This window comes from Microplitis mediator, chromosome 3 (assembly GCF_029852145.1).
Source record: "Microplitis mediator isolate UGA2020A chromosome 3, iyMicMedi2.1, whole genome shotgun sequence".
NCBI lineage: Eukaryota > Metazoa > Arthropoda > Insecta > Hymenoptera > Braconidae > Microplitis > Microplitis mediator.
In genome coordinates, this window is record NC_079971.1 from 10,489,436 (window position 1) to 10,557,576 (window position 68,141).

The window sequence follows — 68,141 nt, forward strand, 5'->3', positions numbered from 1 at the left end:
GTTATTGAACAGATAAAATTTTTCTGTAATCTTGAAAATCAGGTGAATATAACTCATAGAATGCCTATCCGTGAAAGTGGAAAACTATTATTTCTAATAGTAAATCAAATTAAAACAATGCACCATCTATTGCGTGTAGGAAATTATATATGCAATAGTTTTAAATTATTAAAAAATAAATTTTAAGCAACAAAATTAGTTTAATTATAGTAATCATCATACATTCCGAAGTATACATTCTCATCCATGATCATACATGATTGCCCTGTTGAAAACATTCAATATAGCCAAACACGTTCCTATAGAAATTGTATTGATTTCTATGTGGTCTATTTGGAAAGAAAAAATTCCAAATACAGAGGATTTTAAGATTAATGGGAATCTATGGGCAAGTACAGTCATACCGATAATTTTAATCGCAATCAATGATGTTTTGATGTTTTTGGTATAATCATGAATTCAATGTGGATTCAACTTGTAACATTGTATTGGTTTCTATTGTGAGTTTGGCAATATTCGTGTCAGCGATGCATGATTCTTGTGAAAATAGGAAGCATGGTTTTTATTGTTGTTGCCATAAGGAGTTATTCTATAGTATTTTATTTGTAATAACCTCGAAAAAAGTTTAGTAACTATAAAGAGATTCCACTCAGACTAGTGAATAATAAGCTATACGTGAATCCCAATAAGATCAAATGTTATTTATTGGACTTTATGGGAAACGTCAATTATCGTGATATAAGGGTTCTGAGGAAATATTGTTGGATTTGCAGCGACAAAAACACAATACAGTATTTTAGAAACCAATTCGATTGTTTTAATGAGTGAGAATCAATTGGTTAAACCACATAGAAAATATTTATCATTTTTATATAAATACTATGAATTCTACTTGGAATCAACAAGATTGTTTTTTATTGGAATTCATTGTGTGATTCTCATAAAATAAATCATTTATTTTATATGGACTAAATATACTATTAATATGATTTACATAAATTTGTAGATATTTTTCAATTAATATGTTTATTTTTTTTTTCAATAAGATAATCCTTTACCTGAATATTAATTTGATTGATTGGCAAATAAATTATGTTTTATATTTTAGATATTTTATTTATTTATTTTTTTTTTTTAACAGAGAAGTAGTTTTCGGCTCGTGGGATTCTATTTGGATTCTACCTGCGCTCAGTAAAATCCCACACAATCAAATAAATTCACATAACAGTTGTTCAATTTGCACAGATTTTATAATTGTTTTAGTAATGTTCAATTTTCTATTTCATTAATTACAATTTTACTTGATTTATAAAAACAAAATTCATGTTTATTATGGGCGAATTATTTTTTTTTAAAACCATTTAAAGTATTTATAGTAGTCCTTCGGCTGAAGAGAAGAGCCCGTATCCATTTTGATGGCACTGGCTGGTCTCAACGGTTTCTTACATATTTAGGGCTGAGAATCACGAAAATCTAGTCATTTTTGGTCAAAAATGGTGCAAACGATTGTTAACAATTTAATTGTTTAAATCGAAATAACTCTTAAACCGCTGGTTTGATGGGGAAGTTCATTTGAAAAAAAATTGTTCAGTATGAAAAAATACCCAAAAAAAGATGTTATAGTGTTTTCTGTTTCTTAAATATTTCGCGAAATATAACGCAAAAACGAGCCAGGAGCTTGGACCTTTCCCTCTCGCATGAGCAGCTGCCTATCGCGCGCGCTCTCTTTCTCCACCAAGTCTTATCCAACGCTCGATAGGCCGGAATTTTCCCGTTAAACATGAACGAAAAAAAAAAAAAAATCGAGAAAATTTCGATACCACCAATCGACAGCATTTTTTCTGAAACGAATTTCTGTCGTATCGTCAAAAGACCTTTTTTTTTGTTAACTAATGTTATAAACAAATGAATGTTTTCCGGATTGGATCGAAAAAATCGACAAAATGGCGATACCACCAATCGACAGCACTTTTTTCGATCCAATCCGGACTTCGAAAAAATGAATTTGTTTATAACATTAGTTACCAAAAAAAAAAAACGTCTTTTGACGATACGACAGAAGTTCGTTTCAGAAAAAAATGCTTTTTATTCAAATAAACTTCCCCATCAAACCAGCGGTTCGGGAATTATTTCGATTTTAATAATTAAATTGTTATTACAAATTCTTCTATCAGGGTGTTTTGTAATAAATTTTTTACTTCCCGGGATAAAATTTTTTCATTAAATTTTATAAAATTTCATACAAATAACTCTTTCAGATCTTGATAATAATTTCATAAAATTATATTAAATTTTATGACAATTTCTCAGAGGTTTTAATAAAATAAAAAATTTTTTTTTTAATTTTATAGATTATTTTAAAATTTTATAAAACTTTATAAAATTTCTATGATTTATTATTTGAAACGCTAAATTATCAATTTTTTTTTTTTTTTTTTTTCACAAAAATCGTAATTCATTGGAGAATACGTACTCGTTCTGAATTCTTTATATATGAATATCTTTAATGCCAAAGTAATTTTTAATTATTTCAACGTTTATTTTATACTTTTTCTCTCTCTTTTTTTCTTCATTGTCTAGCCCCATAAAAAAAATTATAAACAAAATATGTGTTAAAATATAAAAAATATTTATTTGTAGTATGTAAAAAATATATAAAATTGAAAAAAAAAAATTATTGGTATGATAAAAAAAATATAAAATACAATAAAAATATATATTGTTAGTATATTTCTTGTATATCAACATACCAACATTTTTTTTCTACATTCTAAGATACATTTTTAATATATTTAAATTACATTTAAAATAAATAAAGTATATACGAAAATCGGCAAACAAACAGCTATTAAAAATATATTTTCTAAACATATTTTATATACATTCATATTTTTTGTATGATTTTTTTTATACTAAAAACATATATTTTCATATACATTATTTTTACCCATGGGGGTAACTCATGCTACTACAGTTCCGTGAAGAGAGTTGACCAGTACAATGTAATATATATGTATATATGTAACATGAGATCTCGAAGGTTTAGTGTCGCTCGGATGTAGAGAACAAACGAAGATGCAATTGACTTACTTGCCAACACGTGAGTGCCGGCGCGTGTATAAGCGCCGTGTCTAACAAAGGGTTCATCGATCGCCAGTAAATCAGTCGTTCCGGAAATTTGTTCATGTGAGGTTCTAGTGCAGCGTGTGTTACTGATTTCGCTGACGAAAACTTATTTCTCAATTGAAATAATATCCGTAAGTACAAGATTTATTGTTCTACATTCTCTGTTTTTAATAACCTTATTAAATTTTCGATTAGTTTCGAAAATTTTAAAATATATATATTTAATTTGAAATATTTTTCAATAAAATTTTTCACTTATTTGTTATTCTGTTTTGTGTCTTCTGTATATAAGCTGTGGTAATAACTTTTTGGAATTCATTTATGACATTTTTATTTAATTAGTGAAAAAAAAAAATTATATTAATTTTTGGTATATTTCATAATTTGAAAACAAAAGAAATATTTCCAACGTATGGGATAGTATTTGGATATTCTATGCGTTAATGGGATTTCGCTCGATCTAATAAATACATATATGTATTTTCAAAGTATTTATCAGTTTCTAAAAATTATTAACCAATATTTTTGGAAATTTCTAATTTCTTATGTATCGAATCAACAATCTTTCGATTCAATCCCGCACCACCCAAAATGCGCTTTTGAGGATTATTAAATTTCTAAAAATTTCACATAAAAAAATTGAATTTACTTAAAAATTTTTAATTAGTAATCTAAAGTTTCATTTAAATATACCGGGAAAAAAATTTGTTTATTGTTTACATATTTTTTTATGACCAAGACTTATTTTGATTCCATATTATGTAAAAATTTTAGTGTATAAAATTCTACTTGGACTTACCACGCTTTTAGAGACATCCAACACGATCCAATATACGTGTACAACAATTTTTTAAATTGTGTAAAAATCTAATTTTTAGAAATATTCCGATTAAATTTTTTCCGATATTTTTTACTTTAAGAACAACAAAAAAGTTTGGGCGTATAGGATCCTATTAGCACATGCTTTCATTAAGTTTCCTTCGGTTTAATAAATACGTAGATGCATTTTACAAATTCTCATAAATTGTTTAAAACTTTGCAATCCATTTTTTCCCTTCTAGTCTAATCTTTTAATGCGTTCCAAGTTTTTATACTAATTAATATAAAGGATATTACGTTTATATTTTATAAATCACTGAATGTACGTGTATAGTACCCTATCCAAAAGTTCCCATAGAATCCGCTCAAATGGGTCAAAAACCGGGTAGAATCCAATAGACTTGAGTTGGTTTCTATGCGGTTTTTGACTCATTTGAAAAGATTCTATAAAGACTTGTGGATAGAAACGCGTTGTCAAAGCATTTTTCATCTTTTGCAAATTCGATAATTTAATTTTAAACTTATTTCCAATTATTAATTCAGTTTCTTAAATTTTCGCTTGATTCCCAGTGAACACATGACCTTATTTTGACGTCATACGTAGGTCATAGAAATGTCACGGCATCTGATGTAAATTTGATGTCAATCTGACGTTCTGCATGACTTTAATATGATGTAAAGCTTGTGACATCATATTGATGTACACATGACTCTTGTATGACGTCAGAGTTATGACTTATGTATTACGTACGTTTGACATAAAATCTACATCACATTATTACGTAGTAATAAAGTCATTATCGTATATCATAATGATGTAATTTTAAAATCATACATTTATGTCAGTAGCAAAGTCACGGTTATACCTAATATGGATGTCACTCTTAAATCATATCTTTACATCAGTGACAAGTCATTATTTTACGCAATGCTGATGTAATTTCCGAGTCTTAGTTTTTGTCATCTATTTATTAAAATAAAACAATCATAGAATAAATTTTCAAAAATTTGTAAATGTGTAAAAATAACAACTAAACGTCGTAGATTTTTGGGTCCAAAGTAATCGATAAACTCGATAATAGATTATTCAGACGTTTTAGATTGAAACATTAGCATCATAAAAAAATTAATTTTATTTTTTTAAATGATATATCGAAATCATCATTTAGGATGACAAAGAAAATGTAACGACAGTTTAAACTCTTTTGATATTAAGATTATAAAGTTTAGTATCGCAATTTTTCAATCGATTAAATTTCATTCAATTTTGTGCAATTGTTTAATATTTCGCAAAATTTTATATAAGATTTTTCAAATTTCACATCACAACAAAAAATTAAAAAATTGGATGAAACTTAATGAAATTTTAAACAATTATCATCGAGGCCGAAAAATATTGTTTCTATAAATATTCATATAAGTTCATAAAGTTTTTTTAAATTTTGTAAAAATCTTTCACGAAAACTTATGAACATTGTCTTTTCCGGCATTTCACTCTAAATACATCAATTAAGCACAAGCTTTGAACTCTCGTGATGTGGACCAGTGAGCAACGTTCAAGACTACCAGCCAAGAGGAACCGTGTTCGAACCCAGCAGACGCCCAGGATTTTTATATTATTTAACGTTATCTAATCTTGTTTCTGAATTCACAATACATTAGGGCGGTAATAATCAGATCAAAATTTCGGTATTTCATTTTTTTTTTTTTTTTTTTCAAAAATATTTTTTCTGAATTGATAATTTTGACATCACCCATATGTCATATTGACGTCATAGAATGTCACACAGACATCACATTGACGTCATGTATACGTCATTAGTTTAACATCATAATCTTACGTAAAAAAGTGGGAAATAATGAGTCACACCTGACTCATCCGTGACTTATATCTTACGTAAATGATGACTTAGCGTAAAGTCACACTGACGTCAAATTTACGTAAATGTGTTTACTGGGTTTGTGCATGGAATAAATTGGTATTTACTTTATATTCGAAAAACAATGCGAATAATTTAAGCGTATGAGATGATATTTGGACTTCTCATGATTCTGATAAAATTCTCCATGATTTAGTAAGGTAAAATACCTAACACCTGATCATATTTATAAATATAGATCTATAAATACATGGAGTGATCGGGTACTAGTCCCTTATCGAATCTTTTACCTTATGTATGTATAGAAATTTTTAGATGAATTTTTAGTTTACATTAAAATTTTTTATTTTTCCATATTTACCTGCGATTTATAGTAGAAAAATATTCTTCGACGCTAAAAATTTTCAAATTTATATTTCGGAATGAGACTTCAAATTTACTTCAAAGTTTGTGTTACTTCATTATTATTACGTTTATTCAATACTAAACCCGGAAATATTTTTGTTACTGATTGAGTAGTTAATTAAAATATATTTCAGATAATAACCCACCCGGGTCAAAAAAATAACTTGCTTTTGACTAAGTTGTCTTACTTAGTACCCATTTTCGCCAACCAAGTCGAATTAAAGTCACGTTATTTTGAATTTGACTTCGTTGACTTAAATTTATAAGTTAAAAAAGTCATATTCAAGTCAAATGAATTATAGCAGGCAAAATCAAGTTAATTAAGTCACAAGCAAGTCAAATGAGTCAGAAAAGTCACAATCAATTTTTTTTTACCTCGAGTAAATTTAAACTTTTCGAATTAATCGTAAATTTTAGAATCATCCGTTTTTGAACTATTTGTAATTTTTGAAATTACTCGATTCAAATTGAGAAAATTCTGATCAGCTTTCAAATATTAAATTTTAATTCAATAGAGAGCTTAGTTTTTAAAGTTATTCGAAATAATTATTTCGTAGATTCATCCCGGGTTAAAAAAATAATTTGATTTTGACTTTTCTGACTTATTTGACTTAATTAACTTGATTTTGACTGCTATAATTCTTCTGACTTTTTTAACTTAAAAATTTAAGTCAACTAAGTCAAATTCAAGATAACGTGACTTTAATTTGACTTGGTTGGCGTAAATGGGTACTAAGTAAGATAACTTAGTCAAAAGCAAGTTATTTTTTTGACCCGGGTAGTTTAAGTAACCAGTTAAGGAATATATGTTTTGAATTTTCAAAATTTTTTTTCTTTCTTTTTTATGATAACAGTGTATTTACGTTTTGTACCTTTTTCAGTTATAGATAAACTTCAGATTACATATGTTTGCGTACATTAAACTTCTCCCACCCGACAATAATTTTGATATTGTTGCGACTTCGCAGATTCAGAAATTTCGATTACCAATAAATACGAAGAAACATTACAAGGTGGCTTACGAGCATAACTTTAAGAAAGCTCTTATTATATTTGTTGAAGGTAAGCTATGTTTTACTATTCATATTGTTGCTAAGCACAGAAAGTTTAATTTATTTGTTTAAAAATAACTTTTTTTACTATTGATTTACCATTAATTAAATTAATAACAGTCCTGGTTAAAAAGTTTAATTAAATCCAATTGGAAACAATGAGTTTTCGATAGATTCCGATTGAACTTTGAAGAATATTGTTTTTTTTTGCTTTTGTTATAATTTTATATCGTACACTACAAAATAAATTTTACACATCCTATTAATAACGACGATTTTTTTAGAATTGTTATTTTTATTATCACTGATTAAATTCTTTACGTTATCTTTAGAAAAGAGAGGAATATATAATAATAATTAATTCCTGTCAATTATTGATTTTTTCACGTAAGTGCATTATCTTTTTCTAAAATAATTTGGGATAATTCTGTTAATTTTTTCAATGTAGAAAATATAAAAATTAGTTGACAAGATTGATATCAATTTTTCAGAAATTAAACGAAATTTTAGTTTATCGATAATCATCAATATATAGCTTCTTACTGAAATAACTATTTTTCTTCACTTGCTTAATTTTTTTTTTGTATATTCGATTTTTTTTTAATACGCGAAAATTAAGAATAACTAAATTACTCATTTTTTCATTAAATTTTAGTAATTAATTAACACACGTTAAACATATATTTAATCAATTTTTACATTAATTTATTTTTTTTAACTTCCCGCTAAGAAAATCGACGATTTTCGAAAAATTGGGAAGTTATTGTTTTCACCACGATTTGCGAAAATCGAAATTTCATCAGATGTCGACGTTTTGAGGTCCTAGGAAGCTATTCTGACTATTCTCAGAATGATGTCCGAGTGTATGTATGTATGTGTGTGTGTGTGTGTGTGTGTGTGTGTGTGTGTGTGTGTGTGTATGTGTGTGTGTGTGTGTGTGTGTGTGTGTGTGTGTGTGTGTGTGTGTGTGTGTGTCTGTGTGTGTGTGTGTGTGTGTGTGTGAGTAAACTCTTTGTAACTTTGTAACTAATAAACCCCAACTTTCCTGAAAATTTCAGATCATTTGATCGAGCAAACTCGGAAATATTGGCGAATTACGAAAAAAAAAAATTTTTTTTTTTAGTTTTTTAGTGATTTCTCAGAAACGACTTGAACGATTGACTTCAAAATCGAATCAGATCTAGAACTTTATAAGCCGCGTCGAATGCCACCCCAACAATCTCAATCGGTTAATTAGTTCGAGAGATATCGTTGGCGAAAGGAATGATAGAAAAGGTTTTTTTCGATTATCTTTGAAGTGACTCATCCGATCAATTTCAAAATTTAATCAGCTCTAGAATTCAAGAAAACGCGCTGATTGCCACCTCAAACGTTAAAATCGGTTGATTATTTCAAAAGATATCGGCGCTGAAAAGTTAAAAAAATAACATTATATGTTATTTTTTTCAGATAAATCAAAATATAATGTGCTAAAATGTGTCTGATATCATACCAACTTTTTCTCTTTATAGTCTCTTCCGATCATCAGATAATGTCATATAATTTGTTCCTTAGTTTTAAACATATTGTCAGCAACAAATTGAAAAACCCAGTCTTTAATGTTTTTCTCGGATATTCCATATATTATCGCTCTGACCTAAGTCAAAACTCATTCAAATCTTGATTTTGATCACTGACATCGATTTCTGCCTCAACACATATACTTTAGAGAACATAGTCGATAATAAAAATTTAAAAGCTGATTCTTCATTAATGATTTTCGATTCTTAACTTTTCAAACTCTAGCATAAAACGTAACTTGTTAGAGCTTGAAAAGTTCATAAAAAAATGATTCTATGTAATAGCATTTTCGAGCTCGAAGAGCTCGAAAATATATTCACAATGATGTTTTCAAGCTCCTTGAGCTCGAAAACAGCGGGAAGTTTTGGGGCTGGCCCGCAGGGTCAACCGACGCCCAGATTTTTTTTTTTTTTCGTAATACAATTCAGCTTTCAGTTAATGTTCATGGTTAAATTTATTTATAGAAACTGAAGCAGCTCTTCACGAAAAAATAAATACAGAAAGAACAAAAGTCCCTCCTGCATATCTACAGATATCGTGTACAGAAGAAAGTGACTTTAAAACTGTTATACCAAAAGAAAAAAATAATCAAAAAACTATTGAGCTAACATCTATCCTGAATAAAAAACTCGCTTTGAAAAAACAAGAACTATTGGTGAGTCATATTTTAATTAATTTTTTTTCCGATCGCAAATATTTTATTTTTTAAATTCATGTTAGTTATATATCGTTAAATCTGAAATATTTGCTCTGAAATATTCTATTTGAAATATTATATCTGAAATATTTGTGGCAGATACCTCGAATTGCTCGAACAAAAATGGAAAAAGTGCTCGTTTCTTAATAAATGTCGTTTTTTTTTCTTGAATATTTTAAAACATAAAAAATTACTTTATCAATTAAATCCTAAATTTAATGAACCCCAGTACTTAAAGCTTTTGATTGACGTAGCAATAAACTAAATTTGATCATTGATTCAAAACATATCCGGCCCTAACGGACCCAAATTACGGTAAATTACGGTAAACCCACCGTAAATTACGGTAATCTACCGTAAAATGCCGATTTACCGTAAATTACGGTGGATTTACCGTGAATTACGGTGAATTTACCGTAATTTACGGTGGTTTTACCGTAATTTACGGTGGTTTTACCGTAATTTACGGTGGTTTTATCGTAATTTACGGTGGATTTACCGTAAAATACGGAAATACGGTAATCCACAGTAAATTACGGTAATTCGGTAATCCACCTGAATTTTTTACTGTAGATTTATCGTATTCGACGGTAAATTTACGGTATACCCGCCGGAATTTACGATAATTCACCGTAAATTACCGATTTACCGTAAATTACAGTGGATTTACCGTAATTTACGGTGGGTTTACCGTAATTTACGGTGGTTTTATCGTAATTTACGGTGGTTTTACCGTAATGTACGGTGGGTTTACCGTAGTTTACGGTAAATCTACTCGAATTTTACGGTATTCTACGGTAGATTTACGGTAAAATTACCGTCAATTTACGGTAAATCAGGTCTGCTAGGGGGAATAAGACACTTGGAGAAATATATTTTTTCAAATTTGTTCATTAGATAAGCCGTAGATTACTATCAAAATATCTCAAAACTTGTTATTTGTGATTTCGATCAAATGAAGAATATTAAATGATTCAAAAAACGCCATTCGCAATTACTTAATTTATACCGGTCCAATATTATCTATATCTCAATCATGACGATTTAACGCTTTTTAATTTTGAAAACATTCCGATTATTGGGTTTGGCTCACTGGGTTTTCTAATTTTCGAATTCATATTAGCAAAAAAATACAATCTAAAGTAAAAGAGAGTATATTAACAAGTGTGCACTGCTTTAGCTTTGATTTCAAAGTTTTATTGTAATCAACGACGAATAGGTCAACATTTTTTTTACTTTATCTAAATTTTGACTCTTACATATACAATAATAAAAAATTTATATTTAAAAGAAATTAGTAGAGAGACAAAGCGGGTTCTGTTACAACGGGGGCAAGATGGGCATGATCTGTTGTACCGGCGGATGGTAAGTTATCGATTTATGATAATGTATCGGTTGTTGGTGTACTTATCTAGAGCCCTTTTGACGCTAATTGACATCATTTGGATGATAATTGGAAGTCTCTTTTACCGATCGAGCTTATCTAGGGCCCGTTTGATGCTAAATGTCAGCCATTTTGAGCTCTTATCCGCCATTTTGAGGACCCTTTTGACGTTATTGTGAACTAATTGACGCAAATTAACATCCATTTGAGCTAATTGACATCATTTTGACGCTAATTGACATTATTTTGAGCTTATCTAGGACAGCTTTGATATCATTTGGATGCTAATTGGAAGTCTTTTTTACCAACCGAGCTCGGCTTATCTAGACTTTTGATGCTAATTGACATTTATTTTGAGTGCAATGACAGGTGGCGCCTCATGTATCGGCAGTTGTTTTACCGGCCGAGCTTAGCTTATCTAGGACAATATTCTGATCATTTCGCAGCTAATTGACAACATTTTGCGTCAATCAATGTCTATTTTGAGCTCTTATTTGCCATTTTGAGCTTGTATTATGACAGATGGTGCCTCATCTGTATTTTGAGCGGGAATTTTTGAAAAAATCAATACTCGCGTTGGCCTTACAGTTGTTACTTCATGTATACTTTGAGCGGGATTATTTGAAAAGATTAAAACTCGCGTTGACATCATAGTTATCTGTTTTGAGCTCATTTCCGCCATTTTGAATCAAATATTATCTTCATGTCTGCCATTTTGAATTAACTATTGTGTCCATTTCCGCCATTTTAAATTAAATATTATGCCCATTTCCGCCATTTTGAATTAAATATTGTGCCCATTTCCGCCATTTTGAATTAAATATTATCTTCGTGTCTGCCATTTTGAATTAAATATTATGCCCATTTCCACCATTTTGAATAAATTTCGAAACTTTCAAGCTTGCGTTTATCTGGAGATTACTATATGAATAAGTAGTGCATTTTTAAAAAAGTTATCATGCACTAATCAGAAATTGCAAGATTTTTTCAACATCATTTTTTTTTTAGCAACAGCGAATTTTTATTTTTAGATGATGACTCATCCAGTTCCGAGAAAAAAAACTTTCCATTGTCCTATTTTTTAACTGCGTAGTAGCATGTTTATTTTTAGATGATGATGACTCACCCAGTTCCGAGAAATAACTTTCCATTGTTATTTTAACTGCGTAGTAGAATGTTTATTTTTAGATGATGACTCATTCAGTTCCGAGAAAAAAACTTTCTATTTTAACTGCGTAGTAGAATATTTATTTTAAGATGCCCGGGAAAAAATCAGCATGCATGATCATGCCTGAGCAGGCTTAAATCTCATGCATGATCAGGCCTGAATTTTGGCCAGACATGAACAGGCATGATTTTGCCTGAGCAGTCATGATCATGCATGATTCTGCCTGAGAAGTCATGATCGTGCCCTGTCATGCATGATCAGACCTGGATTTTGGCCAGGCATAATCATGCATGACCATACATTATCATGCATGATCATACATTATCATGCATGATCTTCCCTGAGCAGGCATATGATTTTATAATCTGATTCCTCTCGAGCACGTTTGGTCGTATTTAAATATTGGCTGCTTATGAAAAATACGATCAGGCATTCCCATACTGTTTTTAACATATTATTCACTTAATGAATTAAACAATTAATATTTATGAATGCAAATTGTTTTTTTATTTATTTAACTATTAATATACTTTTTTAACATCACTTAAATTTAATATTTAACGCACTTACATATATTATTCATCAATTTTTCTTAACTAATATCAGTGGTCACATATTCTAAATATGTAAGTAAGAATATTCAGTCAAATTACTTTTTTTTACTAGTTAAATAAATTATTTATAGACTCAAATGACTTTGGCTGATGATAATGTTAAATATAAATATATTTGCAATATATTAAAATATTAAATTATATATCATCATATTAAACAAAAAAGTTATTAAATTAAAAAAAAATTATGATAATGTCTTGAGTTTTTAAACTTATTTTTTATCATAATGACTTTAGTCATATATAATATATTCTATAATAAATTATTACATTAACCACATCCGTTATTGCATAAAAAAAAAATTATAATAATTACTTGAGTTATTAACTTAATTTTTTACCATAATGACTTTTTGGTTTTTTGTTTTATTTTCTGTTAATACTATTGAAAGTAAAATAAATCATTGGTGCAAACGTTCTAAGTATACAAAAAACAAACGATAAAATTCTTTTTCTCACCTCCGGGCGGAAAGCGTCAACTTTCGTCCCGCTGTGCAAAACGAAGTTGCCGCTTCCCGCCTCCGTCGAGGAGAAAAATAGTATACACTCCTCGGGAAGTAAATAAGAAAGCCTCAGATCACATGTTTGTTGACCTCGGCTTCGCCTCGGCCAACAATTACATGTGATCTGAGACATTTCTTACTTTACTTCCCTCGGTGTGTAATATACTATTAATTGTGTCTTTAAAGACAAACTATTTCTATTATTAAATGTTTATAACATTGTACATACTTTACTTAGTATACAACTTTATTAATCAGCTATGGCTTACTCAAAAAAATAAAAATTTATGATTGTTATCCAACTTTGAAAATGTCTTTAATCAACATAAATAGCACGTTTTTTGTTTATGCAGTATATAAATAAAAAAAAAAGTACTTTTATAATAAATTTTAAAAAGCTAACTCTTTTCACTTGGTTGTTTTATTTTTGTGAAGTCTTAATTCCGTTAGCTTTTGGCCCATAGCTTTTTCAATTTATCGCTTTTCTTGAACAGGATTCCATTTCATTCCCTTTGCGTAATCCATAGCATACTCTGAAAAAATTAAGGATGTTTAATAAATTGGGCTATACATTTAAATGAAAATCTAATTAACTATATATTTATTTATAAAATTTCTTAGCAAGAATAATTTTAAATATCGTGAACACTTGAATAGAATCTAAAAAATTCAAGTTTTTAAAACATACCAATTATTGCGTTTTTTGCTTTGCCATGTAAAGAAAGCATGGAGTCATCTTTTTTTCCTCTCATTGGTTTTCCAGTTAAAGTGCAACGGAGTAAAATATCATTTTTTATCACTCCTTCGAGTAGCTGTCGCGCAAGGTGCGTTGCTTGAGTTGAAGTACGCAAAGCCGTATCTAAAATTTTTGATTTGACATAAATGCCATTTTTTAAATGCTCCATCTAAACAAAAACAACAAGTTTAAAATTAAAGAAAAAATATCTTTTTTTCTAACACCATCAAACCTACATCTTCAGAGTCGACCCCAAAGAAATGATTATCATCACTCAATGCATAGTTTTCAGTTTTTATGATAGGAGAATTATTTTTATCAGTGTCAGATCCAGTTGCGATGCTCTTATTGTTGTTTACTTTATTATTATGAGTATTATTGCTCATATCTTCAAGAATTTTTTCTGAATTCTTTACTACTTCTTTGTCAGTACCATCTGCTTTGGGAATATTTGATTTGCCATTCGAATCTTTTCTATCATCACTTTTTGTAAGTTCTGATAAAGAAGAATTGGAAGAATTAAGAGATATTGACAATTTTTTGTCATTTCCTGGGATATCATCGACTGATAAATCATCAGAAGATGCCTTAGACGAAGAAGACTCAACAACTACACGTTTTGGATCCATCTGAAATAAAAAAATTGAAAATACAAAATTTTGAAAATGTATGAAAAGTTTCCTAACAATCCCGTGTAAAAAAAATTGTTAAAAAAGTGTTGACTATTCTAAACTTCAAAACGTGACACAACGACGAACTTTTTTGAACGTTTTTTAAACTTTTGAAACTTCAAGAGAAAAATCAATAAATATCCTCATATTATTAAGATATGCTAAAACGAAAAACGTTTAGAAATAGTTCGAAATGAGATTTTTCTGAGCGTATTTCGCTCTGAAAAATGTTGATTTGTAGTATTAAGTCAATCGGTTTTTTTCTGTGTATTTTCAGAAGTTTGAAAATCGTTTGAAAAAAGTTCGTCATTGTGTTACGTTTTGAAGTTTAGAATAGTCAACACTTTTTTAACCTTTTTTCAACAATTTTTTTTACACGGGATTATTACAACTCATACTTTTGGTTTTTTAGTACTCCTCATATTTTTTGGTGTATTAGTTGTTTTTGTTTCATAGTCTGCAGGCGAATAGCTTCGTTTCTTTACTGTCTGGCGTTTTCCTATGACAGAGGGAGACGATTCAGACTTCTCCACAGGTTTTTCTTTCGGCTTTTCGATGGATTTTTTTGTTTCTGAATTTTTCAGAATTTTTTTGGCTGCGTTTTTTAATTTATTTATGTCCTCTAAATGAAAAAAAAAAAAAAAAAATTTCAGTACTATTCATTTTTGAGGTTAATCTAAATTTGATAAATTCACTAAATATTCAAATTGATATTTATAGCTATGATATAAATAATTATTATAAAATACTGAATTAACAAGGAAAATCTTATTTTATTAGTTCTAAAGAGTATTATAATTATATTAATATATATATATTTACCGGAACATTTCAAAACTTCTCCTTTGTACTTTTTCTTTTGATAAGTGAACGACACAATGTCACCAATTTTTACTGTTTTTAAATCGCAAATCATGTCCTCATTTTCGACATATAATAAAGAGTTATCCGCGCTACAACTTATAAGATACATGATTACCTGAGCAGAGCACTAATTATGTTAATTATAAGCGTCTACGACAAAACGTGTAACAAATGACACTGGCAAACTTCCGTGCACACTGAAAACCGACGCCATCCGCCATTGGTCCCGAAAGTTGTGACGCCATTACATAAAGGCGCGGGGGCGCGGAATTATAGGACTGGACTGTCGATCACACGCATACATTCATTTTCATTAGTATATGTCGCTAAATATATTCGATTGTATAAATAAATAAATAAATCTTTGCTTATAACCTCTTTTTTGTAAATCAGTTAATTAATAGATGCTCCAATAATTGTGAATTATCTTTATTAGTAATTTAATAATTTAAACTAAAATATAAATAAATTAAACGAAGATATTATGGCATCAACTGAAAAAGAGCCAAAGAATACAACACCCAAAAGATATAAATTATGGAGATGGGATCGAACAAATAAAGTATGTATATGTAGTTTATTTAATTTTTACTATTAAATATTAAATAGTTATGAGAATCGATTTAATAAAAATTTAAAAAATTATCAACAACATCCATAAAAATGATACTGAAATATGATCCAAAAGTTAGGAGACATTACACAATTTTTGGATTTATTTTTAACAAATAAATACTTACATACCCTGATTAAAAAAATGTATTTGACAGGATTAATAAGGATTAAAATTTTAATACTTTCAAATCCTGCTAAATACTGTAAATCCTTTTTCAAAATTCACGATTAATCATATTAAATACTTTTTAATACTAAAATAATCGAAAGGAGTAGAAGGATTTGAAAGGATTTAACGAGCATTTAAAATTTTTAATGCTATCGAATACTTTTTAATCCTGAAATAATGTTTTTATTTCGTTATCTTTTTAGGATATAAAAGGATTCAACCAGTATTTAAAATTTTCAATGCTATCGAATACTTTTTAATCCTGAAATAAAGTTTTTATTTCAATATCTTTTTAGGATATAAAAGGATTCAACTAGCATTTGAAATTTCTAATGCTACCGAATACTTTTTAATCCCGAAATAATTTTTTATTTCACAACCTTTTTAGGATATAGAAGGATTTCACCAGTATTTAAAATTTCTTATGCTACCGAATACTTTTTAATCCTGAAATAATTTTTATATTTCGTTATCTTTTTAGGATTTAAATGAATTTAACCAGTATTTAAAATTTCTAATGCTATTGAATACTTTTTAATATTGAAATAATGTTTTTATTTCGTTATCTTTTTAGGATATAAAAGGATTGAACCAGTATTTGAAATTTCTAATGCTACCGAATACTTTTTAATCCTGAAATATTTTTTTATTTCCTAACCTTTTGGGGATATAGAAAGATTTCACCAGTATTTAAAATTTCTAATGCTACCGAATACTTTTTAATCCTGAAATATTTTTTTTATTTCATAACCTTTTTAGGATATAAAAGGATTTCACCAGTATTTAAAATTTCTTATGCTACCGAATACTTTTTAATCCTGAAATGATGTTTTTATTTTGTTATCTTTTTAGGATATAAAAGGATTCAACTAGCATTTAAAATTTCTAATGCTACCGAATACTTTTTAATCCTGAAATATTTTTTTTATTTCATAACCTTTTTAGGATATAAACGGATTTAACCAGTATTTGAAATTTTTAATGCTATTGAATACTTTTTAAACCTGAAATAATTTTTTTATTCCATAACCTTTTTAGGATATAGAAGGATTGAACCAGTATTTGAAATTTCTAATGCTACCGAATACTTTTTAATCCTGAAATAATTTTTTTATTTAATTATCTTTTTAGGATATAGAAGGATTTAACCAGTGTTTGAAATTTCTAATGCTACCAAATACTTTTTAATCCTGAAATAATGTTTTTATTTCATAACCATTTTAGGATATAGAAGGATTGAACCAGTATTTAAAATTTCTTATGCTACCGAATACTTTTTAATCCTGAAATCATTTTTATATTTCGTTATCTTTTTAGGATATAGAAGGATTGAACCAGTGTTTGAAATTTCTAATGCTATTGAATACTTTTTTAACCTGAAATAATTTTTTTATTCCATAACCTTTTTAGGATATAGAAGGATTGAACCAGTATTTGAAATTTCTAATGCTACCGAATACTTTTTAATCCTGAAATAATTTTTTTATTTAATTATCTTTTTAGGATATAGAAGGATTTAACCAGTGTTTGAAATTTCTAATGCTACCAAATACTTTTTAATCCTGAAATAATGTTTTTATTTCATAACCATTTTAGGATATAGAAGGATTGAACCAGTATTTAAAATTTCTTATGCTACCGAATACTTTTTAATCCTGAAATCATTTTTATATTTCGTTATCTTTTTAGGATATAGAAGGATTGAACCAGTGTTTGAAATTTCTAATGCTATTGAATACTTTTTTAACCTGAAATAATTTTTTTATTCCATAACCTTTTTAGGATATAGAAGGATTGAACCAGTATTTGAAATTTCTAATGCTACCGAATACTTTTTAATCCTGAAATAATTTTCTTATTTAATTATCTTTTTAGGATATAGAAGGATTTAACCAGTGTTTGAAATTTCTAATGCTACCAAATACTTTTTAATCCTGAAATAATGTTTTTATTTCATAACCATTTTAGGATATAGAAGGATTGAACCAGTATTTAAAATTTCTTATGCTACCGAATACTTTTTAATCCTGAAATCATTTTTTTATTTCGTTATCTTTTTAGGATATAGAAGGATTGAACCAGTGTTTGAAATTTCTAGTGCTACCAAATACTTTTTAATCCTGAAATAATATTTTTATTTCATAACCTTTTTAGGATATAGAAGGATTGAACCAGTATTTAAAATTTCTTATGCTACCGAATACTTTTTAATCCTGAAATCATTTTTTTATTTCGTTATCTTTTTAGGATATAGAAGGAGTGAACCAGTGTTTGAAATTTCTAATGCTACCAAATACTTTTTAATCCTGAAATAATATTTTTATTTCATAACCTTTTTAGGATATAAAAGGATACAACCAGTATTTAAAATTTTTAATGCTACCGAATACTTTTTAATCCTGAAATCATTTTTTTATTTCGTTATCTTTTTAGGATATAGAAGGATTGAACCAGTATTTGAAATTTCTAATGCTACCGAATATTTTTTAATCCTGAAATAATTTTTTTATTTCATAACCTTTTTAGGATATAAACGGATTTAACCAGTATTTGAAATTTTTAATGCTATTAAAACAGCCTCCTGTCTTTCAACGTGTACCGCATAATACGGTAACCAGATCACCGTGCCATATCCCAGTATGGGTCTAACTAACATCATATACAGTTGTCGTAAGGTTTACAACTGCTTGAAATCTTTTCGCAGCCTTATTATACAACCTAATACACTTTTCGCTCTAGTTATCACATTATCCACTTGACTTATAAAGTTTAATTTATTCAACTTCGAATTTAGTTCAAGGAAAATTAGGAAAACGATTGATCCTAAAGTCCACACCTGCAACTTCCCACTAATTTCATACTGAAGCTCTCAAAATTGCAGTTATTACGTTTTTGAACTCTTCGAGCTCGAAGGTCTGATAGAAGTTTAATAAAAGACTATTTTCTGAATATTTAAGCCGCCATAAGTTTTGAAGGAATGAGCTGATTTTCACACGATTGGCGGGATTCGCCGCAGTTTTTTAAGCCGCACAAAGAATTTTCAAGTTTGAATTGATCGAGCTAGGAATTCCGGAGTAATTCCAAAAAAAACTTTTCGGCTTTCTTTCGATAACGATAACTTACAAACAAACACACACACACACACAGACAGACAGACAGACACCATCGTGGGAATAGTCAGGGAAGCTTCCTAGGACCTCAAAACATCGAGATCTGATGAAAACTCTATTTTCCAAAAACGAAATAAAAACAATAACCTCGATTTTTGAAAATTTTTAATTTTCTCAGCGGGAAGTTAAAAAGTTTTTATCTCTAATAAGTATTTTGAATCGTGATTTTATAAAATAAAAAAGTATTTGAGCACAGGAAAAAAAATTCTATGTTATTAGATATAATTATATATAATTATATGAAACTCTATATAATTTTATATAAATTTGTATAATTATATATGATTATATCTAATTTTTTAAAAAATTTTATGTTTAATTGTATATAGAAATTTATAATTATTAGGGTGGTCGTTAAAAATTAAATTTTATTCTCTGGTGCCCTATAAAAAGCTTCTTTCTAGTGAAAAAATACCTGAGAAATTTGGTTTTTTCGTTTTAAGTAAAAATAACACGTGCCTTAGGACGATCAAAGTTCATTTTTTGATACAATCACGGTTTTTTTTTAAATATCTCATGAAATATGCAGATTAGAGGCAAAAATCAGAGTAACAATTTTTTAGGAAATTAAATTTTTGACAAAAAAGGTCATATTTATTTTTTTTATAAAACGTGTATTTATGAAGATATTTAAAAACAACTTTTTTATATCTTATCAATTGGGCATTTTAAGAATAACGAATGATGATAAGAACGTTTTTTCTTAAATATAGACAAGTTCATAAGTCGTAACATATCAATTATTTATGCTTGTTACAGTTTCTATATACTTGGAAAAATGTTATTTTCAAAATTTGTAATCCTTAAAACGCTCAATTCATAAGATCTAAAAAAGTTCTTTAAAAATATCTTCATAAATACACATTTTATTAAAGAAATGAACCCGACCTTTTTTGTCAAGAATTTAATTTCCTACAAAATTGTTTCTGTGGTTTTTCCCCCTGATCTGCATATTTCATGAGATATTTGAAGAAAACCGTGATTGTATCGAAAAATGAACTTTGATCGTCCTTCGGCAGGTGTCCTTTTTATTTAAAACGAAAAAACTAAATTCCTCACGTATTTTTTCACTAAAAAAAAGCTTTCTATGGAGTGCCAGAGAAAATTTAATTTTTAAAGACCACCCTAATAATTATATATAAATATACATATATAATTATATAAATTCATATATAGTCTTAGATAACACTATATATATTTATATAAATCTTTCTAATTTAATAAATATAAAAGTATCTATAATCATATATTTTAATATGTAATTTTATATAAATATATATAATTCTATAATTTTATATATAATAATGCATATTTATACATTCTGTCTAAAATTTTTTATATAATTTTATATAATTATATAAAATTTTATATAATTGAGTTTTAAGAAATTCTATCTAATGGGAATTTCTGAGTGAATAATAAGCTGTGCGGGTGGAATCATAACATTTTTTCAAATAATTTATATATGATCGAATAATGTAAGATATTATTTGGAATAACTGATTTTACAATGATTTATAAAATTTCATAAAGTCTAAAAATTTTTTGGATTTACCGCATTCAAAAATGTTAGAAAGTATACAAACTTTTTTCAAATTTCTTAGAAATACATTAACAAGACCAAAAACAGGATGACAGCAAAAAAATTTTGAAGTTTCAACAAAGAATTAAGTTATAAAAAACTGAGATATAAAAATTAAACAAATTTAAGATAAGTTTAAAAAATTTTAACTTCTGATTTTTTTTAATTTACCAAAAGAAGTCATTATCGCCTTGATATTAGTGGGTATACCGCTAATGGTCTCTTGACTCTATGAACAATAATATAATTTACTACAATGCTAATAACAGAATCAATCATTTATTGATGTCTCTAATTTTCTCAAGTTCATTTGAATTCAAATTAATACAATTAACACCTCTTGTCAAGTGTGTACCCTTGTGGAAATTTTTCTCTGCAGAAAGTGAAAATAATTCTTACAAATTGAAAATAACAGTTTTAAAAATCTTATTTTCTCTTAAAAACTCTGAAAAACTCGTAGAAAGTCAAAAAAAATTATATTAAGTCCTGAAAAGTCCAATATTTAGTCAAATTTGGCAATTCTTCGAGAAGAATTATTAAGACTTTTTAAGACGTAGCAAAAAATTTTCATATGGCAATACAAAATGTTTTTCAGAATAATTCAGAAAAATCTATTGAAATTAAGAATATTATTACAATTATTGGAAAACAAAATTTCTGGAAAAATTCGGAGAAATTTAAAAATTGTAGTTAATTTATTCAAATTTTTTTATATTACAATTAACATTAAATAATTTACTCATTTGAATAAATTAAGAAATTAAAAGGATAGGTAGGATATTAATGAAAAACTGTTTTAATTATCAAAATGATAAATATTTTATTTTGGTGTACTAATGAATAATTCAATAATTTTAATGGTAGAAAAAAATAATAACAATCCGGTAAGTATAATTGATAGTATTATGATTTTTAGTACTATTCTCATCATATTTTAGAAAATCAACTGTGTTTTTATGCATTTCTTATTTGTCTCATTCATTGATATGAATCGAATTTTTCATGAGCAAGAAATAACCAATATAAAATAAGCCATATAACCTTTTATGTTTCATTGATATTCTAAAAATAAGAAAAACGAAACAAATACTCACTGCATTGTACATCCTCTATAAACGTATAAATAAACTTATATTTAAACTTAGATTCATCGTTTATAAAATAATAATACACTAATGCAAACAATTAAAGGAGCAGAAAAATTTTATAAATTTTTTAGTGATTTTTGGAAGGCTGTAACTTGGTGAAAAAAAATCGTATCGAAAATTCAAAAAAAGCATTTTATAGCTTGAAATCTCTAGTTTAAGTGTATTTTTTTCAAAATTTTCTAAAAGCTCCGATTATTGCGCAAACATAAGAAATACCGCGAGCCAAAAAATTTCTAAATTTTTTTTTTTTTCCGAAGAGCCCACGGACCGCGCGAAAATTCTTTTAACTAAACGAATGCATACATCGTTTAGCAAATTTATTTAGCTTGAATTTGGTTTTTTTTTCAACCTCGTAGGACGATTTGTCGCAGAGATATCAGCCTTCAAACAGAAAATGATCCTTTTGGCTTTGATCTTCGATATTTCAGGTACCAATGATCGCACAGAAAGTTGAAGGGCGGCGTTGAAAACTTGAATAAATTCCCTACAAGACCCTGTCATCATTTTTTGAAAAAAAAATTTTTTTTATTTTTAACATCCATTAGAAGAAAGTACAAAAAAATGACTTTTTTTGGTTTTTTAGTAAATCAACCGCTACTCTGCAAATATCGATAAAAAAAACAATGTTGCCAGGGACTTTTTTAGCTTAATGTACCCCCAAGACCCCTGTAAATTTTTAAATTGATCTATAGAACCGTTTTTTGGGAATCATCGATCAAAGTTTAGCTAAACAATTAAAGGAGCAAGTTTTGTTCCTTTAATTGTGTAATCATAATCAAAATGAAAAAATTATTTTTTTTCGACTTTTCTCAAATTTTTGCGTTGGTAACTCAGCAAATGCAAGGAAATGACAAAAAAAATAAAATATTTCAAAAAAATGTCAAAAAAAAAATTTAGAACACAAAAAACAAGTTTCAATTTTTTTTTTCTTCGATTTTTTTTGACATTTTTTGGAAATTTTTTATTTTTTTTGTCATTTCCTTGCATTTGCTGAGTTACCAACGCAAAAATTTGAGAAAAGTCGAAAAAAAATAATTTTTTCATTTTGATTATGATTACACAATTAAAGGAACAAAACTTGCTCCTTTAATTGTTTAGCTAAACTTTGATCGATGATTCCCAAAAAACGGTTCTATAGATCAATTTAAAAATTTACAGGGGTCTTGGGGGTACATTAAGCTAAAAAAGTCCCTGGTAACATTGTTTTTTTTATCGATATTTGCAGAGTAGCGGTTGATTTACTAAAAAACCAAAAAAAGTCATTTTTTTGTACTTTCTTCTAATGGATGTTAAAAATAAAAAAAATTTTTTTTTCAAAAAATGATGACAGGGTCTTGTAGGGAATTTATTCAAGTTTTCAACGCCGCCCTTCAACTTTCTGTGCGATCATTGGTACCTGAAATATCGAAGATCAAAGCCAAAAGGATCATTTTCTGCTTGAAGGCTGATATCTCTGCGACAAATCGTCCTACGAGGTTGAAAAAAAAACCAAATTCAAGCTAAATAAATTTGCTAAACGATGTATGCATTCGTTTAGTTAAAAGAATTTTCGCGCGGTCCGTGGGCTCTTCGGAAAAAAAAAAAAAATTTAGAAATTTTTTGGCTCGCGGTATTTCTCATGTTTGCGCAATAATCGGAGCTTTTAGAAAATTTTGAAAAAAATACACTTAAACTAGAGATTTCAAGCTATAAAATGCTTTTTTTAAATTTTCGATACGATTTTTTTTCACCAAGTTACAGCCTTCCAAAAATCACTAAAAAATTTATAAAATTTTTCTGCTCCTTTAATTTTTTGCATTAGTGTATAATTATAATAAAGAAATTTTTTTTTCTTTCTGTCGGTTCATACATATAACTAAATGATGACACTACGTTGAAATCTACATTTAAGAAAATAATAAGCTTCATACAGAAAAAAAATCAAAATAATACATAAAATATGAAAGCAATAATTTTTAGACATATATTGCGTTATTAGTATAATCAGTGTTTCTATAATAAGTTATGAATAAAATATATCTTTTTTTGTTTATACTAAATTAACTTAGAATATTTCACTTTAATTTAAAAATTTAAGATCTTCATATTCATTTCAAGAAGTATTTTCAATTATTATCTCCTATTCAAGTAACATGAGAATTTTTTTTTTTTTTTTTTTAATTCCATAACTTTATAACTCGTCAGACAATCAGCCGACCGAAAGAACTGGACATATTTTCATTGGAAATTATACGTATTATATATATACATATATATATATATATATATATATGATGTATATGAATTTGAAAGCTTTCCAAATTTTTCTTTAATTTCATAAAAAAAAATGACCCTACCAACAATTATTTTTGCGGCCTAACAATTTTTTTTTTTCTTTATTCTTAGCAGACGTAATGGCTCTTCCCAGATATGTATTTAAATTCTTTCTCTCTGCTCTAATTTTTTCATTACTATAGTTCCTGTTGTTTAAAAATTTTTCAAAATGGTATGATAATAGTTCTTTTTTCCGCGGTGATAAACGCTGTCTGCCACCGGTGTTAGATTGAGTACGAATCACTCGCGTGGATAACGTTCGTTTACCCCATATTGCATGTGCCATGATGGTGATGAATTTTGATGGTGTATCAGCATCATCGGCTTCGCGATGTGCAGCGCTGTCGATAAATAAATTGTCGCCGATGTGAAATTGATCATTTCGGTAAAAGTCTACGTTATTATTAGTATCATGAAAATCATTTTCGTTTTGCAGTTGTTGACCTAACGGTGGTTGTTGAAGCTGATATTGTCGTCGTGGCTGTTGTTTTAGGGGTTGTCGTTGCCGTTGTTGCGGCTGTTGTTGTTGTAAAGGTTGTTGTGAGGGTTGTTTCTGTGTTTGTTGACGCTTCTCAAGAGAGGTTCGGGCCAATAAAGTCTGCTGTTTCCATTTTTTTGTTTCTATCTCCTGCTGCCGACATTTTTCTCTAAGTTCGGATATCAATCGTTCTTCTTGGGTTACATTTAAATCCTGAAAAGAAAAGTCAATTAACAATTTAAGCAATGTGTTATAGTAAGATTAGTATTATAGTAAGTTTTGAATGATAAGAAAACACATATGAAGCTTACCACGTTATTTTGTACTGATGGAGTTTTCTGCCGCATTAAATTTTTACCGGACGTGGATGGCTCAGTCTGCAAAGTAGATTTTTTTTTTTATTACTAAAAAATAAGAACAGCTTCAATTTGTACGCAACTACTTAGCAACCACATATTTAATTTGAAAAATTCGACTCTTTTTACTCAAATATCTTTGTCGGAATAATAAAATTTAACTGTTAGAATGAGTATCTTTCGTGTTTTATCAAACTCGTACAAACAAGATGTCATGAAATTCCATAAAATTATACATCAATAAAGTGTACAAAATTAAAATGTAGTATGAATACAATGCAATACTGCATTCGAATTTTCTGCATTCCCGGGAAAATATGATCAGATCTGATCAGATAAGAACAGGCATGAATCTTCAGGTATGATCAGGCTTGAGCGTATTTAACGCTTCAGAATTGAATAGATATGAACAGGCATGGACAAGTATGATCAGGCTTGATCATGTCTAATTTCAGGCCTGATCATACATGAACAGGCATGGTCAGGTCTGATCATTTTTTCCCAGGTTACTACAAAATTTATATGATTTAGTATAACTTTCTAAAATTTTGTAAAATATTTATTTCATAGGATTCTACATTTTATAATGCTTTAGATACACGGAAAAAAATAGGTGCTGCAACAGGACGCAGTCTTTTGGGGGCCACAGGACAAAATCCTGTTGCAGCGACAGGATTTTCATGTTACAGCAACAGGAAAAATCCCTTGGAAGCAACAGGATGCTTCCTGTGGAATCAATAGAATAAGAAACAAGTTTCATGTATTGATTTTATTTTATCCGTATAATTAAATTTGCTTGTTGGCCTTCAATTTTTCTGAAAAAAAAAAAATTGGTGTTTTATTTAAGACTTTAAACTAGAACTTGAACGAAGGAAAAAAAAAAATGAAAATTGGATTTTCGGCAGAGGTTTTTACGAAAAAATGAAAATTTCGGTCAAATTTCCTTGACATTTTGTTTTTTTTAAAATAGTTGTAATTGAAAAAAAAAAATCCTTCGTCCAAGCACGAGTAAATTGTATCTCGGAGACCTGTGTAAAATTTCATCAAGATCGGTTGAGTAGTTCTCGAGAAATCTTGACAACCGACTTTAAAAACACAGTTTTGAGTAAAACACGTTTAAAGTTTTGAGTGAAAATAAAAGCTATCCCAGCTATCCTCGAGCGCGCAATTTGTTAAGACTGTATCTCCGTAACTATTACTCGGATCGACTTGAAACTTTAGGACAATATTCTAGAGATGTTGTAGAATTTAATAAGACAATAAAAAAAAATCGATTTTTTGAAGTCGTGAAACCCATGTAACCCCTTAAATGCTCTATAAAAGTGCCCATTGTCGCGAAGTTGTAACTCATACGGGTGGGGTAGTATGGACCGCTAAACCAAATTTTCTCATTGAATTCTTGTTTTTTCTCTCATTATCTCATAAACAACAAGACCTACAGAAAAAATGCAAATAACAATTTTATAGGAAATTTAATTTCCTACAAAAAAGGTCCTTAGCACCTGTAAAATATTAACTTAAAAACTACATTAAATATTTATTTGCTGGATCGGGATGGTGAAAGAAATAAGAAGTCACTGATTTGGTGTATTGTCCATATTTAATAAAAATAAATCACAGATAATAGCGTAGAGTACAAGAGTCGATCACGAGTTTATATTAGAGCACTTATTGAACATTATTCGATTGCATTTGAGTTTAATTGAGTTTTATATAAATTGCATGGCACCGTACACATGAACATTATTATATACATATAGAGCGTAGTTGAAGATCGAGTTTGTTGAGTTTAATGAATACGAGTTTATAAATTTACACGGCACCATACACGTGAATTAATTTATACAAAAGAGCGCAATAAAGAGTAAATTATTAACAATTAATGATTTACAAATATCATCAATAGTTCGAGTATACATGTTGTCACAATTAATTTTGATACGCGACATTGAGAACGAGTAAGAGCCGAGTATGAACTTAATAGATGCTTAGCGAGCCGAGACTGAACGTATAATAATTACTTTGCAGTCACAAATAATATTTGATATTGATTTTTGAGATTAAGATTACTGGATGACTGAATGATGACGTCAGTCATACCAGTTGACATCGAGTACGAGTAAATAATTAAGCAATGAGTAATAAAGTAAATTGTAAATTGCAATAATTATTTGTGGCTGCAAAGTCACGTGATGGCGAGTATGTGAATGAGTATAGCCCGCACGTTAGTTTAACACGCGGTCACCACAGCAATGAGCACAGAGTTTATATATGAAAAACCGGATATAATTGAAGAATATAGATGATAATAAATACATGGTGTATCAGCGAGTTACAATTAGAATGATGTACTTGATAGTGTAGAGTAATTAACACGATGTAATTGAATTACAATAAAAACTGGTAGCACGTGGTGTTCTATCACAAGTGTTGTAGAGTAATGCCAGTTGCCGCGTAGCTGGCTATCGAGTTGAAATTCCGAGTATCAGAGGGCGCGTCGATAGCAGCACCTCTGGTATAGTAGAGCGTCGAGTTATCAAATGTTCTGGCGCGAACATTTGAAATTTACGCAACATTCCGCCCGCCATCAGGAACAGAGTTGCTGATTATGATCTTGAGTACCTGATGATTGGTGAGTAGATTGCCATTGAGTTAGGCATCTGGTTCTGGAGCAAGTGGTAAGAGTGCGAGCTTGGCAATTGGACGAGTGAGAGTACCAGTGGCTGTTTGAATGGTTACCACTCGAGTGAGGTTGTCCTTCCCTGGATGGAGTGCAGTCACTTTCGCGAGTGGCCATCGAGTTGGTGGAGTTCGTTCATCAGTGAGAAGGACTAGTGAGCCGAGTTTGATGTCATTGCGAGCATGATGCCACTTGGTTCGAGCCAGATGACGTTGAATGTAACTGGTGGACCAGTGATTCCAAAAATGCTGGACACGTTGCTGAATGAACTGCCAGCGAGAGAGTCTTGATACTTCTGTATCCATGAGTGAAGGTTCAGGGATTGCAACGATTGGTCTCCCAATGAGAAAATGACCTGGAGTGAGCGATGAAGGATCCTGAGGATCGTCGGATAGAGCCTCCAATGGTCTCGAGTTCAAAATCCCCTCCACTTGTGTTAAAAGAGTCGTAAGTTCTTCAAACGTGAAGGCTGATTCTCCGAGTGTGCGAGTCAGGTGATGTTTTACCGATTTCACTGCGGCTTCCCATTTACCACCCATATGGGGAGCAGCAGGAGGATTGAAATGCCATGTGATTTGATGCACAGTGGCCCAATCGAGTAGAGCATGAGATTCTTGAGTGCCTTGAGTGAAGAGCCGCTTGAGTTCCGAGTACGCGCCTTGGAATGTCGTTCCACAGTCGCTGTAGAGTGCTGTACATATCCCTCGACGGTGGATAAACCGTCGGAGAGCTGCTATAAAACCTGATGATGAGTAGTCGCTGACAAGGTCGACGTGAACTGCTGATGTGGTCAGACAGACAAACACACAGATCCAGCCCTTGTATATCCTGGATCCTCGACCTTTCCATGATTTTATTGATACTGGACCAGCGTAATCAACTCCAGTGTGAGAGAATGGTGGCGCTGGGGTGACACGTTGAGTTGGGAGTTGTCCCATTAATTGCTGAGCCCGAACACCTCGATGACGAGCACAGACGAGACATTTGAGTATGTGTGAACGTACTGGTTGACGTCCACCAATGATCCAGTATCGGAGTCGAGTATGAGCGAGTGTGAGTTGAGTACCACCATGCATGGTACGCTGATGGGCATCAGAGATGACGAGTCGAGTTAGAGCAGCATCACGAGGTAGCATTGCAGGATGCTTCTGTTGATCTGAGTTTGGAGCATTTTCCAATCTCCCCCCTACTCGGATGATGCCATCGGTGTCTTGATAAGCCACCAACCGAGCAAATGGGTGATCCTTTGGCCATGATGCCTGTTTTTCGAGTAATTGGAGTTCAGAGTAGAAATGAATACGTTGAGTTTCCTTGATGCAGAACTGGAGTGCGCGGTTGATTTCAGTTGATGTGAGTGGACGAGCGAGAGTCGAGTGTGGTATGCGTTTGATTATATCGCGTACCCTCCCACAAATTGCTGTAACTCTGAGCATACGCAATAGTGGGATTGGACGTTCCATTAGCGTCCAAGACGAGTTGAGTGGTTGAGCCGAAACATAGACTGATTTGACTGGACGTTCTTCCAGGTGAGTATCTGCATCTTTATGAATAGGACTGGTTGGCCAGGACGGCGAGTCTTCGAGCAACCATGATGGGCCAGACCACCATAGTTGATGAGTTTTAAGCTGACTGGTTGTCAAGCCTCGAGTTGCACAATCTGCTGGATTGTCAGTGCCAGGGACAAACTTCCAGTGGCCATCTGGAATTAGTTCTTGAATAAATGACACCTTATACCTGACAAAGTCTTTCCAGCGAGACGGGTGCGAGTGTATCCACGTGAGCGTGATTGATGAATCGGTCCAAAGATATGTTGGCACATGCGAGTAGTTGAGTGTAGTCTGGCAGTGTTTGACGAGTTTTGCCAACATGTGAGCCGTAGTGAGTTCCAAGCGTGGAATCGTTAGGGGTTTCAACGGTGCCACCTTGGTTTTAGAGCAAAGCAGCGTAACCTTTGCCCTCTGAGTTCGAGTTGTCGGTAGGACCTTGATAAATACTGCCGCAGCCATCGCCAATTGCGAGGCATCGGAGAATCCATGGATTTCTAGAGCCGAGTTCGTGGACGAGTGGATCCATCTGGGAATCTTGATGATATGAATCATATCGAGTTGAGTTTTGAATGAAGTCCATTTCTGTCGTAATTCTGCAGACAATGGAGTGTCCCAGCCGAGTTTTACAAGCCAAAGTTCCTGCATGAACATTTTGGCTTGAATTATGAGTGGTGATAGGAATCCCAGTGGATCAAAGATCTGAGCAATCTCTGATAGAATTGCACGTTTTGTGCACGGTTGAGTTGAGCATGGTGGCGAGTGTTTGACAGAGAATTGATCCTTGTTTGAAGACCAGTACATCCCAAGAATTTTGGTGCTGACTTCTGGATCCTCTATTTTGTATTTTGTAATCGCTTCCGCACGATTGAGCTGAAGTAGTTTGCGATGATTGCTTGCCTATTTGGCGAGTGGGAATCCGCCCGCCTTGCACAGACCCTCGATATCATCTGCAACTGCTTGCAGTGACTCGAGATCATCTGCGCCTCCGGAAATGTCGTCGACATACCGACCTTTAGTGAGTGGATCGATTGCGAGTGGGAATCTATGTCCGTCATCTTCGACCAATTGGAGCAGGGCTCGAACAGCAAGAAGTGGAGCTGATTTCGTCCCATAAGTAACTGTAGTAAGTTTGAAGGGGGTGGTGTTTCCTTCCTTATCAAACCAGAGTATTTGTTGCAGACCTTGGTCCTTTTCGTGAACCAAAATCTGTCGATACATTTTGGTAACATCTGTGATGAAGATGAACCGGTGTTGTCGCGAGCTGATGAGTACGTCGAAGATGTTAACGAGTAATTTTGGCCCGGTATGCATGATGTCGTTGAGTGAGAGTCCTGAACTGGTTGGTTTTGAGCCGTTGAAGACCACACGGATCTTGAAGTTGTTGTTGTCTTCTTTCAGTACCCCATGATGGGGTAGGAAGTATTGAATTGATGATGTAGATGATGCCGCAGGCACCATATGCTTGAGTTCGAGACATTCTGCCATGAAATTCATGTAGAGTGTTTTGAGCCGAGCATCATGATCAAGCCGTCGCATGAGATGTTGTAAGCAGCGACGAGCTGCTGTGTATGAGTTCCCCAGTTGTTGCGGGTCTGATATCAATGGCAGTCTGACGATGTATCTGCCAGAACTGTCTCGAGTGTGAGTGTCCCGGAAGTGAGCTTCACAAGCCTCTTCTTCGGGAGTTAATGAGCGTAGTTGAGTTGGACTGACCTCTTCTTGGAGCCAGAACCGAGTTAATAAGTCTTGAAGATCTTGATCATGATGATTGGAGATAGCATGATGAATTCTCAGCGGTTTGGTGAGCCGAGCTTGGACTGGACCAATGATAATCCAGCCAAAGATAGTGTTTTGAGCGAGTAATCCAGGAGATTTGCACTTGATGATCTCGCCAGTGATGACCTGGCCGTAGTAATCAGCTCCAAGGATGACATCCGTTGGACCTGGGGTTCCAAACTCTGGATCTGCGAGCGTGAGATGCTAGTACTGTGCCAAGTCAGTATCTAGGACTTGGTCGGATGGTAATTGAGCAGTTAAACCACTGAGAATATGTGCCTTGATCGTGAGTGATTGATTCGAGTGGCATGAGCACAGAGTGAGAGTTGCACACCCTCTGGTATGGCCAGCCTTGGCTGCACCGATCCCTAGGATGGTAAGGTGTGATCGAGCACGAGAAATATTGAGCATTCTTATCAATGAATCTGAAACAAAGGATATCTCAGAACCGGTATCCAAGAGAATGCGTATTGGATGAGTACTTAACTTGGTCACTACGTAGACTTGACAAGTCGCTAGTAACGTAGCGTAATGATGAGTTTGAGTACAACCAGTTGTTGAGTTCTGAGTGGGCGAGTGATGAGTACGAGTGCTGCGATCATGAGTATGTTGAGCTTGAGTGTGGGCAAGAGTGTTGTTTGAGTGCGGTGAGTTTGTAGTAGGCGAGTGCGAGTGCGTGTCGAGTGCTTGAGTGTCGTGCGGAAGCGCAAAGTCTTATTGAGTTTGAGCAGGAGCACTTTGTCTCGTGGACGACGATGCTTGGAGTGAGTGGGAGTTGGAGCGTCCGTCTTAGAAACTCCCTCCCCTGTCGATTTCTTTCCATCATAATTGGAGAATACGGTGAATTGATTATAAGATTAGAGTTTATAGAGTATGGGAGCACGAGTTTAGTCTGTGATCACTTTTACGCGGTTTCCACCATCCGATCCGGCTCGAAGGACCATAATGTAAAATATTAACTTAAAAACTACATTAAATATTTATTTGCTGGATCGGGATGGTGAAAGAAATAAGAAGTCACTGATTTGGTGTATTGTCCATATTTAATAAAAATAAATCACAGATAATAGCGTAGAGTACAAGAGTCGATCACGAGTTTATATTAGAGCACTTATTGAACATTATTCGATTGCATTTGAGTTTAATTGAGTTTTATATAAATTGCATGGCACCGTACACATGAACATTATTATATACATATAGAGCGTAGTTGAAGATCGAGTTTGTTGAGTTTAATGAATACGAGTTTATAAATTTACACGGCACCATACACGTGAATTAATTTATACAAAAGAGCGCAATAAAGAGTAAATTATTAACAATTAATGATTTACAAATATCATCAATAGTTCGAGTATACATGTTGTCACAATTAATTTTGATACGCGACATTGAGAACGAGTAAGAGCCGAGTATGAACTTAATAGATGCTTAGCGAGCCGAGACTGAACGTATAATAATTACTTTGCAGTCACAAATAATATTTGATATTGATTTTTGAGATTAAGATTACTGGATGACTGAATGATGACGTCAGTCATACCAGTTGACATCGAGTACGAGTAAATAATTAAGCAATGAGTAATAAAGTAAATTGTAAATTGCAATAATTATTTGTGGCTGCAAAGTCACGTGATGGCGAGTATGTGAATGAGTATAGCCCGCACGTTAGTTTAACACGCGGTCACCACAGCAATGAGCACAGAGTTTATATATGAAAAACCGGATATAATTGAAGAATATAGATGATAACAAATACATGGTGTATCAGCGAGTTACAATTAGAATGATGTACTTGATAGTGTAGAGTAATTAACACGATGTAATTGAATTACAATAAAAACTGGTAGCACGTGGTGTTCTATCACAAGTGTTGTAGAGTAATGCCAGTTGCCGCGTAGCTGGCTATCGAGTTGAAATTCCGAGTATCAGAGGGCGCGTCGATAGCAGCACCTCTGGTATAGTAGAGCGTCGAGTTATCAAATGTTCTGGCGCGAACATTTGAAATTTACGCAACAGCACCGAATCACTCAGATTGATATTTTCTGAGATATTAATTTTTCAAGTTTACGTAGCATTGAATTCCCATACAATGATGAATCAAATCTTAGAAAATGTTGATTTTTTATTTGACTAATATCTCAGAAAATATCAATCTTTTTTTCTTCCTATTTTTAGAAGTTTAAAAATGGTTCAGAAAACGTTTGTCACTGTGTCACGATTTGAAGTTTAAAATAGTCAACACTTTTTCAACCTTATTTCCAAGAATTTTTTTTCTACACGGGGTATTAGAGTGATTCGAAAAAAATTGAAATTTTCTTTTTTTCGCTCTTACCCCCTGAAACATTAGTGGTTGCGGAGAAAAAAATCGTTCTAAAAAAGATAAATTCTCTTGCTCGACTCTAAGAGGTTGCTATTTTAAATTTAATTTCCCATCCAATTAACATTAAAAATTTTTTATTTTCATTAAAAGTTTAATTACTCGTAAGCTACTGAATATTTCCAAAATGTTACATAGGTCTTCAAAGCTGATTCCACAAGTTTTCTAAAATCTTATGATAAGTCATAATTATTATAAAGAAAACGCCAATTGAAACTTTTTGAAAAGTAAATATTTTTTTATTCAAAAAAGACATTATTAATTAAAATTGTTTTTTTGTAACTTAATTACATCAATTTACATGCCTCAGGATGCGTCAATAAGTATTGCATGCAATTAATTTAATTAAGCTGAAAAAAAAAAAAATTGAAAATGTCTTTTTGAAAAAAAAAAAAAAATTGATACTTTTCAAAGAGCTTCTATTGGCGTTTTGTTTCATAATAATTACGAATCATCATAGGGTTTTGGAAAGCTTGAGGGATCAGCTTCAAAGACCTATGTCAAATTTGAGAAATATTCAGTAGCATACGAATTATTAAACTTTTAATGAACAAACAATTTTTTAATGTTAATTCGATGACAAAATAAAATAAAAATAGCAACTGCTTAGAGTTGAGCTAGAGAACTCATCTTTTGTAACGATTTTTTGGTAAGAGCAAAAAAAAAATTTTTTTATTTTTTTTCAAACACCCTAACACATGGATAAATTTTTGAACTAATACTATTTTTGGAACCTACGCAACGAGTTATGATAGATTGTAGCAAATGTCTTCAGAAATTTCGACACAAGGACAAATGCAATAGCCAAATTTCTGTAAGCAATCTACTAAAAGAAAAAATTGTTTCGTTCGCCCAAAAATAAGATTCCCAAACTTGTTTAGTGGATCATTAGATCATAAGTAGAATTTGATTGTAATTTTTAGTTTCTTTTTTTTGTTCATTTTATAAATAATTACTGCTGATAGAATTTTATGAAATTTCATAAGATTTTAAAATAAACTTTTTTCACAGGAATAGCAATTTCTCAATAGTCTATAGATAATATAAAATAGTAGTTTATCTATAGAGTACAATCGTGTTTAAGACGCGAGGTGCGAAGATTGGTGCCCGAGCCGTAGGCGAGGGTGCCAACACACGAGCGTCTTAGACTCGATTGTACTAGATAAATACATTACTTTTTGTGACAGATATTTGAAATGTACTACATTTAGTGCCTATAAATGGCAGGTAATAACCCGCATTTATTCATTTGGTAAGATTGTTTTGAGTATTTGTTGAAAATGAGAGAGAAGTCGGTAAGTGTATCAATTAATATGATGATAAATTTCGTCACAAGAAGGCTCGTCGACTTACTTCGATATTTTTTGATCGTTTGCTATCGCACATGTAACCAAAAAATATTTTTTGATCCGTTGATGACGCCACAATTAGATCGATTAGGTATCTTTTTTACCAGCTGTATCTTATCTAATATTTTTAGCTGCCGGCTATAGGCGCTAAATGTCGTAGCCCTGATTAAACAAAATGATTTAAAATGATTTGTTTTTTAATCATTTTAAATACTTTTTAATCCTTCAAATCATTTCTAATCCTGTCTCTTATGGACATTTAACGTGTGAAATCATTTTTAATCATTTTGTTTAATCAGGGAGATTTCAAGTGTCTGTCACAAAAATAGCTCTTTCCTAATTTCTTTATCAGGCTGTTTAGAAAAATGGAATTTATTTTGACGGATAACAGCAATAAGTTGTCAAGAACTCAACTGACATCTGTGTATTTTTCTTCAATTTATATCATCATATTTTTTTCTACTCTCAGCATAAGAAAGTTTTTCAAAAAATAGACATTCTTGCTTTACTTTTTAAAAATATGTATTAGGGTGCTTCGTTTCCGGTGAAAGTATTTTTTTCGTTGCTCATCAAGCAAAATGTTGTTTTTCTCACCTCCGGGCGGAAAGCGTCAACTTTCGTCCCGCTGTGCAAAACGAAGTTGCCGCTTTCCGCCTCCGTCGAGGAGAAAAATAGTATACACTCCTCGGGAAGTAAATAAGAAAGCCTCAGATCACATGTTTGTTGACCTCGGCTTCGCCTCGGCCAACAATTACATGTGATCTGAGACATTTCTTACTTTACTTCCCTAGGTGTGTAATATACTATTTTATGCTGAAACAAGAATTCCTGCCAAGTTTGAGCTCTTAATTCCAATCCTAAGTACTTTCCATTTGATTTCAAAGATTTCCCATTTAAAATACACGTCATTTTTTTTGATATTATATTTTTCAAATTATTAAAATTACTATAACTCGCAAATTATGAACTTTAGCGACTTGACTCATAGGACTTTTTTTTTTTAAGGGAATAAAATTTCCTATAAAATTTCTATTAACATTTTCAGTGTACTTCCATTAGTTTATGTTCTCCAATCCAATAAAGGTCAATTTCATAGGAAAAATGAATTCCGAACGGACACAAGTGAAACAGCTGGAATTACAGCTAAGTAACTTCGAGCACTTTTGAAGAACACCAAATGCCCTACAATTTGTGACCAAAACCGCGTCGATATCATAAAACGCAGCTGAGTATTAAAAAGTTAAAAAAAAAGTAATTTAATTTACGTGTATTTTACATGGGAAATCTTTGAAATCAAATGGGAAGTACTTAGGACTGGGATTAAGAGCTCAGACTTGGCAGGAATTTTTGTTTCAGCATAAAAAACAATATTTTGCTTGATGAGCAACGAAAAAAATACTTTCACCGGAAACGAAGCACCCTATTATGTATATACAAAAATGCTTTTGAATTTTATTAATTTAGAGTGTGACCTTCAAAATCGATTTAAAATTTTTCAAATGTCTTTTTTCAAGTATTATATGCTTCAATAAGAAATTGATTTTCTTATTGAATGTGAGATTAGTTTTTTTTTTTGGCTTCGGAAATTAAAATATTTTATTTATCACGTTGTTATGTAGAAGTCACACTTTCATACGTCATAAGTCTACAAACTCGTCTTCTATTATAAAACAATAAAATTTAGATTCACAAACTAGATATAAAAACTTTTAATCAGGCCTTCAAAGAAATAATTATGAAACAGACTGACTTATTCACGTCAATTGCTTAAAAAATTAGTATTGAATAACTTGTGGTTAAATAAATAAATTTCAATATTTTTTCACATAATAATTGTGAGTTACGCCTATAGTAGGAAAAGAAAAAACTCTTAACTCGTCTGAGTATCTAAAAATAATAATTTGAAAAATTGTTCAACGTATCAGAAAAACTTGGATTTGTATGTGAGGCGTTCCACGCCAAATCAGACACCATTTAGCCTTTGCATCTCGGATTTTTTTGAAACTTTTTTATATTGTAGTATAGTTTAAAAGAGGCCTTTATGATTTTTTTCAAATTTTTTCCTCCAACCGTTTTCGAGATATCGAATTTTGAAAAATATAGAGATTTTTTTTTCAAATGCCTATAACGTCGCGAAAAGTGGTTTTAATAAAATTTTAAAGAGACAGAAAAAGTTTGTTTTTAGACATCTTTTCAGTAAAAAATATCAAAAAATTTTTTTTAACTACGCTTCTTTTGAAATTCTAACTTATAAGTACAAATTGTCGATTTACAAAAAACACGTACTGATCGATTTTCCTCATCATTTTTTACAGTAAACTGTCACCTATTCTACAACTTTTTCAGCTATGCTCATAATGGGACAATGATGGGATCTATTTTTTTTCGATTTTTTAAATTTCATATCCCCGTTTTTTTTTTTTAAATGTCTAAAAAATGGTGTATTACCGTAAGAAGGACGGTGTGGCTCAATAAGTTATAGATCAAATTGAACGGAATATAGTATAGGGCCGGATAGCTCAACTGGTAGAGCACTCGGCGCGTTACCGAATTGGTCTGGGTTCGATTCCCAGTTCGGGCTATCTATATTTTTCTCAATTTATCTATAAATTGTCTTATTGAGAGGTTTGCATGTTTTAGGTTTCCACTATATAAAATGGTAGCCTAAAATTAGCTAACAAACTATGGTTAACACAAGGTTAGTTGGTAACGCTTTGTATCGCTAACATAAAGCTTGCAGTTTTAGCTTGCATAAACAGTGACAATTTAGCTTACTATAAGGTTAAAAGTATATCTTATTCTTAGCTAGAATAGATTTGGTAATTTAAGCTTGAAAACATGTTTACAGAGAAAAATTTTTTATTATTTTTTTTTTTTGTAAACAAACATCAGATATTGGGCATTAAATGTGTAGTGTTATATATATTTTCCCTAGTGGTTTTGACTTCACCGTATAAACATTTATCTGAAAATAATAATAATATTTATTTCAAAACATAAAATAATTAATAAGACGATTTGAGGTTACGCATTACCTTAGATGTAAATCAACTACAAATACATTTCAGAATTATTCTAGTCACATTCAATAGAGAAAAATATATAAGTTTTATTAGTATATAAATTATAAATTAACTTTTGTTTGTTAAAATATTTTAAACTTACCCTAATAATAGTGCAATATAAATAATAAACTTTGATTATAACTTGCAATCAACCTCTGCCTAACAAACAAGCTTCCAAGTAGATGGCACTCTTTACTGCCGTGAAGCTAAATTCATTATTAGTCAGTCAATTACTTATTAGTCAGTAAATTTATTCAAAGTTTCAAAGCTACTGATTTTTCAGTAAATTTTGTAACCACTGAAAAAATCAGTAACATTTTTACTGATTTAACTTAAGAGAGTAAGGACGTTCTTAAAAATTCAAATTTTTTTATTATGAACATTAAAAACTGGTGATTCAATAAATTAAAAAAAATCAAAACTTACTTGCTTAGTAAATATTTTTCTTTATATATGTTGCAAATAAAATTGAACTTATTTATTACTTGTAAACAATAACACAAACTCCTAATTAACCTCAAACTTTAGTTTTCAATGTACGCTTGGAGTAATGTTAGCAGATAAGGTAGTTTTAAGTTTAGAATCCAAGCTTAGAACAAATCTTATCATACGCGTGGAAAAAGAGCTAACAGCAAGGTATATTTGAAGGTTAGTTACACTCTAAAGACTTGTCATAGAATTCATCCTAATAACAACCTAGAATTAAGCTTACAAGACAAGACTTAGATGTTAAGCTAAAATAAAGCTATTTTGAAGTTTCAAACTTGTCCGACTAAGACAATTTTCTACCTGGGTCGTCTTGTGAAACTGTTAGTCAATTCAAACTCGAATTTTTTTTATGCGCCCTTTTAGCTTTAGGCACTACTTTACTAAAAGCTAAAAGGGCGTATGTCGAAATACGCCCTTGTAGTTTAAGGATGCCTAAATTTTTTTTTTTTACAAATCTTTGTGTTTCCAAAGATTTTAAAACTAATGGCAAAAAAAATCGTTTATGCGCCCTTTTAGCATGGATCCCTTATAACCTGTAGCAATGCGCCCTTTTACCTTTTGGCACGCGATGTATATTTCTTCGTCCGTCGTGCTACGAGCGCAGCGCCACTATTTTTATTAAAGATTATTTAAAAAGAAAAGAAATTTCTTAGTCTTTCGAAATTTTATGAGTTTTTCTACTATACTTTCTAGTATCTAATGAATAAATGATATTTATTTTTCCGATATTTTAAGTATTAAAAAAATAATTTTTTTTTATTGGAAAACCTGAGAAACGCGGTGATTTGCTGTTGACACGAGTAAGCTCGGGCGTTGAATTTGTTCGGATTTTCCGATCACTGTTGCCAGTTACAACTAACGGCTCATTTCCAGCTCATTAAATTCATCTCTTACACGGAAAGAATTTAATGATAAAAATTATGATAAAGTTATGATAAAAAGTTGATGATTCAATTTATAAAATTTAGATTGAATTATAATAAAAATTACAAATAATAGGCTGAATTTCCCATCAAAAATCTAACTACCATCTAATTACCTCAGAATATGACTTAAAATAAATATTTTGAAAAAGAATAAAGAAAAAAAATTACTCTTATTGTGTTGAAAAAGAAAGGATACAAATTTTTTTTTTAATTTTAAAATAAATATTAAGCTATAGAGAAATACAGAGATCGTCTTTTTTTCGAAGCCTACGTTTGTGTGCGTAACATGTAAGTTGTCGCGAGCAAAATAAAAGACATTTAATTGAAGCAGTTTTTCATCAAAAAGCTAATGGGTTTAAAAAAATGGGGAGTATATTGGGGAGTAGAAATTAATCGATTAGAGTAAAAATTAATAGATTAAGATGAGATATTCACAATAATCGATTAAATATAAAACTTTTAAAAAATTATTCAGTAGAAGAGTAAAACATAGTCTAGCAACGTTAATATTTAAACAAAAAATATTAAATTTAAAACAAAAAATACCAATTTTTTGCAACGGGCCAGGATTACGCGAAATTACAGAGTAATTTTTATCGAAAAATTCTTTTCGTGTACCTAAATATTTCTATTTAAAACTAAATTGGTAGTATAGTAAAAAAAATTCTAAAAATATTAGAATTGTCTGGCCCTATAAGATTGCATGGCTTGAATTTTTGAAAATCATAGTTATATTATTTGGCAACACCGCAATATTAAATACATGTCGGCGCGACGAACGAATGGCGGTGAGACCGCGCGGACATATACATTAGATCAACCCAATCAAATCGACTATCGTTTTTTTTAAGGACATACAAATAAAAGTTTCAGTAGCATAAAAGAAGACGCCTGCTAAAATTTAAGTCCTTATTATTGATATTAAGTACTCTTTAATTGCGATCTTCTATTTTCCGTTTTAATAATATGAGAAAAACAAATTTCAAGTTTGGAATTTTATACTCGGGTAACGGCATATTGTACACATCAGGCCAGGACACATTTTGTAGGGAATTTAACGCTCTACAAAAAGGTCTCATGATTTTTTGATAATTCTATCTATTCAAAAGTAATTTGAGCATGAAGTCAAATTTATAGTAAATTTTGAGAACTTTTTACTTTTCCAGCGAAATTATCAAACTCTATCACAAAATGTCATAAATTTTTTTTTGTGGAAAATTTTATTTCCTACTAAATGTCTGGGAATTACGAAGAGTATCTGGGGATTTTTTTGCGACAGTTAAAAATTTGAAAATTTTTTAATAATACACTAGTCACAAAATTAAGAGGCATTCAAAAAATACAAATCGTTAAGTGATTTTCAACAAGCTGTTAATCGAAGGGAAATGGTAACAAAAACAAAGAAGGCCAATTGTAGCTTTAAATGTTTAATTTTCTGATCTAGTTTTAGATTTTTTTTATTATACACTGTCCTGGAGTTATCGTAAGGAAACACTTAGAAAAAAATTTTCAAATTTTTGCTATTCTCAAAAATGATCTACAAGCTTCAATGATTTTTTTTTATGATTATAATTGATTTCCGATCACTCAAAAACCGTGCATGATAAAAAAGTTTTAAGACTCGATCAGAAGACGGTTCCATGCGTTTTGAGCACCTGACAAAATATCCCCGACAAAATATCTCTGGATAAAATATCCCCAGTTTTGTGTCAGTTTTTTTGGCTTTTTTCACTATTTTTGCTTTCTTTTCATGGGGATATCTATGGGGACAAAATATCCCCCAATATTATTATGTAACAGTTGCCACTTTCACTATTTTTGGTTTCTTTTCATGGGGATATTTTGTCCGGAGATATTTTTTCGGGGATATTTTTTCAGGTGCTCAAAACGCCTGATACCCAGAAGACTAGACACTTGAAGCTACAATATATATTTTTTTTTTGGCTGTACGACCTTTTTCCTTCGAGATACAGCCTGTTAAAAATTATTTTAACTACAAATTTTTTTCTTAAATTTTGTAACTTAGATATTTTTAACATCGAATTATCGAAGGTAGGCCATGTTAATTTGATTTATTGACTTTTTTTTGCTTTCTCGCATGATTTGGTCATTAAATTTAATAATTAACAATGAAAATATAATAAAAACTTTGAATAACTTAATAATACGAATAAAATTTCTGAATTAAGGAAAAATGTGAAAAACTTTACTAGATAACCAGGAAATATCAGGAAATTTTGAAATCATCACTTTGTGGCAACCCCGCAATCGGTCTAATATATGTTAAGGAGGTCCTAAAAAAGTTAATTTTCTCAAATGCCACATAAAAAGCTTCTCTTTAGTGAAAAAATACGTGGGGAATTTGGTTTTTCCATTTTAAGTAAAAAGAACACGTGCCTCAGAACGATTAAAGTTCATTTTTCGATGCAATCGCGGTTTTTTTTAATATCTCATGAAATATGCAGATTAAAAGAGAATATCATAGAAGCAATTTTGTAGGAAATTGAATTCTTGACAAAAAAGTTCTCATTCATTTTTTTATAAAATGTGTATTTATGAAGATATTTTGAAATAACTTTTTTAGATCTTATCAATTGACCATTTTAAGGATTACGAATGTTGAAAATAACTTTTCTTCTTAAATATAGGTGGAATTAAACGCCAAATCGACCACTTTTGAACCCAACCCCTTTAGATTTGACTGAATATTTTTTCTCTTTTTCTACCCAATCAAAAACGTTTCTCATAATTTTTAATTCCGTGAACTAACAAGGGTATAATAATTGAAATAGTTGCCGAAGTGAGGCGAAAAAAATTTTTCGATCGTAAAGCACGTGCTTCGCATCATGAGTCGTCCAATAAAAAATCGTCTTTTTGACAGGATTATTGTTTCGATTTATAGAAAATTTCTTCGCAACAGCTGATAGAATAAAAAATATCAAATTTTTTTTAAGCATTCTAATATATATGCATGTATGTCATTGGAAGATTAATTTATATTTTTTTATTGATTATTCTTACTCATTTCCAAACTTATGCAACCAAGTCTTAATGCTTTGAATTATAATAACATACGGCAATAACTAGACTTATAAAGTTATAATTATATTAAAAATAGTGTTAATAACAATCATAATGATAAACAATCATTTTTCGTAGTTGAAGTTTGTATTGTGATTTCTTAGTTTATTTACATTTATAAAATAAAAAAATAAGTTGTTCATTGTTCTTATTTTACAGCATCATCGTTCAGAAAGTGATGATGATCATGATTATCACCAACCACTGTGCAACTGTACGACAATTACGCGGGGAGAAGCCTTAATGATGACTCTTCTATTAGGAGCTGAGGAATCCCTCACTTGGAAGACTATTACTGCAATCCTCTCAATGATAAATACTTTGTTTAAAAATGAAGTAGTTCCTGCTTCAAAGCATAAATTATTTAAAATATTAGAATTAAATGAAGAAATTCTGTCATACCATTTATTTTGCGAAGATTGTTTATATTATTTTGGAGCTCAAGAAAAGTTGAATAAAGAAGAACTAGTTTGTGAAACTTGTAGAAATAATGAGAAATCGCCAGGAATTTCATATTTTCTAACTTTTGATGTCTCTCAACAGCTAAAAAAAATTTTAGAAAACCCAGAAGTGCAAGAAGTATTATTGGAAAGATTCCAAGGTGTTCAACAGAATTTGTACAACAATGACATACGAAATATGAGTGATGGACAAATATATAAAAAATTATCTACGATAAATCATCCTTTAGCAGATAAATATAATTTCACATACACATTCAATACTGATGGTTGTCAGCCTTCGAAATCTAGTAAACTTTCTATCTGGCCAATATATGTTAAAATAAATGAATTACCACCAAAACTTCAATCTAAACATATTATTATGACTGGTTTATGGGTTCATAAAAAAGAGCCAGGTATGCTTCTTTTTCTACAACCATTTGTTCACCAAGCTAATAAACTGTCGGATGAAGGTATACAATGGAAATTAGGAGATCAATTAATAACAAGTAAGTTTATTCCTTTGTGTGCTGTAGTTGACTCAGTAGCGAGGTGCAAAGTTTTGAATATGAAACAATATAACGGTACCCATGGATGTACATTCTGCGAACATCCGACAGAACGCGTTGATAACAACCGAAAATATCCTATATCAATAGTTGCTCCACCAGATAGGACAGATGAGTCAATAAAAAGATGCATGATACTTGCTGCTCAAAACGAATATGGTCGAGACGTTATGGGTGTTAGGGGGCCATCTCCATTAATGAATTTAAAATATTTTAACATTGCAGACGGAATGTCCCCAGACTATATGCATGCCATTCTATTAGGAGTAATAAAGCAGCACACCGAGATACTGCTGTCATCATTCGGTAAAGATTACTATATTGGTAATCCTAATCAGCTCGAAGTAATAAGTACTAAACTTCAAGATTTTAAACATCCTACATGTATAACGCGCTCACCAAGATCTATTACCGAAAGAGACATGTGGAAGGCGAGTGAATGGCGATCATGGCTACTGTTTTATTGTTTACTATGTCTCAAAGGGATTCTTCCTCAAAAATATTTAGAGCATTTAGCTCTGCTAGTAGAGGCAGTATGTATTCTATTATTAGAAATAATTGAATATAATGATCTTGAAATTGCTGGTTCATTGATTGTAAGATATGTAGCATTATATCAAGAATACTTCGGAAAACAAGTGATGACTTACAATATCCATTTATTGCTACATATGAAAAGATGTGTATTGAATTTAGGTCCTTTGCAGTTCCACAATACGTTCATTTTTGAAAATGAAAATCACTTTGTTCTGAAGATGCAAAAAAGTCCAAATCATATCGCTGTACAAATCGCAAGACGATACTTATTCCAAAAATCATTACCGTTATTAAAAAAAAAAATAGAAGTCAGCGATGACTTTCTAAAATTTTGTGAAAAACATTTAACCGGACGTTTGAAGAATTCTTTGAAAGTGAACAACTGCATATTAATTGGAAAAGAAAAAGATTATGAACTAAATCCAGAAGAGAAAAAACTTTTGAATAAATCCGCTAAATGTAAGTCGTTTAATAGATTTATTTTAAACGGTAAGCGATATACATCAGACAGTTATCGTTTTTGTGAAAAAATAAATGACTCTTCAGTATTATTTAAAAATGGCAAGATAGGCATAATCAAAAATATTTGTTATTTTGGTACTGATGAAACTAAAAAGAAAATTTTCATCTTTTTTGAAGAGGTAATAAAACAAAAAAAATATTTTTTTTCGTCCAAGAATGTTACTGTTCACAATGTTGAAGAATGTTTAATAACTAAAAAATTCCAATATTGCGAAGCAAGCATGATATTACAACCACGTATTTTGACGTCCATAGAAACAAAAAGTTATGTTATTTTCATACCACCCGGATGTTATGGCGATTGATAAAAATAGTATTGTTCTCCAAATTAATAAAAAGAAATTATTTTTATGAATACCGCTTCATTAAACATTTCTAACAATGAAAAACATTATTTTTCTCCTCATCTTGTTATATTTACATTTAGATAATTATTATCGTTGTTCGCGTTTTTTGCTTACATATTATTTAAAATCTTGCCAGTTAAAAATTTTGAAATTGGTAGTACAATATTAATATTATAAGAGTAAAATAATAATGCAGTGATATAAATTTTGATGTACTTTTATAATACAGTTTATGCAAATAATATGGTTCTGTTATTGTACAATACAGATTATTGTGATAATTTTTTACTTCATAACTATTTCCATTTATAAATGTAAAACTTTTTTGACACTTATAACGCGAAATGGTTATCAACAAATTATTTAGTTTAGTATAACTGTATATTTTCACTTACTGTAAAGTCAAATTATTATATTTAATTTATTATGTTATTATTTCACTTCGTTATAACTGATAACAATTATAAATTCTTAAATATGTCATTATATTATTGTATAGTTTTACTTACTTTTAACTAAAAATCATGATAATATCAATAATACTTACCGGATTGTTATTATTTTTTTCTACCATTAAAATTATTGAATTATTCATTAGCACACCAAAATAAAATATTTATCATTTTGATAATTAAAACAGTTTTTCATTAATATCCTACCTATCCTTTTAATTTCTTAATTTATTAAAATGAGTAAATTATTTAATGTTAATTGTAATATAAAAAAATTTGAATAAATTATCTACTATTTTTCAAATTTCTCCGAATTTTTCCAGAAATTTTGTTTTCCAATAATTGTAATAATATTCTTAATTTCAATAGATTTTTCTGAATTATTCTGAAAAACATTTTGTATTGCCATATGAAAATTTTTTGCTACAAGTCTTAAAAAGTCTTAATAATTCTTCTCGAAGAATTGCCAAATTTGACTGAATATTGAACTTTTCAGGACTTAATATAATTTTTTTTGACTTTCTACGAGTTTTTCAGAGTTTTTAAGAGAAAATAAGATTTTTAAAACTGTTATTTTCAATTTGTAAGAATTATTTTCACTTTCTGCAGAGAAAAATTTCCACAAGGGTAATACAGCACTGTGGATAACACCTCAGACTTCAGACTAGCAGGTCCCGGGTTCAAGACCATGAGTCGGTGGAATTATTTTTTTTTTTAGTCATGACAATTATTGTATATATTACTTTATAAAGTTATATATAATTATACAAAATTATATATAAATATATAAAATTAGATCAAACCAAAACTCATATCTCCTTTTATTTAAGCATTTATATAAAATTTCCCTGATTAAAAAAGTGAATTGAAAAGTATTGAAAATGAAGAGAAATCAATCCTTTCGAATACTTTCTATACCCCAAGGTTTTCATTTTGACATAAAATGAATATTTTTCAATCCCAAAATAATAAAAGAATTTCTGAACTTCCGAGGAATTGAAAAAGATTCAAATGAATTGATATTTTTAATCTTTCTGAATCCTTCTCAATACCTAAATAATCCGACATTTCGGATCAAGTGTGGGATTGAAAAAGATCGAAATGAATTGAAATTTTTGAATCTTTCTGAATCCTTCTCAATACCTAAATAATATCACATTTCGGGTCATGTGTGGAATTGAAAAAGATTGAAATGAATTGTGTTGTAATAATAATTAAATAAAGACATGCCAGGACTGGTTGGTGGTTGGGATGTTTGAAAAATACGCATATTAAAAAATATAACAATATTTTTATTTGTCACAGCACAAAATATCACTGGGTTGCAAATTAAATAGTTTATTTAATTTATAAATACTGTTAAGTGTCTGAGCTCATGAATACGTGAATAGTTGAATACAAATTATTGAGTTGAGCTCGAGTAAATAATGAATTAAAAATAATCAAGTTGAGTTTAATTGAACACTGAGTTGAATGCAAAAATGTCATGATAATAAGTAACATGATGTCAGAGGTTACTGAGCGAAGTGAACACATTAATTACTATTTTTAATAGCACTGAATACATAAATATTTTTGTTATTGAGTTTTAATAATGATGATCACTTAATTGAATTGAATTTAATGAGCTCATGATAAATTACACTGATTTTAATTTATCTGTTGAACACGTGGTAGCATGATAGCAGAGGCTACTGAGCGAAACATAACTTTTATATTAATTAAGAAATTGAGCATAATGATAATTAAATAAATAATAAAACTGAGTCTTTTAAATTAATTGAGCACTGATAGCAAGTAAATGTTTAATAAAAAATGCACCTGTTGCTTTCTCCGTCGAAAATAACCTCGTCAGGAACAGGTTGTAGAACACTGGATTTCTTGATGTTATTTTATTAATTATTTTATGAGCTCTGGAGCTCGCGATTATAAAAATAATTATATTTTTATATAGAGTAATGAACCCTTAATGTAATTAATTGATTACTTTTAATTATTTACTCAAGATGAGCGCAATTTGAATAGATTATACAAAACACGTGGTGACACTTGAAATTGTATAAACGAATAGGTAATGGCGTCGGTCTTCTTGCCACGAGGCAGGATAAATTCGATACGCATGCGTCGAAATGCGCAAGTCAAGTTTTTAATTGACACTAGGCCCCAGTAGGTGCTGCCTCTATTTGCCGGAAGTTCAACTACATTCAAATTTGAATGTAGTTGTGATTACGCAACATTCCGCCCGCCATCAGCAACAGAGTTGATGATTGATGAGTTCTTGAGTACTTGATCTTTTGATAAGCATGTCATTGAACCAGTGAAGTTATTCTTCGTCATCTTCTTGTAGTTCTGGTTCAATTGGTAGGAGTGCAAGCTTCGTGATTGGACGAGTGAGTGTTGAGTTCACTGTTTTGAGCGTAGCAACCCTGGTCAATCCATCTTTGCCAGGGTGGAGTGCGATAATACGAGCGAGAGGCCACCTGGTTGGTGGAAACCTTTCGTCGGTGAGTAATACAAGTGACCCAACTTGAATTTGATGAGTTGGACGTTGCCACTTGGTGATTGCCAGTTGTCTTTGAAGATAACTTGTCGACCAATGATTCCAGAACTGTTGAACACGTTGTTGTAAAAATTGCCATCTAGACAATCGAGAACTATTTGTATCGATGAGTGCTGGTTCAGGAATCATGTTGAGTGCACGTCCAATTAAGAAGTGACCAGGAGTGAGTGCATCCATGTCATCTGGATCTTCCGTGAGTGGCTCCAATGGTCTTGAATTCAATATAGCTTCAATTTGCGTAAGAAGAGTCGTAAATTCTTCAAACGTAAATGAAGACTCTCCCACTGCTCGAGTAAGATGATGTTTGAGTGATTTGACAGCAGCTTCCCACTTTCCACCCATATGTGGAGCTGCTGGTGGATTGAAATGCCAGGTAATACTGTTCACAGTGATGTGATCCAGTATTTCTCTTGACTCTTGAGTTCCTTGAGTGAACAGACGGTTGAGATCAGTTTCAGCGCCTTTGAACGTCGTTCCACAATCGCTGTAGAGTGCTGTGCAGATGCCTCGTCGGCTGATGAATCTGCGGAGTGCTGCGATGAACCCACTAGAGCTGTAGTCGCTGACTACCTCTAGATGTACTGCGGACGTAGAAAGGCAGACAAAAACACAAATCCAGCCTTTGTATGTTTTTGCTCCTGCGTCTCCAATTTTTGAGTGTTATTGGGCCAGCATAGTCAACTCCAGTGTGAGTGAATGCAGATGATGGAGTAACTCGTGATACTGGTAGCTGACCCATGAGTTGTTGAGCTCTATCAGCACGATGTCGTGCGCATTTTATACATTTGAGTATAATTGAGCGTACTGGTTGTCTACCGCCAATGATCCAGTACTTTTGTCGTATGAATGCCAGAGTAAGTTGAGTACCACCATACATGGTACGCTGATGAGCATCAGAGATGATGAGTTTTGTGAGTGCCGCATTCCGTGGTAGAATAGCAGGATGCTTGCTTTGGTCTTGATTTGGAGAATTTTCCAACCGTCCACCTACTCGAATGATGCCGTCGGTGTCAATGAATGCAACCAATCGAGCAAATGGATGACCATTAGGCCATGGTGCGTGTTTGGAGTGCATGTTGATCTCGTTTGAAAAATGAATGCGTTGAGTTTCTTCGATACAGAAGTTGAGTGCAGAAATTACTTCGTCAGAAGTAATTGGAGTCTTGAGTGATGAGTTTGGTGATTTCTTGATCATGTCACGAAGTCTAAAGCAGATTGCAGTAGCTCGTAACATGCGTAGGAGTGGTATTGGCCGTTCCATGATAGGCCAATTTGATTTCAGCGACGAATTCGATGAGAACAGGGCCAGTCCAGGCCGTTCTTCTGCTTGAGCTCCTGTATCATCGATTGATGGACATTTAGGCCAGGACGATGAACTCTTGAGCAACCATGGTGGGCCAGTCCACCATAGTTGATGATCACGGAGTTGAGTAGGAGTCAACCCTCGTGTTGCGCAGTCTGCTGGATTTTGTGTGCCCGGAATGAAATTCCAGTGGCCATCTGGAAGTAGATCTTGAATATGTGACACCCTATTCCGAACAAACTCCTTCCAGCGAGACGGGTGAGATTTAATCCACGTGAGTGTAATTGTTGAGTCCGTCCACAAGTATATTGGCGATTGAGTGAGATTGAGAGTGCTCTGGCAGTGTTTTGTGAGTTTTGCCAACATGTGAGCTGCGGTGAGTTCTAACCTTGGTATCGTTAGTCGTTTTAACGGGGCTACCTTGGTTTTGGAGCAAAGCAGCGTAACTCTGACTCCATGAGCAGGTGTGTGGACTTTGATGAACACGGCAGCTGCCATTGCCAATTGAGAGGCGTCCGAGAATCCATGGATTTCGGTGGTTGAGCACGTGGATGAGTGGATCCATCTTGGAATTTTGATTTCAGAGATAAATTTGAGTTCATTTTTGAAGTTTCTCCATTTATGCCGTTGATTGGCTGCCAATGGAGTGTCCCAGCTGAGCTTTTCGAGCCAAAGCTCCTGCATGAATACCTTGGCTCGAATGATGAGTGGTGCGAGAAATCCAAGAGGATCAAAGATTTGAGCAATCTCTGATAAAATGATCCTTTTTGTAAATTTTGGAGTTGAGCATGGTGGTGAGTACGTAAAATAGAACTGATCTGAGTGTGAGGACCAGTACATGCCCAGAATCTTGGTGCTGGAGTCTGGATCCTCGAATTTATGATTTTTGATCGCTTCCACATGATTGAGTTGTTGTAATTTTGGATGATTGCTTGCCCATTTAGCAAGAGGGAATCCGCCCGCCTTGCAGAGTGCTTCAAGTTGATCAGCAACTTGTTGTAATGAGTTCAAGTCATCGGCACCACCAAAGATATCGTCAACATATCTTCCGTGGGTGAGTGGAATGATCGCAAGAGGAAATCGATGTCCTTCGTCTTCAACCAATTGAAGTAGAGCACGAACGGCCAAATATGGAGCTGGTCTGGTCCCGTAGGTGACCGTGGTGAGTTTATATGGAGTTATTTGGCCTTGTTGGTTGAACCAGAGTATTTGTTGAAGTGATTGATCGCGTTCGTCGACCAAAATCTGTCTAAACATCTTCGTGATATCTGTTATGAAGATGAGCTTATGAGTGCGAACTCCTATGAGTACGTCGAAGATGTCTAGTTGCAGTTTTGGACCGGTGTGAAGCACATCGTTGAGTGAAAGACCTGAGCTGGTGGTTTTGGAACCGTTGAAAACTACTCGCAGCTTGGTTGTGATGCTGCTTTCCCGTAAGACTCCATGATGAGGGAGATAGTAGTCTGGTTCACTTGTTGTTGATTGAGTTGATTCCACCATGTGGTTGAGTTCTTCGTATTCCTTCAGAAAATCAAGGTAGAGTGCTTTCAAACGATCGTCATGATCTAAACGACGTTTGAGATGAATAAGACAGCGGTATGCTGCTGAGTACGAATTCCCCAGCTGTTGAGGTGACGATTTGATTGGCAGTCGAACTATGTATCGTCCTGAAATGTCTCGTCGATGAGTTTGTTGAAAATGCGCTTCACACGCCTCCTCATCTGGGTTGAGTTCCTTGATTTTGCTGACTGGAATTTCTTCTTGAGTCCAGAAGCGTGATAGCAGGTCTTGAAGTTGTTGAGTTGACTGCTCGACAGCAGCATGATAAGTAATAGATGGTCGATGAGTGCGTTGAGTAACTGGACCAAGTAATATCCATCCGAAGATGGTATCTTGAGCGATTGGCAGGCCTTCAGACCTTTTAATGAGTGCATCTTTAATGATAAGACCATAATGATCGGCACCAATGATGATATCAATTGGTCCTGGTCTCATGAACGCTGGATCTGCCAATTGTAGTTGTTTGTATTGGTCCCAGTTGAGTGTGTTGAGTGCAACAGATGGTAGTTGAGTAGTGAGACCACCTAGTATATGAGCACTGATGATGACTGAGTCGTTTGAATGCCTAGATGAAAGCTTGAGTGCGACTTGACCTTTAGTTCTACCAGCATTGGCAACACCAATACCAATAATCTGGATAAATGAGTGAGTGCGTTCAAGTTTGAGTGAATTTACCAAGGAATCTGAAACAAACGATAATTCAGACCCTGGATCCAGCAATATGCGTACTGGATGAGTACTTAACTTGGTGATCAAGTCCACTAGGCATGTTTCGAGTAAGATTGCTGGGCGATGAGTACTAGTATGATGAATGCCGGACGTGTTGAGTGCAATTGAGTTCAGTTGAGCGTCGCTCGAGTCGTCATGTGGAAGCAGACGTCTTTATTGAGTGCCTTTAGCGGCTGAGCTAGATGGTTTTTGAGTTCTGTTGAGTCCCGGGTGTATCATGGTGTGATGTTTTTGTTCACACACCCTGCATGTGAATTTTGAATTGCACGCATCCGGTAAATGATGGCCAAAACAATTTTCACAAAGTCGCTTCTCCACAACGACTTGAGTGCGTTGAGCCTTTGTGAGTCCCAAGAATTGAGTGCATCTCACAATAAAGTGATCTCCTTTACACAAATCACAGGGATATTGTGCAGGAGGAAATACCTTCTTGGGAGGCTTCTTGAGTGCAGTAGATGAGTTCGTGGCTGGAGATTTAGTTTCCGATGAGTGCGACTTGGAAACAGCAGCAGCAGAATATGACGCTGGTTTGCCAGATGAACGTGGTGGTTTTGATGCCTGTTCCACCCGTTCTTGAGCACGAGCACGACTGACTAAAAAGTCATTGAGATCTTTGAGTGATGGGTATTCAGTGGAAGCACCCATTTTGTTCTCCCAGAGCTCCCGATTATGTGAGTCCAATTTAGATATGATCAACTGCGTAAGCAGCGGATTCATATCTGAGTTCAATTGTACCCCGAGTGCGTTGAGTGCGTTGATTACCTCTGAAACGGTGTTCAGAAGGTAATTGAGCTGCTCAGATGAGCGTGAAGTGAGTGCATGCATGTTAAGGAGCTTGTCCAGTTGAGCACCGATGAGTAGGCGAGGGTTGTCATATCTCTCCTTGAGCTGATTCCACGCAGGTACAAATTGGTCGTCGCACATTTGTACACTGGCGAGGCTGAGTGCGGCTTGTCCTTGCAGACAGCTCTTCAGGTACTGAAGACGTTGAACTGGAGCAAGTTCTTGAGCATTTATCACCATTGAGGTGAATGAGTCCCTGAATTCCGGCCAGTTCTCGTAACGCCCATCGAACTTGGGAATTGCGAGTGCTGGCAAATGAGTTGGAGCCCGGGTTGAGTGTATTACAGTTGGAGCAACAGCTGGAACTGGTATTGAGTTGATGAGTGCGATGAGTTTGCCCTTGGCGTTGATATACGACCTGTACACCAGGTCGTATACTCCGTCCTTGACATATGAGCTCTCCAAGAACTCCTTGGTGCAGGTGAGTGCTAGTGAGTCGTGAGTGAGGTTGAACTGGTGCCATTCACCCTCGAGTAACTCAAGTCGAGACTTGAGTTGAGCCAAGCCGTCGGAAACGGTGAGCATAGCAGCCAGAGATTCCCAGTCTGAGAAGACTCTGAGCCGTGAGTGCTGGCTGATAACTTTCAGCTCGAGTCCTGGGGAAATCGTCGATTTCCTGGGAGTGCGTTTGAGTTTCTGCCTAGACTGATCTCCCTCGCCGGGGTTCACAGTCTCGGTAGCGCTTGAGTCGCTGAGGACTTGAGTGTCGACGATTTTGATCACTGGAAAGAGGTGTGGGTCCGTGGGGGTACCTTCAGGGACCTCTGAGTGCTCCTGGTCCTTTGGAAGACCCTTCTTCTTCTCTTCATCCCCCATAGTGAGCTCCTTGACCTGTTGATAGGTTTATATGAGTACAGCTGCCCAATGATGATGCTACCGACACAACCAACCAACCATCCGGCTCGAAGGACCATAAAATGTTGTAATAATAATTAAATAAAGACATGCCAGGACTGGTTGGTGGTTGGGATGTTTGAAAAATACGCATATTAAAAAATATAACAATATTTTTATTTGTCACAGCACAAAATATCACTGGGTTGCAAATTAAATAGTTTATTTAATTTATAAATACTGTTAAGTGTCTGAGCTCATGAATACGTGAATAGTTGAATACAAATTATTGAGTTGAGCTCGAGTAAATAATGAATTAAAAATAATCAAGTTGAGTTTAATTGAACACTGAGTTGAATGCAAAAATGTCATGATAATAAGTAACATGATGTCAGAGGTTACTGAGCGAAGTGAACACATTAATTACTATTTTTAATAGCACTGAATACATAAATATTTTTGTTATTGAGTTTTAATAATGATGATCACTTAATTGAATTGAATTTAATGAGCTCATGATAAATTACACTGATTTTAATTTATCTGTTGAACACGTGGTAGCATGATAGCAGAGGCTACTGAGCGAAACATAACTTTTATATTAATTAAGAAATTGAGCATAATGATAATTAAATAAATAATAAAACTGAGTCTTTTAAATTAATTGAGCACTGATAGCAAGTAAATGTTTAATAAAAAATGCACCTGTTGCTTTCTCCGTCGAAAATAACCTCGTCAGGAACAGGTTGTAGAACACTGGATTTCTTGATGTTATTTTATTAATTATTTTATGAGCTCTGGAGCTCGCGATTATAAAAATAATTATATTTTTATATAGAGTAATGAACCCTTAATGTAATTAATTGATTACTTTTAATTATTTACTCAAGATGAGCGCAATTTGAATAGATTATACAAAACACGTGGTGACACTTGAAATTGTATAAACGAATAGGTAATGGCGTCGGTCTTCTTGCCACGAGGCAGGATAAATTCGATACGCATGCGTCGAAATGCGCAAGTCAAGTTTTTAATTGACACTAGGCCCCAGTAGGTGCTGCCTCTATTTGCCGGAAGTTCAACTACATTCAAATTTGAATGTAGTTGTGATTACGCAACAAATTGAAATTTTTGAATCTTTCCGAATCCTTCTCAATACCTAAATAATCCTATATTTCGATCAAGTGTGGGATTGAAAAAGATTGAAATGAATTGAAATTTTTGAATCTTTCTGAATCCTTCTCAATACCTAAATAGTCCGATATTTCGGATCAAGTGTGGGATTTGAAAAGATTGAAATGAATTGAAATTTTCGAATCTTTCCGAATCCTTCTCAATACCTAAATAATCCGATATTTCGATCAAGTGTGGGATTGAAAAAGATTGAAATGAATTGAAATTTTTGAATCTTTCTGAATCCTTCTCAATACCTAAATAATTTCACATTTCGGGTCATGAGTGGGATTGAAAAAGATTGAAATGAATTGAAATTTTTGAATCTTTCCGAATCCTTCTCAATACCTAAATTGAAATGATGAAAGATTGAATTCTTTTCAATACTTTCGAATTCCACTTTGGAATCGAAAAGTATTCAAACGATCGAAATTTCAATTCCATTCAATACTTTCCAAAACCGCCGAGGGATTGAAAAGAATTGAGATAATTTTCAATACTTTTCAATTCACTTTTTTAATCAGGGTTTATATTAAATTTTTTTTCCCGGGTATATATACTATATAGAGTGTTTCGAATTTCCAATTACCTTAAATCTTTTTACATCTTATTTCTAGAATGAAAAATTACTGAATAGTATTCAAAATTTTGAGTCGCCTTATATTATTATGAATCATATTTTTAGGATTTAGAAGTATTTGGTAGTTTTAAAAATTTTCAATTATCTCAAATCCTAATTAATCATATTTTAAGGATTTACAAGCATTTGACAGTATTTAACCGTTTAAATCATTTCAAATCCTGTTAAATCATATTTTTAGGATTAAATAGTATTTAAAAGTATTTAACAGTTTAAATCATTTCAAATCCTGTTAAATCATGTTTTCAGGATTAAATAGTATTTAACAGAATTAAAAAATTTGAATCATGTTAAATCCTTCTGAATCATATTTTCAGGATTCGATAGCATTCATAAGGATATAAATTTTTTTAATCCTGTCAAATGCTTTCGTTTTATCAGGGTACAAATAACTTGAAAAAATGCACTTGTAGTGAATTCAATAAACTATATGTATAATTCTTTAATATATTTTAAAAAATTATTTATTTGTTAAGAAAACTCCAAAAATCAAAACCTCCAAACGTTCAATATCTATTTGACATGATCTGAAGCTCGTTGATAATAAAAACTGTTTTTTAATCATAGTTATAAAAAATTGCACTGTTAATTTGCAAGATTTTATTTTCAAAAACTGTTATTTTGATCCTAGACACAAATTTTTGAACAATAAACAAAATTTATCTTACTAAAATCGGATATTGAATATTAATAAAGTTAAAATTTTATAGCACATTCATAATAAATAAAATTTTTGACAATTTCTAAAAAAATCCCTTTTTGAACGTGAGCTCACTAATTATGATTGTATTCGTTAAATAATTAATTAAACACTAATATTACTATTATTTTTATACAGATTCCTTTAAGAACAATTTATCGTCACGATAAAAGAAAGAACGAGGACACTATCAACAATGATTGCTCAAAAAAAATACGTCATAATAACCAAGTGGGAGATCTTAATTATGTTTTCAATTTTGATCAAGTCGATGAGGATAATGGAGAAACATTAAGTAGTTTGAGTCTTACCGATGACGACGAGGAATCAGATGATACAGATGAAGTCGAAATGAATAGTAATTTTTCTTCTAATAGTGATTCTGAATCAAACCAGCCTGATGAAAACATCGACGATGCTAATGATAATGCTGATGAGTTAGACGGTGAAGATAACAGTCAGTTTAACGACGAAAATAACGTCATTTTACCCAGATTGTATGAAAATAGTTCACTTACTGTTGATGAAAGTGTATTGATGCTTTTAGACTTGTATTCACAAAATCAATGGGTCAAAGCTAGTTTATCAGGAACGTTATTAATGTTAGATAAAATGTTGCCAAACAATAATCGTTTACCTCGAACAATATTTAAATTATTTTAATATGTAGAAAATTTAGTACCATCAGTTGATGTTATTAAGCACTATTATTGCCAGGAATGCTTTTATTATCTTGGTATCGTCAATAAAATTGATAAATGTACAGTATGCAATGTCAATAAGAATCAATTTTTCTACTTTTTTGAAAGAGATATCAATCAAATTATAAAATGTTTGTTTGAAGAACAAAATTTGGCTGTAAAATTAAAAGTAAATAATCATACCAATAGACACATCATTGCGGATATAACAGACGGTTCTAAATACCGGAGAGTAAACTCACGAATTAATTGAGGCCCGTATGACTTGACACTGATTTTAAATACTGATGGTGTTGCATTATCAAAAAGCTCTAAAACTCACACTTGGCCATTAATGTTTACCATCGCCGAATTACCTGAGCACTTGCGAGATATATATATATATATATCATTCCGATTGGTCTTTGGTGTGATCATAAGTGCAAACCTTCAATGAATACATTTCTCAAACCATTTTGTGAAAAATTAAAAAAATGTTTCAATGAAGGTGTTCGCTGGACTGATTCGGTAACTGGCAATGAATTCGTGTCAAAGATTGTAGCACCATTAATAATTGCTGATGCTCCAGCTAGAGCTCTTGAGCAAAATATCCAAAATTTTAATGGAAAGTACGGCTGTAATGTTTGTGAAGTTAAAATGAAACGATGTCAGCGAATTGAGGGAAAAAGAAAGCTTGGAATATGTACCACACATAAAAGGCGTCAAAGGTGACACTATCTTATCTAAATTACCTCTTATAGACCTGGGGACATGTGTCATACCTGAATATATGCATTCGGCATTGCTTGGTGTCGGGCGACAATTCACTAATATATTTGTAACTAAACAAGGTCCTTGGAGCTTAAAGAACGTCTCTGAAGAAATAAATAATTTTTTATTGAAAATTAGACCACCAATCTTTGTGAATAGAATTCCTCGTCGAATAACAGATCTTAAATTATTTAAAGCATCTGAATATTATTATTTTATTCTGTTTTATTCACTTCCTGCTTTAACCAATTATTTGCCCGAGAAATATTGTAATCATTGGATACTTTTTATAAAGTAATTATTTCTTTTACTCCAAAATAAAATAACAAAAGACGATTTAACAACAGCTGGAAGATTGCTTAATTCATTCGTTAAAGAAACTGAAATCTTATACGGTGACCGTGAGATGTCATATAATATACATCAGCTCGTGCATTTTGCTCTAATGGTAAAACGATGGGGTCCTTTGAGAGTAACATCAGCATTTGAATTTAAGAACTTCAATGGTTTTCTGGCACATGGAACCCACGGAACAAAACATTTAGGCCAAGAAATAATGAAGAATTTGAAAATCACTCAAGGGATACAGATACTTCGAGGTCGTGTAACTGCAAATGATGAGCTGGGTAAAACAGAAAAAGCAAATGAATTTATCGGAAAAAATTTAGAAATTACATTCAATGAAAATAAATCTGAATTATTAAGATTATCTACTTTTGAGCTAGATAATTTAAAGTTTTACAGCCGAGCTAAAATTCACAAAGAAATATATACTTCTGAAAATTAGAAAACGACAAAAACTAACAACTTTACTGTTCAATTAGATTTGACAGATGGTTCTATAATTTATGGATCGATATGTTTTTTTTTTTTTGGAACGGAAAATTTGATGGGTATTGTTTTGCATCGATTTAATGTTAATCATGAAAATATGTTTTATAATCCAGAACACAAAGCTAGAATAGATTATATCATACCTGTAAGCAAAAGTGAAGAATTGATTGTGGTAACTTTGAACCAATTCAAATCAGCATGTCATTTAATATGTGTAGGAAGCTATATGTGTAAACGACCTAATTTAATGAAAAAAAATTTTTAAATTGAATCTTTTAATGCAGTATCAATTTATTACATGTAATTAAATGAATAAAATATTAATAGTTATGAAATTATAATTATAATAATAGTTATTGAATAAGTAAATTTTTACATATTCAATTAATCTAAATTAAATAAATAATAAAATAAAAAGAAAACAATAATTATAATTAATCAAACAGTTTCTATTAACGACTAACTTTCATTTATGAATATGAACGAGTATGCTTAGTCATTTATGATCGAGCCTGAATATTTATAAATAGTTTTCACTATTTGCATATAACCGATGATGATCATGTCTGTACCGTGCATGTAAATGTCAGCCATTTTGAGCTCTTTTCCGCCATTTTGAGGACCCTTTCAATTACTAATTGAACTAATTGATTTGTGTCAACCCTTTCAATAACTAATTGAACTAAGTGACGCAAATTAACATCCATTTGAGCTAATTGACATCATTTTGACGCTAATTGGCATCATTTTGGGCTTATCTAGGACAGCTTTGATATCATTCGGATGCTAATTGAAAGTCGTTTTTACCAACCGAGCTCAGCTTATCTAGACTTTTGATGCTAATTGACATCTATTTTGAGTGCAATGACAGGTGGCGCCTCATGTATAGGCAGTTGTTTTACCGGCCGAGCTCAGCGTATCTAGGACAATTTTCTGATCATTTCGCAGCTAATTGACAACATTTTGCGTCAATCAATGTCTATTTTAAGCTCTTATTTGCCATTTTGAGCTCGTATTATGACAGATGGTGCCTCATCTGTATTTTGAGCAGGAATTTTTGAAAAAATCAATACTCGCGTTGGCCTTACAGATGTTACTTCATGTATACTTTGAGCGGGAATATTTGAAAAGATTAAAACTCGCGTTGACATCATAGTTATCTGTTTTGAACTCATTTCCGCCATTTTGAATTAAATATTATGCCCATTTCCGCCATTTTGAATTAACTATTGTGCCCATTTCCGCCATTTTGATTTAATTTCGAAACATTCAAGCTTGCGTTTATCTGGAGATTACTATATGAATAATTAGTGCATTTTAAAAAAAGTTATCACGCACTAATCAGAAATTGCAAGATTTTTTCAACATCATTTTTTTTTTTAGCAACAGCGAATTTTTATTTTTAGATAATGACTCATCCAGTTCCGAGAAAAAAACTTTCTATTTTAACTGCGTAGTAGAATATTTATTTTAAGATGGTGACTCACTCGATTCTATTTTTAGTTCATGACTCATTAGTTATGTTTGTGGGAAAATGTTTCCCTTTTTTATTGAATGTTATTTTTTTTTTTTGTCTAAATTTATCTGTAAATTAACTTAAATTAGTAATTGGAATTGATTTATTTATTATAAATAATAGGTAGGATGTGATAGGTATTATGTAATAAAACTCGTAGTTTGGGTATATCAAAATCGAAGAATATATTTTGACCCAAAAAAAATAGGGAAAGCACTACGGCATAAAACCCTTTGAAGAAGTACAATGAAAGATTGAGAATTTTGAGATAATGAAAATGAGGGTAACTCGTTGAACAATTGATACAAGAATGAATGTATATGTATGTGGATGTGTGTGTGTGTGTGTACTTGTAGTAAAGATATAGTAAGATTACGCGATCACGGATCGTCGTAAATAGTGTGATCTGGGATCACACCGAATGTCAGAGAATATACACGTCTGTATCTCCTCAGTGAAAGATTAATTGTCCACTGTGGGACAATTATACAGTACGTGGTACTGGAGAGAGAATGATAGTAGAAAGCTTTCAATTGGAAACGACTGCGTCGTAAATGTTTGTGTTATGAGATGCGTCGCGACGATGTTACCGATTGATCAGATCGGCGGTACTAATTGAGAGGTCAAAATTGTAATGGGATATTCCAATGACAATATTATGACGCTAAATTATTATTACATGTTATTATAATTTGTAACAGAGATTGTTATTTAACTGCAGTTAATTTAATTCTCATCAATTGGATTGATGGATGCGGTTAGCACGCGGCTATGGTACGAATGAAGTTGTATGATATTTATATGACAACGGCCAAATGCGTTGATGATTATTTATATGACAACGGCCAAATGCGTTGATGATTATTATTAGCGCGAATAAATCAATTTTTAGTTTTATTTATATTAAGATTATCACGTATGTATAATGATTATTAATGCTTAATTATTGCAAGGTAATTAAGATGTAAACGAATGGATTGATGAACTGACGGAATTTAATGTAAGACAATAATTATTAAATATTCAATATTATTTGAATTGATTATTATTTAATATTAATACGAATATTAAGATTAAATATCGAATTCAATCCTATTGAATAATTAATAGCAACACAACTAAATATTCGATGTTTGATGGGTGAGACCCACGCGCAACAAGTCCCAGCTTGTTTTTACTACGACGTAATAAAACACCCGGTCTTTATTCAATTCCCGAAATATTAGTGAAACTCAACGAAATAATTAGTAAAACTTATTAAACCGTATTAATTAATACTTATCTTGGCACGATGGCACGAATTCGTAATTGATAATCAATTAATTAACAATTATTGTTAATTTTAATATTGGCTTGGCAATGTAGCGAAAAGAACGTTCACAGCAAGTGTGTACAGTATGAAGACTTGTGGTCGACTGACGAAAAGACGCGGTAACGCCGGGTCGTCGTTTCGACGGAACGGAAAAATCAGACACCCAAACGACAGAGATATATTGAAGGCGCGAGTGCAACGAAGATGCATTGAGAAACCGACGCTATGTTTAGCGCGCGCGTTCGCGATGCGACCCGAGTTGGCGACGAGATGAATTTTAGCACCGCTAGATGGAGACCGGTTTTTATGTTTTAAATTTTAAATATTATTATGCTGACAATTGTTCCCGGACTTCCGTTTTCGACGGAACAAGTTAAATTTTTAACTGCGTAGTAGATGACGTCAAACTCTCCGTCACGCCATCTAGATCTTAGGTTATGTTGATACAATCTAGGAATTTTTTTGCCAAGTTTCTATGAAATTTTGTTTTATAAGGTTGGTACTTTGTTATTTTCTAGGGAATTTTTTGCCAGTTTCTATGAAACTTTATTTCTTAAGGTTGGTACTCATGAGTGCCAGAACTTTCTACTGCGCAGTTGATGAGTCGCGCCCCACCTATAAAAGCACCGCGCGAGAGCATACTTCACAAAAAGAAGTACGAGTTCTCTTAATGAAGTACGAATCTCTCACGATTAAAAGTTCTTTGTGTGTGCGTATTTTATATTTTTTTTTTAAATTTTTTTTATTAACAAAAATTTTTTAGTAAACAATTTTTTAAGTGACTATTTGAGTGTTGTAGTGATAAATTTTTAAATGAACAATCGTAGTGATTTTTCAAAAATTTATATAATACTAGTGCAGTGATAAACAATTTTTAGTGGTTATTTGAACAATATATAAATAATTTAAGTGTTTTAGTGATAAATTTTTAAATGAACAATCTTAGTGATTTTTTAAAAATTTATTTTTTAATAAACTTTATCAACTAATTTATTTATATAAAAACCACTTAATAAACAATACTAGTGATAAACTTTCAAGTGTAATTATAAACAGTAACTTGAGTGATGAACTTTTAAAAAAATGGCACAAAATGATTTTATTGCGGCGCTTCAGCGTCCAGTAGATTCAATAATTAAATCATTTAATGATTTACGTGATAAGCCATTAGCTAAAGAACATTGCCAGAAGTGTTATCAAGTGTATGCTGATACAATTAATTACTTCAACGAGATCTTGCTAGATCCTCAGATAAATGTTCAAGTCAGGAGAAGTGTACGAGCAAATATTATACTTTTGTACTGGTATGCTGATCAATTTACACAATTGAGTGGAGAAGTAACTGGTGGTGACTTGCGTGCAAACCGACGTCTCATCAAGTGGCAAGATCTTGAAAATGCATTCTCAAATAACATCAGATCAGGATGTGTGACAAATCAAGCTCATACAGATCTTCGTGCTTTTCTCGATGATGCTCAAGACCTGATCATTGAAAAAGTTGAGAATATGCTCAGAGATGTTCCTGGACTTAAAGTGAATGTCGAATTAGTTTGCAAATTTAAAAATGTAAAAGCTGATAATGTCATTGAAGAAACAAAGACATTCAACACCAAGAGCCGAGAAATTTTACATGCAACATCTCTTGCTACTTGGTACAAAGATCATGTCAACGATAAATTATTAAAGAAAGTCGAGGAATTCAATCAAAAGGATTCTGGGTGGAGGTTAATTGAAATCCACAGTTTGATAATTACAATGTCAAGATATGCGCCTCTTCAAGCTGGAGATTCAACGTTTGTGGAGCTACCCAAGGACATACAAGCGAAAAAAGTAGTATTAAATATTCAGAATTTTGATGAACACTGTTTTCTATGGAGTGTTGTAGCGGCATTACATCCTGATAATATTAATCCTGCGAGAAAATCATCATATCCACACTTTAGTTCTATATTAAAATATGAAGGTATAAAATTTCCGATCACTTTAAATGATATACCAAAATTTGAAAAATTAAATAATTTATCAATTAATGTCTACGGAATCGAGTCAGAATTTTGTAATAAAAAATCTGAAAAAAGTACAGTCATTCCCTTGTATCTAAGTAAGCTCATAAAGTCTGATAAAAAAGTTATTCATCTCTTAATGGTACAACAAAATATTAAATTAAATACATCTGATTTTGATATCAAAAATTTTCAACCTAAATTTCACTTTGCTTTGATCAAAGATCTTTCACGACTGTTTTAAAATGAATAAAGTCCATATGACATTCCCAAAAGAAAAAGATCAAATTTTAAAATTCAAAAACTATCAATGCAAAGACACTGTACCTTTTCTTGTGTATGCAGACTTGGAATGTACACTAGAAAAAACCCCAGGAGATGATGAAACTCAGAAGCATGTTCCACACAGTGTAGCATTCTATCAGCATTGCAGTTATGATAATAAATTATCTAAATTTGAATTAAATCGTTAAAATTTTGTATTGGGTGGTTTATTTTAAAGTTGGAAAAATTAGCTATTGAATACGAAAGATATTTGAAAAATCCTATACCCATGAAACCACTCACTAAACAACAGCATGAGACACATGATCAGGCAGCTGTTTGTCATATTAGTGAAAAAACGATCACTACAAATACCGACAAGTGTTATGATCACTGTCATTTCACTGGTAATTATCGCGGTCCAGCTCATATATCTTGTAATGTCAATTATCCAAAGTCTCATGTTATTCCCATGGTCTTTCACAATTTATCCAGTTATGATTCACATTTTTTAATTAAAAGTTTAGCTACATTAATTAAAGGTGATGTAACTCTGCTACCAATTAATAAAGAAAAATATATATCTTTTACAAAATCGATTGAAAATACTTCAGTGACATTACGTTTCATAGACTTATTCAGATTTATGGCATCTAGCCTTGAAAAATTAGCTTCAAATATTGGTGATGATGAAAAGCTTGTAACGAAACTTCATTATCCTCACCCAGAACAATTCAAATTAGTTACGCGCAAAGGCATATTTCCATATGAATATATTTCAAGTATTGATAAACTAAATGACAAACAATTGCCTGATCAAGTATCATTCTTCTCAAAATTAACAAATGAAAGTCCCTGATTAAAAAAAGCGATTTAAAACGATTTGCAATGTTAAATACCCATAAGAAGAGGGATTCAAAAGTATTCAAGATATTCAAAAGCATTAAAAAGTATTTAAAATTTTTTTTTTCGAATCGTTTTAAATCGCTTTTTTTAATCAGGGGTGTCTCTGATGAAGATTATTTTTTTGATCAGCTAGTCTGGAACAAATTTAACATCAAAACACTAGGAGAGTACTCAGATTTCTATCTTAAAACTGATGTACTTCTTCTAGCAGACGTCTTTGAAAATTTTAGACAAAGCTGCTTCAAAACTTATAATCTAGATCCATTACATTACTATACTGCTCCCGGTCTGTCTAATGATGCTATGTTAAAATACACTGGTGTGGAACTTCAGCTTTTAACTGATCCTGAAATGGTACTTATTATTGAAAAAGGTATCAGGGGTGGGGTATCTCAGTGTACAAACCGATATGCTGCTGCTAATAATCGGTACATGGGTGAGGACTTTGATCCAAGCAAAGCTGAATCTTACTTGATGTATTATGATGTAAATAATTTATATGGCGCAGCTATGAGTATGTCACTGCCGACAGGTTCATTTGAGTGGGTGGAAAATGTAGATGATGATGTAAATAAATTTTTAAATGATAATGATGATATAGGATACATTTTAGAAGTAGACTTAAGTTATCCTGAAGACTTACATGAGCTTCACAAAGATATGCCCTTGTGTCCTGAGCACTTTGTACCACCAGGATCCAAACATTCAAAATTATCGACAACTTTGTACGATAAAAAAAATTATATAATACATTACAAAAATTTAAAACAATGTCTAGAATTAGGATTAAAATTAACAAAAGTCCACAGAGTACTGCAGTTCAAACAATCGCCATGGCTTAAATCATATATAGATAAAAATACTGACTGTAGAAAATTAGCAAAAAACGAATTTGAAAAAAATTTTTACAAACTGATGAATAACGCTGTATTTGGTAGGACTATGGAAAATGTAAGAAAGCATAAAGATGTACAATTAAAAACCGAATGGGAGGATAGATATGGCGTCAAAGAATTGATATGTAAGCCAAATTTCCATAGTCTTACCATGTTTGATAAAGATATGGTAATTATTGAGATGAAGAAAGTAAAAGTCTGTTTCAATAAACCTATCTATGTGGGCTTTTGTATTTTAGATTTATCTAAAACATTTATTTATGACTTTCATTATAATTATGTAAAAAAAAACTTTAAAAATGATGAATCCAAATTAATGTATACTGACACAGACAGTCTCATCTATCATTTTACTGTGTCAGATGTCTATGAGATCATCAAACGTGATATCTCAAAGTTTGACACCTCTGACTACCCCGCTGATAATGTTTACAATATGCCACAAGCCAATAAGAAAGTCCTGGGTCTAATGAAGGATGAGAATAATGATGAAATCATGACTGAATTCACTGGACTCAGGGCTAAATTATACGCATTTAAAACATATAAAAATAAAAAGGCCAAAAAGCGAGCAAAGGGGGTCAAGGGTCCTACTTTGAGAACGATCACGTTTGATGATTTCAAGCAATGTTTAAATAATCATGTTACGTTAACTAAAAAACAATATTTAATAAAATCAACCAGACATGATGTAAAAACAATCTCACAAAATAAAATTGCATTGAGCTGGGCTGATGATAAGCGCCAGTTCATTGACGGCAGCCATGACACCCTACCATGGGGCTATAAAAAAAATGTAGATGATGATGATGTAGATGATAATGATGATGATAAAATAATAATTAATAAAAGAAAATTAATGTAAATAATTGTAAATAAAAAAATTAATGTAAATAGTTGTAAATAAAAAAAGAAAACTTATGTAAATATCTTCAACAACAATTAAAAGATTGGTTTATAAACATTCAATAAAAACTTTAATTTAAAATATTAATTTTTGAATTTTTTATTTTCAACCTATAATAGATTAAGTTAATTATAATTTATAAAATTAAGCTATCCATTAAAAATAATTAATATATTATTAAGTTTGAATGAAAATTGCTTGATTTAAAGCAAAAAAATATTTGTCAGGTATGTATGATTTTGAAATTTTTATCCCAATAAGTATAATTATTTATTTTTTAACCGTTAATAAAATTAATAGATTAAGTTAATCATAATTTATAAAAAATAATTATTAAAAATATATATTTTAAGTTTAAAGAAAAAAATATTTGTCAGGTATGTATAATATTTGAATTTAAAATTTTTACCGCCAAGAGTATAATTCTTTTTTAATATTTTTTTGAATATGTTGATTAATTTTTATATATATATATATATATATATATATATATATATATATATATATATATATATATATATATATATATATATTCTAAGTTTAAAACGAATTACTTAATTGATTTAATGAAACAAATATTTGTTAGGTATATATAATTATTAAATTATTACCTTCATAAGTTTAATTTATTCAAATTTGAAATTTTTACCACCATTATCGATCACGAGTATTGATCTGTGATATTAGTCTATCTCAGTAGAGGTCGCCTCGGTAGATATAACCTTTCCCGCGCATAAATAACAATCAATTTTTATTCTATATATGATTAATTGATTCTGTAAAATAATGCTCAATATCACATCAAGACATGTATTTAATTGCATTTTTGGTATAAAGTGCATCAAAAAATATTTACTATCATTTTTGACGTCATAACTTGCCGGTGACAGCACAACTGCGTCATAGTGTAATGGACCAATCAGGTCTCGAGTTTTTAGGCGTCATGCATTATCATTGGTTGTTCAAAACTAGACAAAAAAATTTTTTTTACTCTCGGAGAGACGAATCTCTTAACTAAAATCTCAAAAGTGTCTCAACGCGTTGGGTATCGGCCACGAACTTTTAGAAAAATTGTTTTTAGTAAATAAAAATTATTTTATTAATTAGTTAATGCTTGAATATTAATTAAATAATAAACAAATATGTAAATAACAAAACAAATTAATAATTAAAGCATTAGTTAATTGATAAAAACATTTTTGAGATGTGTGTATGTGTGTCTATATATCTATACATACAATTTTATTTAATAACAAGATAATTATTTGTTTTTCGGGACTTATATAATTATTAAATCATTAATAATTATGTAAATTCATAATAAAATTAAATTATATATATATATGTGCGAGTGTGTCATATACTTTATAGTCAATATAATATTAACATAAGATTTTTAATTAGAACATTTTTTTTTGTAGGAAAATAAAAATAGCAACAAAAACAACAACAACAACAACAACAACAACAACAATAAGGGTGACAACATTATTTACATCAAGGTATGTGATATATTTTACTAACACACAAGAAAATAATAATACAAATTTAATAAATAAATAATCAAAAAATATTGTTTTCATTTTTTTTTTATAGCGAACGTTAGAGAAAGAAAAATAATAAACATGGGAAATGTTTTAATACATGAAATGATTATACCAGAAGAATGGTTCATAAGTTTTAAAAGAGAGCAGATTTTGGATGAACTACGTTTCAATATTCAAAAATTAATCAAAAACCATGAATCGTTAGAGGGTACAGAATTTATAATTGGTGACACTAAAACTCGACTGACAATCTTGAATAATGAAATGTGTTGGTGGTTTTCCAAAAACAATGATACCAAACCGAATGGAAAAAATTTTTTTTTTACTGGAGATCTTTTAATTACAATGTTTCCTGAATTTGAAGCAGATTATCGAGTTAGTCAGATTCGTCGAAAGCTGCAGATGAGTTTGGATGTATTAAATTTTAGTTCCAACACATATGAAGATGTTGGTGTTGTTATCGATAATAATAATACAGAGCTTATTGATGAAATCCGTGAATTTTTGAGGTATGAGGCTATTTTACCAAAAGTCTGGACAAATTCACAAACAATTAATGACATTATCAATCATGTTGGTCATAAAATAGCTAATTGTATCGATGCCGAAAGTGATATTCAAAATTGCGTTGTCACAATAAACGGAACCACGGCAATTCTTAAAATTAACAATGAAAAGTTTTGTTGGTGG

At 31.5% G+C, this 68,141-nt stretch overlaps 2 protein-coding genes across 4 annotated transcripts; one reads left to right on the forward strand and one right to left on the reverse strand.

Moving 5' to 3' along the window:
- Nucleotides 1-3,098: 3,098 nt before the first annotated feature.
- Nucleotides 3,099-58,367, forward strand: LOC130664985 (plasmepsin X-like). Of its 3 annotated transcripts, none has more exons than XM_057465212.1 (4): nucleotides 3,099-3,257; nucleotides 7,112-7,292; nucleotides 9,307-9,497; nucleotides 55,954-58,367. In XM_057465212.1, the coding sequence occupies exons 2-4, from the start codon at nucleotides 7,136-7,138 to the stop codon at nucleotides 56,476-56,478; spliced, it is 873 nt and encodes a 290-aa protein (XP_057321195.1). In that variant the 5' UTR covers nucleotides 3,099-3,257; nucleotides 7,112-7,135; the 3' UTR covers nucleotides 56,479-58,367. The 3 variants fall into 3 exon arrangements, with proteins under 3 accessions (XP_057321195.1, XP_057321193.1, XP_057321194.1); XM_057465210.1 differs by lacking the exon at nucleotides 55,954-58,367 and adding an exon at nucleotides 42,763-45,285 and having other exon boundaries at nucleotides 3,103-3,257; XM_057465211.1 differs by lacking the exons at nucleotides 3,099-3,257; nucleotides 7,112-7,292; nucleotides 9,307-9,497; nucleotides 55,954-58,367 and adding exons at nucleotides 15,764-16,041; nucleotides 42,763-45,287.
- On the reverse strand, nucleotides 12,910-15,913 carry LOC130664987 (TNF receptor-associated factor family protein DDB_G0272098-like). Its single transcript, XM_057465213.1, has 5 exons — nucleotides 15,438-15,913; nucleotides 15,014-15,237; nucleotides 14,181-14,573; nucleotides 13,897-14,113; nucleotides 12,910-13,741 (listed from the first exon to the last, which is right to left on the reverse strand). The coding sequence occupies exons 1-5, from the start codon at nucleotides 15,586-15,588 to the stop codon at nucleotides 13,683-13,685; spliced, it is 1,044 nt and encodes a 347-aa protein (XP_057321196.1). The 5' UTR covers nucleotides 15,589-15,913; the 3' UTR covers nucleotides 12,910-13,682.
- Nucleotides 58,368-68,141: the final 9,774 nt, after the last annotated feature.

Bases quoted from the DNA above. Each gene is read 5' to 3' on its own strand.
- LOC130664985 (XM_057465210.1), top strand. From the start codon at position 7,136: ATGTTTGCGTACATTAAACTTCTCCCACCCGACAATAATTTTGATATT. The intron at 7,293-9,306 runs GTAAGCTATGTT...ATTTATTTATAG, and splicing joins TCTTATTATATTTGTTGAAG to AAACTGAAGCAGCTCTTCAC. The intron at 9,498-42,762 runs GTGAGTCATATT...CTTATTTTACAG, and splicing joins TGAAAAAACAAGAACTATTG to CATCATCGTTCAGAAAGTGA.
- LOC130664987 (XM_057465213.1), bottom strand. From the start codon at position 15,588: ATGTATCTTATAAGTTGTAGCGCGGATAACTCTTTATTATATGTCGAA. The intron at 14,574-15,013 runs GTATGAGTTGTA...TTTTTATTTCAG, and splicing joins GGAGTACTAAAAAACCAAAA to ATGGATCCAAAACGTGTAGT. The intron at 14,114-14,180 runs GTAGGTTTGATG...GTTTTTGTTTAG, and splicing joins TTGGGGTCGACTCTGAAGAT to ATGGAGCATTTAAAAAATGG.